The sequence below is a fragment of the Anser anser genome (assembly GCF_964211835.1).
Source record: "Anser anser genome assembly, chromosome: 1".
Taxonomy (NCBI): domain Eukaryota; kingdom Metazoa; phylum Chordata; class Aves; order Anseriformes; family Anatidae; genus Anser; species Anser anser.
The window spans coordinates 194,669,706-194,741,794 of record NC_139720.1 but is presented as its reverse complement, the minus strand read 5'-3'; the positions used below and the strand labels follow the sequence as shown (position 1 = coordinate 194,741,794).

At 42.3% G+C, this 72,089-nt stretch overlaps 1 protein-coding gene and 2 long non-coding RNA genes across 4 annotated transcripts in view; 2 read left to right on the top strand and 1 right to left on the bottom strand.

Moving 5' to 3' along the window:
• Nucleotides 1–5,624, bottom strand: part of LOC310894151 — a 22,890-nt gene extending 17,266 nt beyond the window's left edge. Inside the window, exon 1 of the long non-coding RNA XR_014579618.1 lies at nucleotides 5,555–5,624. This is a non-coding gene — a long non-coding RNA (uncharacterized lncRNA). The remainder of the gene's footprint in view (nucleotides 1–5,554) is intronic.
• An 18,942-nt stretch (nucleotides 5,625–24,566) lies between these two features.
• Nucleotides 24,567–30,160, top strand: LOC310904710 (uncharacterized protein C11orf87 homolog). 2 transcript variants are annotated; one of them, XR_014588561.1, is made up of 3 exons: nucleotides 24,588–24,722; nucleotides 24,832–27,170; nucleotides 28,554–30,160. XR_014588561.1 is itself a non-coding variant. In XM_083849825.1 (2 exons), exon 2 carries the CDS (start codon nucleotides 24,989–24,991, stop codon nucleotides 25,466–25,468), a length of 480 nt encoding a protein of 159 aa, XP_083705951.1. In that variant the 5' UTR covers nucleotides 24,567–24,722; nucleotides 24,832–24,988; the 3' UTR covers nucleotides 25,469–30,160. The 2 variants fall into 2 exon arrangements, 1 of the variants encoding a protein (XP_083705951.1); XM_083849825.1 differs by having other exon boundaries at nucleotides 24,567–24,722; nucleotides 24,832–30,160.
• A 27,412-nt stretch (nucleotides 30,161–57,572) lies between these two features.
• LOC310892804 lies at nucleotides 57,573–58,990 on the top strand. The gene is made up of 3 exons (XR_014578465.1): nucleotides 57,573–57,728; nucleotides 57,827–57,910; nucleotides 58,290–58,990. It is a non-coding gene; the product is annotated as an uncharacterized lncRNA (long non-coding RNA).
• Nucleotides 58,991–72,089: the final 13,099 nt, after the last annotated feature.

The following is a 72,089-nucleotide window of genomic DNA, read 5'->3' as shown; positions in this document are numbered from 1 at the left end:
CAGCATCTCAGCTTCAGGGAAGAAGGGGGAAAGAGAAATGTGTTATCCTTGAAAATACGCATCCCGTGTTTATCTTGAAGGCACGATTATTTGAGACTATGCATGAATAGAAGGCAGTAATTGTATCAGAGTAGTTGGAAGGTTGTTCTGACTTGTCCCTATATCCCTCCACAACAATATAAAGTGCATCTGACTGTACACATACTCCTTTCAGTCACAGCTCGCTCCCTTTTCCACTGTGCTTTGTTGCTTTCTTTTCAGCCGTGTAGGACCAAGTACTATTGTCCTCTTCGCTGCTGCTGCTGAAGCACAGCAAGACTTTGAAACAGTCTCCATGACAATCAGAGAGATGCAGCCCTGGTCTTGATGGGTGAGATACACGACTGCGATCGCATCTCATGGAGCTGGTGTATGTATGCTGGTGCCGGAGGACGTGGGTTCACACCTGCTGGTCCCTCCTTTTACAACCATGTGTGGTGGTGCGGGGAGCTCCCTCTGCTCTGTGCATCCATCATATCCCCTTTTTGGGAGATGTTCTCCAGGGGCTGATTTTATCCGGTGTGAGGTTTAGAAAGCGTTAAGGAATATTGACGGATGAACGATTATAATACCGTAGAAAACTGAACTGAAAGTACAGCGGGTAGAGATTAAAATGAAATATGGTATCTGGCCCTGAGATTTTGAGTGATAGAAAGGAGGGACTTCATTCCTGCTTTTTAACTTACTTTTTGTTACCTACAGGGTTTAATCTTAGAAACATTAGTTCCTGCTTATTATGACAGTATGTTGTGTTTTGTTCAGTGTTTTAATGTAAAATGAAGTTTTAAAACACAAGATCTGCTAGTTTTATGGACATCAATCATTCACACAGAGCAAAGTATTCAAATGCTGTGATTTTCAAAGTACTGCAAATGACAGTAGACCATTTTATTCTTGGCCTTAAGACATTCAAATGAGGACAAATGCTGCAGAATGAAAATGCACGAGTTCTCTCTGATTATCATTATGTGACTTCATTATTTTTTTTTGAGATTGACCATGCCAATCTTTGTCCATTGTATAACTGTGATAAAACAGCGTTAGGCTGATGCTGTTTTAGCTATCAAAAAATTCCCTCTTAAGGTAAACTTCAGTTGCATTATTTTGAGATTCTTTCATTATCAGGTCCTTTGCATTGTGTTTGTGAGCCAACAGACATAATAAAAATTGTCCCAAACTCTGAAAGACTGGACATTTGTATGTCAGTTTTTAATGAACCACGTATAAAAAACCCTCTAAAGTTAGCGAAGGTGAGGATTGAATAGCATGACATATGGTGAATAAAATTGATAATATTGGAACAGTAATGAGAGCTATGTGATGCTCATGTATCTATTAATATCTGTATCCACATACACCCCCATGTATTCTAAATATATGTACAGTAGCTCTAAGTTACAGAAAGTAAAATGAGAATCTATAATGCAGTAGAATGGAGAGAACATGAAAATGAAAACAAAGGAAAAGCCACAATAAAACTGAAGCAATCAGGGGGAACAAAAGAAAAAGAGACACTTATTAAAATTCATCCTATAGAAGAGGATTATAAATGTAGAGAGATATATCCAGAGAGATATTTGAGGAATGCTTCTTGGATTCTATGCAATAGATGAAATATCTGACCCTTCATGTGCAGTGTGACCATGAAGGTGGTCTCTCAATAGAAAGGGGGTAAGATAGGATAATGTTCAAGCATTTTAGCATGAAGAAAAAGCATTTTCTTCTTCTTTCTTAACATGCCCTGCCAATCTTAGTCATAATCCTTCAGAATATTTTTCAATGTCTGCTTTGACCTTGGCTCCATCTAGACGCATTGGTCACCTTTTCTAATGTGCCAGCCCTTATCTCTGCTGACTTGTGCCCAACACTCCACAGGCTTCCTCTTTACATATGATTTATTTTTGTCCTAGCACATTCTCTGACAGATTTTAATATCATTCTGAGTTTTCTTCCATTTCTTTTCACTGGACTCCCATTCACAGAATCACAGAATCACATTCCTTCTATTTCATTCAAGAACACAACTTTACCTGCAAATTCTGCATCTTCTTCCATGCTGGAAATAAATTCAGAGAGAACCTGTATGAGGTTTACATGAGAACTATTCAGAAAAATCTTTTGAGAGCTTGAAATAATTCCAGTGCAGAAGTTACAGTAAGTGCTGTGCCGCTAGGAGGGGAATAGGTCCTGTGGAAGTAGGGCCTTGTGGGAGTGAAATTTGACCTCCACTTTATACGCTAATACCTGAAACAAATAGACACCCTGGCCCAAAGTCAAGAGAGCTGTTTGGGAGCAAGGCCAATGCAGTTGGAGGAAGATGCCCAAGGTACAACTGAAAGAGTGAGGGAAATAGGAAGACTCAGCAATCCAAGACTCTCATGGATCTCCAGCCAAGTCCAAGCTGTGTAGCTGTCATGTCTATTATGCCTATCATGAGATTTGTCCAGAGATAAAACCATTTCTTGATATTTTTTTTTTCTTACTGTTCCTTGCCTCTATTTCCATTCTTTTCCTGCTTGCTGAACACACCTTTTCAATGTTTCTGTCACGTTCTTAGTCACTGCTCACCCGATGCGTTTCTAATTTAATCACTTCCTGGGCACCAGCTCCTCTAGCACTCTCAAGTGTTGTGGTTCTCTGAACTTCCCTGCAGCCTGTGAAAATCTCACTAGAAAAGAGGTTCTCCCAAATGAAGCATGTCCCCCACACAACACCTCAGTGTTGCAGAGAGTGCTTCTTGCTGCTCTGTGTTGCTGCTTCTTTGCACATACACATACAAATTACATTGACCTTTTCTACTGCCGTATTTATTAGGAGCTTGAAAGTAACTTGCTGTTTTGTATCCTCTTAGTCCTTAGCAAGTTTCTGTCATCCAAGAATCTCCCTCTTACAGCAACCTCCTAATTTTCTCCTTCTCTTGTGCTGATGTCCTTCACTGCATTTCTGAAGGTGATTCTTGTTTTGGTATTTTTGGCCCATGATACTGATTGCTCTAATCCCTCTGTCCTAATTCTCTGGCCTCTTTGTTTTTCTTGTCTCTTCCAAATTTAATATCACCTGTGAATTTCATTAGTATACTGTTTACTCCTCTTTCTAGCTCATTACTGTAAGTATTAAATAAGGCAAGACCTAAGACTTAAATATTTACTTGTCTTCCCTATAAGCTGCTATTCTACCATGTGTTTATTAGCCTTGTTTTGGTCCTTCAGTATAAATTTCAGGACAAATGAGATTTATTTTGGGGTGTGGGGGTTGGGGAAGCAGATTCAATTGAGCTTTTTAAGCTCACCTCCTATTCTCTTGCTCTCCAGTTTTATGTCAGTGTAGCTCCTTTGCTTTAGGGGAGAGGACGATCAGACCAACTGTTTAAAAAATATGGCTGAAATCCAAGAGCTTTACATTTATTCCATTCCATTCATCCATTAATTTGGTAATTCCGTAAAAAAAGTGTTAGGTTTGTCAGGCAAGATCTATTCTTTATAAATCCTGTGTCTTATTGCTCATCATTACATTATTCTCTGGAAATGAAGTGACTTTATTTCTTGAGACTTTCTCTATTGTATTTGCCAGGATTAGAAGCTAAATGTAAAGAATCATAATTAGTAAGTTCTTTCTTCTTCCTTTTATGAATGTTGAGACAGTGCCACATTTGCTTTTCTGTTCAGTGAGACGAAGGACAGATAAGGGAGTAGTTACCTCCTCCCTCTCTTGATTTAGTGCCTCCATGTGTGGTGCGTGATTCCAACTACATGATGGTGCAGGTGATATGGTGCAGTGTGACTGCCACTGTTGGTCCTAAATCCCCAAATTTTTCAAAACAATTTCTGATAAATGTTATAGGCGCTTTCAGAAAACACATAAAGAATGTGCTATATCATATGTTTGGTTTTGCAATGTCTTTGGTTTTGGTATATCAGGCAGTATGTCAGGACTGATTGATTTTCGTCAGGTGAAATCTCTAAAAGATGTGCAACCAGAGCATGAATGTCTTATGCCTGTGTGCCTAAACCAGAGTATGTAGATATGAATGATCAGAATATGTTTAGTTTAAACACTGCTAGAATTGATCCATAATTTCTTCCTGATACCAGTGGCCAAGTTTGAATGGTAAATTAAGCCATAGTCCTGAAATTACTTCAAATCTTATTAAAATATGAGCAATACAACTGATTTTTCAGTTCCTCTGCTACACTGTAGAGTTGGCCATTCATTTTGAGTGTAAAATCCTATTCCTGCTATTTAAAAAGTGAAATAAGATTGCCTTGAGTTAGGGAAGTGACTCCCTGGACAGGTTTGAAATAGCATCTGCTTCAATGCATTTAGAAGAACACATTTCTCCTTCCTAAGAGAAATATCAGAAGGCCTGGACAGCAACTTCATCCAGATCCACATCTCCTAGAACCCTAACATGACATGGTACAGAGTTATCTGAGTACCTACTTGAGAAAAACTTAGGAAAACTAGATTTAGCTCCCAAAACGAGTTCCAGTGCAACTTAGCCATTTGTTTTGCTCTTGTTCTTATCTTGTGGTGCTGAGTAGAGCTTCATGCTGGTGTGCATGGCTGGGCAAGCTGCAGCTGGGAAAGGACAAGGCCTTAGGTTTTATGTGTCCTGTATCTGTTAATATATATTTGCCTTGAGGTTGCAGGTTCTAGGCATGACCATCTTGTTTGCATCATGGCTTTTCATCTACCTCACCATGCAACACGGAAAAATCTTCTATTCTTATTAAATTATATTACCTTTGCAGAGTCTCACAAAATAAGAAATATAACAGCAAAAGCTGCAGTTAGTTACTGTAGAGCTCAATGGCAATCCGTGGGTGAAAAGTCACATTTAACAGTGGCTTTAGCTAGGGTGGAGAAGTGCTGGCTTTACTGAGAGTTGTAAAGTTTGATCCTTCAAAAGTGGATCTTCATCTTGCTCTGTTGCATGCTGGTGTGGTAATAACAGTATGTACAGCTAAGGGAAGTACCCACTTCAACAGCATTAGCTAAATATATCAGTGTCTGAATTGAGACAGACTGGAACCTTGACTTTCAAAAATATTAAACAATATCTTTTTTGTTTTTATGCTTTTTCATATTACATGTGTTTATTTCTATTTACACCTATGTGTATATCTCTAGATATTTGTCTGGATTGAAGTGCTTACTAGAGTGAATCAATGCAATGTGCTGTCTATCTCTGGTTCTTCATGTCTACTTTCTCATTCTGCAGTTAAATGCTAAATAAAAGTGAGTTCATTTTTCTCGTTAAGCATATGATCAGGGAAGATCAAAGCAAAGCCCAAGTTCAGGCTCTGTAGTGTTTGGCTAAGCAGGCCCCCTTTCTTTTTTTCCCCCCGTGTTGAAACCAGGGCAAAGGAAGCTAATTGGCTATAACATTTCCTTTGCATTATCAATTGGCTGTTCAAAGATCTTCTCCTGAATCAGAAATCAACTCTTTTTGCTACTGTATGGCACCCTTGCAAAATAATCTGACAGGCAGAAATAAGTCATACACAGCACCTACCTCAATCTGATAGGCTGCTTGGGAATTTTGGGGAGCTCATTTCTGTCACTGGACTTGCAGCTAAGCGGAGAATACAGCAGGGTAGGGGGCAAAGTGCAACAAGAACGAAAGTTGCTTGCACTGCTTCTGTGTTTTTCCACATACAGCTTTCTCTGAAGAAGGAGTTGGATCCTAACAAAAGCTGGGAACAGGAATCGGATCTGTTGTCGATCTCCTGCAGTCAGTGGCATGAGGTGATTCGGATGTAAGCACCATGAACCATGCAGTAGGCAGATGACATGGCCCAAACATTTGGTATTATTCTAATCTTTGAAAGTTAGATTGCTTTAAGACATGACATTTAACATCCCTTCCTACTAATGTTGTTAGCATTAACTGTTATAGCCCTAGATATACTTCCTGTGCAAATAAAAATCTGGTTCCTTCTTAATCTTGCTAAGTTGCTGAGAGCCCAACAGATGTGAGTAATCCTAGCATCATAAAGCAATGGGTATTTTATTGTCAGGAAGAAATGCATTTTGGTCAGCAAATATATTGAAGTTTGAGCTTCCAAAAATGGTGTTATAAACAAGCATGCATAAAACAGTGTATATATTAAGATGAGTGTATAACAACAGCTTATAAAATGAACATTTGGAAGTAACTTCCAAATTACCTTTAGAAGTGGAAACAAGAGTGGTAGACATATTTCAGGCTCCACAAGTATGAACACTGATTCAAGCAATTAAGAAAACACCCAGAGGATTGTGAGTAAATGAAGAGCCTCCAGAAGTCACTCTAAACGCAGATAACTGAGATCACACCTGTACACGTGTAAGGTGGAAACCTCAACAATTCTTTAGGGAAAATTGTCAGGCAGCATGGTCTACAGACAGGATTATGCTTCCCAGTAAATCCCATCAAACCTTTGAAATCTAATAGAGGTCAGTGGCTAGAACAAAGATAAAAAAGATTGCAGCTAAAATGGCTATCAGAAAGTGGACTGTTGCACTACCAAGAGAGTTAATGTTCCGAGAGCAAGGAGGCTGAAAATCTAGCATCCTATACAGTGGGTGATCTACAGCCTAAACTTCCTGGAAATGCTGGTCTGAGCTGAGCCGGCAGTCATTCAACCTTTTGTCCTGCTTGTGCAATTACAGGCAGAGGCCAGGCTCTGCTTTGCCTGGTGGGCTCTCACACCGAGATGCCTGAAACAGAGTTCGTCTCCAGCAAGGTCACACTTGGAGAAGCCGAACAAGTGTCACTCTGCCTTGTACTGCCAATGGGGTAAGGTCTGACCGGTGTTCCCATTGTAAAGAAGAGCCTGTTTGCAGTGTATACTGTGGGCATCCAAAATATGATTGTGTACACCTTCCAAGCTGCACCAAGCAGTCTCCTTCCGGATGCAATAGGGAGGAGCAGGTGCAGAGAGAAGGGTACCTGTATGACATGAAGCACTCCTAGGATCTCTTGGGAGAAAAATAATGCCTCTTCTGTAGTAGGAAAGAACACGTAATTTAAGCACTCATGGTAATTAACACAGTGAACAAGTTTTGTAATCCTGTTGTAGGCAAACCCCTGTTGAATTTTTGACATTTGCAAACTGAGAAGTAAACTAAGGCACCTGACATCCTCCTATCACCTCTGCACCAGTCAAGCTTACACTTAGGAGAGATTGTTCATTTGTATCTTTCTGTGCCCAAAGGTAAAAATTTTACTGAGAAAGATGTACGAGAACAGTATATCAAAAATAGAGCAAAAGAGGGGATCTGTGCTGTCTCCCACATACCCTTCAAGAAGCCTGCAGTGGTTGAGACCTATGAAAATGGAAGAATTAGAAACTCAGCCAGATCCAGCCAGAACTCCAGGAGACCACTATGGCACAGGACTCAAATTTCCCAGCAGGAGTAGAGACACAGTACTTTGCTTATAAATTACAAGTACTAATTTAATGCAATTCGGTCCTGCCACTTAATAAATTACCGTTCATCTGCTGTGCTTCCAGAAGAGTGTATGTGCGTGCTCTTAGTCCTTGCTGCCTGTTGGATAAAAAAATGTGTTAACTTAAACTACCTTCACAGAAACGAAGCTGGTATGTGTTGGTTGTCAGCTCAGCAAGGAGCTCAGCAAGGAGCATGTGTCCCCTCGGTAACAAGTGGTACCTTGTCAAACTGCTATGAGCTGTTCACAGATCTCAGATTATACAGCGATAGGTGTACTAGAAGCCGAAGAGAGAGAAAACTTTCTCTGGGCTAAAAACAGTGCAGATATATTGATCTGGTGCCAGCTGATGATTGAGCCTACTTCGCTTAGAGAACAGAGATACCTACTTTGGCTTCACAAATTAAAAAGAGTTCAAAAGAAGCGATAACTGCAGACCCTTTTAGTGGCTTCTTTTTGAAGTCTCAGGAAAGCTGGTGAGGAACAAATGGAGAACACTTGGGCTGACATAGATTAGTTAGGGATGCTCAGATCAGGCAGATAAAAGTTCAAACTTAGCCATCTTGATCTCTCCCAGGTGGAGAAAGTGAGGATGGAACAGGGCAAATGAGTGGGCATCATTCACGTGGGCTTCAATGCCCACTGAGACAGTCCTCTGTAAGGTTAACAAATGAACACTGATGTTGAAATGCTCAGTTGGGTTTGCTAACAGAAACCAGGGACGGTAAATGGGACAGAGAGGTTGAGAGAGACAGTGGGATAGGAGTGACAAGTGGGAATATGTTGAGCCGGTTCTGTTTCTGCTATATATAGGAGGTAGCAGCTATCTTACAGAAGGAAATGTAGAACAAGATGTGCAGATTTGGAGATGATGTGGAGCTGACAACCTGAGAAATGCCAGCAGTAAAGGAAATAAGTCGAAGATGCTGAGAAATCTGCCTTATGTTTAGGGTATGAGGAATGTAGTATGAGGAAGGCAGTGCAAAGCAAGATGGAGAGACCAGAATACAGTGGTGCGGACTGTGTTTGTCTGCTGATTCGAGGCAATGTTGCGTGGCAGTGGCTGGGAAAACAAAAGGGTCACTCAGTAAGTGAGGGAAGGCATTTGCAAAGAGCCAAAAGGAAGAGAAATGACTTCTACTTTTAAGAGAATAAAGAAAGTTGTTAGAGCTGAAGGACAGGTGAGCCAACATCCTTGGAATCCATAGTTATGAAGAAATAAGCCATATGGGTTTTCTGTAGTGCCAATGGTAACTAAAAAAGCAAAGCAGCATGGCACTGAAGCCAGGCAGCAGGTATTGATACTAGACTAGAGGCTGGGAATGCATTTCAGTTGGCCACCATGTGAATCTGAAATTGTGTAGCTAATGCTTTCAGTGCTTTCTCTTGGACATGAACATTTTAGGACATTCTCACTGACACGCCTACACCAGGTCACATATAAAATATCGTGTAGACATTGTTCAGCTGGAAAAAACAGTTAATATTCCCTTGAGGCCTTACATGCTGTTTGCATGAATTATATGCCCCAGAGTAATTTGGTCTGACTCCACTGTCATGAAACCACAGGCATATCTTGGTCCTCTGCAGCTCAACAAATCTGAAGGGTATCCAAAGCTTCAGAAGTGCAGTTTTCAGAATGGAGAGATTATCACTGGGAAGTGTATGAGCTTCAGTGATGGGCACATGATGCATCCAGCCTACACAGCTCTCCCATTCACACTGTGGGGATTTGGGCTTAGACGCAGGAAACTCCCGTGGAGACTGGGCTGTGGCACTGAGAAAGGCAGGAGTGGTCCTGCCACTTGCCTGCAGAGCGCAACATGAAGAAAAGCAATAATTATTGAGGTGTTGTAAAGTAAAAGGAGAGCGCCAGTATAGATAGAAAGAAGGGACAGTGAACCTTGTGTAAGGCTATTTTCATAAAATATTGACTGTGTTCACTTGGATGCTGCCCAGCCATCCTCACAGCCAAACACGCTCCATCGACACTGATACCTCTCTGCCTCCTACTAAGCTTTTCTCATGCAAGAAGGGTCATGGCAAAGTGAGACAAAAAGGAAATATGCTTTTTCTCTGAGCTGAGAGGAACCGTGCTAAGATCCATACAGCATGCAACAATCATTGGACATGGCCTAGCAGCAGTGACTGTAGCCTTCATTGCAGCCCTTCGTTGTGCTTCTGAATTGTCTCTGGAAGCACAGGAATGGTTTCCTTACTGTTGCAGAAAATACTCATAAAAGTGATACTAATGTAGAAAAACAAACAAACAAACAAAAATCAATGTGGTACTGAGGTGCACATGTCACAAGTGTGAACTCTTATCTCAGGTACAGGTAAGGAAATCGTTGCTCTTAACGCTGTGGACCAGGGGTCCCTCCTTGTTCCCGTGGTCCTTGCTGATCCATGGGCAAATGCTCAGGCAAGCGTTGTGTTTAGGACTGCTATGCAGGCTCTCTCATTCATCCACAAAAGTATTGTGGTTTTTCATTTTGTGTTTTACATCAGTTCTGTTTGGGTTTATCCCGTTTGCTGTCCTCAGAAAGCTCCCCAGGATGCTGCTCCCCAGCAATGTCACCAACAAATCAGAGACATGCAATGCTTTCTGCTCAATTAAGAACAGGAAAACAATCCACGCAATAGCCAGTCTGTCGCTGAGACTGGTGCTGAGTAGTTCATAAGGATGTTCAGGAAAGACTACAACAGGCAGCTACAGAATAATGTCTCCATAAAATGCGTTTCCTCCTAGTCTTTATTATTCAGTGACGCATTAAGCCCAGATTTATTCCATTTGGACTTATTCAATTTCTTTTTAAAGAGGAAAGCTGCAGCAAATGATGGGTGTTCTCTTATATATAAACATGAGCTTTTTTGAACTTTCTTTGTCACAAAATGAAATCTTGTAGCAGGGACTTCCACCACACACTGTGCCTGCTGCTGGTACTGCTCCTCCTTACCTCAAACTCTCTTTCAGAGCCTGTGCTTTTATCTCCTGTCACCTGCTAGCTGTTCTCCGTCTCCAAAATCATAAATAACAGATGGAGATGCACCTTTGTGGGGACTACTCCGCCAAGCAACCCCTTCCTGTGAAATGGCACTGGAGGATGTCACTCCAGCGACTTCACTAACCAGAGAAGGGGCAGTGGCAGCTAGATTGGTTGCAAAATATTCACATTTCTATAGCCTCTTTTAGCTTTGGGCTGTCCTACAGATTTATGCTGCGAGTGTTGCCTTTATACTCCATATTTACATGACAGATGCTGGGATCCAGGTGCTGCTTTTGTTCTGCCACTGACCTCTTCTGTGGCCTTAGCTTTACCTCGCTGGTTCTCTAATTGTGTTCTTGTAGACCATGATCCCTCTTTAATGTTTCAGTATCTTGACATTGACTTGATGGGGACTTTTAACATTATAATGTAATTAATAATAATGTAACATAGCAAGCTTAGAAGAATCAAGCAGTTTTGTTACGGCCTTGACTCAAAAACACTTCCTATTCCAAGGTGGTATAAGAGTTTGCCATCTTTTTGAGAAAAATAGAAAGGGATTTTCAGTGTCATGCACTGGAAAAGCTTTCAGAACACTTACATAAATGCTTTCAATATCACTTCACTCTTCATGCTCCTATAGTCTGACAGTTTTACACAAATTTAGTCCTAATTTTTTTTCTTACAAAACAAGCTATTAATAGAAGAAATTTTTGCTGCTCCTCTGCACTAATCATTTGTTTGCACACAAAAATTACGAGCAGACTGTTCTTTTTTTTTTAGTTGATTTCATTTATTTAAAAAAAAATCTAGTTGATTATATAAAAGAAAGAGACCGTTGTGTCTTTGCAATGTTATTGACCTGTTCTGCAGAGTGATATTTTGCTGTAGCCTCCCAAGTTCTGTAAGCTGTACGTTTGCTTTTTGTTGTTATTTCAATTTTGTCTGCTTATATTACTTTTGCAGAAACATTGCTTAATTTGACTTTCAGTAAGGGAGACTTCACCTTTCCAAAGTATCTTATCTGTGTTTTTGCAAAGTTTCTCTTCTAATGCAGTCCATTATTTTCAAAGGCTTTCAACAAGCAGCAGAAAAATATCATTGTGCTCAGACTAGACATGTGAACTGATCAGGAAAATGACCGTTGGGGTTATATTTGTCTATTTTTGAAGAGTTTGGCAGATGGATTTATAGTATAAGAAAATCTCTAAGTTCATCCATGCCTCAGTAATTCACCTTTCACAAAAACACTGAACTTCTCCTTGTTCAAATGCCTGTGTTCTCCTGCCTTTCATATAAATGCATTGTTACATATATCTACAAAGAAGGGAATAAAACAAGACAAGCTGTAGCCTGCAGTCACAGTGATGAGATTATTTTGAACTGTCTTAAAGTCTCTCATGTTAATGACCGGCAAGTAGTTAGGTCTTTTTATAAGCATGGATTCAATGCTCTGTAATGGCAACTGTGAAACATAATTATTTTCCAAATAAACTCTTAAGACAGAAGAGTTGCAGCCTCTCAGATGTACAGAGTGAGTCTGTCTTTAATTTTAAAAGCCCAGAGAACATACAAATTGCGCAAACTTGTAGTCCCTTGCTAATTATACTTTGTGTTTATATAGCAGCTCTATCTCAAAGCTCTCTCCAAACATTAAGACTGCTAGCACTTCTTTTATGTAGGTATTATTATCCCTGTCATTATCATTATCACATTTTCCATTTTATAGGTGGTAAATGAGCAAAATCACGCTGTGAGTCAGTAGCTGAGTGGGGAATAGAATATTGTAGTCCTGACTTTGTCCCTTGCCTTAATTACTCACTAACATGATTGTTATTTGTGGATTGAAGTGATACAGATTGTGTTCAGTGTAAAATCTCAACAAATAAGGAGGATTCTTTTGATCTGTGAGGTTTTTGCTTGCATGCCTTTCATACTAATATTTTTCAACTGTTGGTCTGGCTTTAAGCAAGAGATGCTCTCATCTTCCAATTAAATAAGAATCAATAAATTTTGTTTAATATGATACAATTTGCATAATAGACTGGAACAGCTCAAATGAAGCTTAGTCTATCAAGTAATGAAGTATTTATCTTTTTAGGTTGTGTCCTACTCCAGTCATTGTAAAAATCATTATGGAAACCTATGGAGAAATGTACTTTTGTAAAGTAGCTGTTTTTTAAGTGACAGCAACTCAGCTGTTATTAATTGGGCTTTTTTAATGTGAAAATACTGTATGTGATGACTAAATTAAGTTAAAATCACTCACCAAATAGAATTTTTTTAAACAGAACAGATTTTAGCTGATAAGAAAGAGGCATCCAAATATGTTCATATGAAACACAGTGTTATAAAAGTACCACCCTTATGAACTAGGTGGTTAACATCATTTTCTTGTTTCCCAGGACTGTTTTAATCTGGAAAGGCAATCTAATCAGATAATTGGCTCAAACATATGTAACTTAGCTTCAAAACATCCCACTACCAGCATTCCTTTCCTTTGTTTGTCTGGTATCAAATGTCACGAGAAATAGTAGAAGAAAAAATAATTGTCATGACTGGTTACCCAGAAGACCAAAAAGTACAGTCCTGTGAGAAACTGAAGATGCCCTGAGAACTGAAAGCATGGTTTGCCCCAAAAGATCCATAAGGCACTCTGTAAGACACCATGATTGCATAAGACTCTAGTCAAGGTCATTACCAGCAAAGGGCATTTGACATTACGAGCAAGATAATGATGACTGACCAGATAGTGCCTTGTATGACCAAGCTCTTTCCTTCCCCTCCTTTCCATTGCACCTTGTGCCTACCATCTGCTGGGAACAGTCCTTGGCCTCAATGCTATGATGGCACATTGTTTGCAAGGGTGCTTGTTGTCACAGGCCAAAACTGTGCCACAAAGCATGCTAACAGTGAAGCCGTATGGACACCCAAGTCCTTATCCTTGTCTTTGTGCACTGCTCCTGTGAGTAGGATCACATCCAGAAAGGATTTCCTGCCTTTTCAAAGAGCACCACGCTTCTCCCACTTCTGGATGCTAGTTATAGTCTTGCAAAGTAAATTCTAATCTCTGACTTTATCTCAGTTGTTACACTCTTAAAGAGGGCATGCATGTAAGAAGTGTCCACCCCCCCCCCCCTTTTTTTTTTGTCCAGCTCTCTTGGACTTTTTCTATATTTTTCATCCAATAGCTGTTTAATCTATAATACATAAATGGCCTTTTGAACATGGACCAGAACTCAGGTTTTGCTTTCAAGGTGCATTTCTAAACAGCCAGGCTTAAGAACCGTATTCCTTGCCAAGTTTTCTATGCAGTGTGCTTGGCTTCTCTACCCCTTCTGTGGTACTTTGTTTTCCTAGTCATCATATTAGGGGTGCAAGTAGTTACTGCTGCCTTCTGCAGTTCTGTTCAGGGGGTTAAGTACTGAAAGTTAGGAAGCTCAGTCCTTTACTGAGCCAAATGTTTTCTATGGTTTTTCAGCCTCTTGCCTGTTCTGAGGGCTGCAGAAATATTTGGTATCTACCCCAAGTGTTACCATGATGACATACTTCCAACTTTTCTGATGAACAGTGACCCTTGTCCTGCCAAATTCTCTGGTTGCTGTTGGATAGTGAGAGTTCCTGCTTTTAAACATAGTCCTCATCCCTTCTGTGTAATCCACTCACTTACTCCTTTTCCACAGTGCCCCATTCCCATCCTCTTGCCAGCTAAAGTCTGTGACACCCAACTAGATATAAAAGATTTAAAAATCCCTTCCTGTTTACTAGATCCTGAACTTGTGGATAGGATGAAGCTTTATTAAGTTTAGAGTTAATATTTTGTTGCAGATGTTCCCTTCTGATAATTTCCTTGTCAATAATTAGTATGTTTCTGTATGAGCACTATACATACACATACAAGACTTGAGAGTAGTCACTCTGAAATACTTACTGCTTGCTGAGAAGTCAAATAATGATACTCTAAGCATGTTTAAAAATAGCAGATTTCCCTTTTCCTTCTCTTCTCCTTTTTCTCTCCTATTCTTCTTTCTTCTTTTAAATAATACATTTCTAGATGGCTTTGTCTTTTCTTTAGCTACAGAGCAAAAATCATATCCCCTGCCAGTGGTCTGCTTGCCTACAGGTACAAAATTCAGTTCTTAGTGAATCATTTTAGAAATCAATACTTCCTTTAAAGTCTGTGGGACTGGCACTGTTTAACATCTTTGTTGGCGACATGAACAGTGGGATCAAGTGCATCCTCAGCAAGTTTGCCAATGACATGCTGGAAGGAAGGGATGCCATCCAGAGGGACCTGGACAGGCCTGAGAGGTGGGCCTGTTTGAACCTCACGAAGTTCAACAAGGCCAAGTGCAAGGCGCTACACCTGGGTCAGAGCAATCCCAAGCACAAATACAGGCTGGGCCAGTCCTTCTGTGGAGAAGGAGAAGCAGGTGAAAAGCTCAACATGAGCTGGCAATGTGCGCTTTCAGCCCAGAAAGCCAGCCGTACCCTGGGCTGCATCAAAAGCAGCAAGGCCAGCAGGGTGAGGGAGGGGATTCTCCCCCTCTGCTCTGCTCTTGTGAGACCCCACCTGGAGCCCTGCGTTCAGCTCTGGGGCCCCCAGCACAAAAAGGATGTGGAAATATTTGAACAAGTCCAGAGGAGGGCCACAAAGATGGTTTAGAGGCTGGAGCACCTCTCCTGTGAAGACAGGCTGAGGGAGTTGGGGTTGTTCAGCCTGGAGAAGAGAAGGCTCCAGGGAGACCTTATAGGGGCCTTCCAGTACTTAGAATGGGCTTATAAAAAAGACAGAGAACAACTTTGTACACGGGCAGAGAATGATAGGACAAGGCGTAATGGCTTTAAACTAAAAGAGAAGAGAGTTAGAGTAGGTGTTAGGAAGAAATTCTCTACTCAGAGGGTGGTGAGGCCCTGGCACAGGCTGCCCAGAGAAGCTGTGGATGCCCCATCCCTGGAAGTGTTCAAGGCCAGGTTGGATGGGGCTTGAGCAACCTGGTCTGGTGGGAGGCGTCCCTGCCCACGGTAGGGGGGCTGAGTGGTGTTGGAACAGGTGGTCTTTAAGGTTCTACTATGATTCTGTCTTTCCAACAAAGTAGGTACAAATAATAATAAATAATAATAATAATAATCATCATCATCATCTTTCCTACCTTCCACTTGCCCCAACTATAAAGTTAAAAGAATGTTTGAGAGTTTCAACCAACAATATCACTTACAAGATAACTTCTCAGGGCTGTGTTTTGTTGAATACTGTCATATGTACAATCTTTATATGTCAGACAACTGTGGAAAAAAAAATCGTAGTCTTGCACAATTTAGTTTTCATTAGTTTTCTGTACTAACAATGTTTGTTTTGTGCTGTCCTGGCACTGTATAGGCTGATCTTCAATTCATCCTTTTTTATGTCCCATCTGTTTGCTCATAAACCAGACCTCCAGGTCTCCTAACCACTATTACACAAGTTTCAGTGTCCATCCGTCCGTCCGTCCGTCCGTCCTTCCTTCCTTCCTTCCTTCCTTCCTTCCTTCCTTCCTTCCTTCCTTCCTTCCTTCCTTCCTTCTATCCCTCCCTTCCTCCCCCCTCTCTTCCCTTTCTTTCTCTTTTTTCTTTTCCTAGAAAAGACCGAACACAACACCAACTCTTATTCTATCTCAGTTATGTTTCTACATTTGCTCTCATTAGGAAGATATTCTGTTCTTGTAGTACTGTCCCTGAGAGTTTATGACGTATAGTATTTCTATCTTTAACACACAGTTTGTAGTGAATGTCCAACTCCTTCTCAAACTTGTGGAGTAAATATGACAGGCTGGAAAGGACCCCATAGCACTGAAAGTGGCAGGTGACATAAAACTGCTATACCATTTCTCTCTCTCTCTTTTTTTTTCATACTATCACAGAATTTACAGAATTTTTAAATGTCTGTTCTCATAGGAATTACATCTCGCTCTAACCAGAGCAGCTAAAACTGCATTAGTATCATGTCCTTATAGGCCTGTGACTGAAATGACAGATGATGGTTTTATGTTGTATAATTTTCTGTTATGTAATTCCAATTTCTTGTAATCTCCCACTGTTATGTTTTGCTCCCCAAATGATAGCTATTTACAATTGTCATGTCTGCGCAGTATATCCTATGCTCCACCTGCTCTTTTTTATTCTATAAATTGTATTCTCATGTTCATTTTTTTGCCTATTCACATAATTTCTGTTCTGTAGACTTTCTCATTGCTTACCAAGCTTTTCTTTTTCACGTTGATGCTCTACCAATGTGACCCACAAAGATGGTGGGAGGTGGGTTAGCTGAACTATACTCCTGGGTCCTTCAAGGCAAGCAAAAATATTTGCACCATGTTCTGATCCTCTGCAGTAAGCAATGATTTAGAGACCTAATTTCTACTTTTGAGCCATGAAGGTCAGAAGAAATAGGAAGCAGTGCTAATCGAAAAGAATATATACATAGGATTCCTCCCGGTTCTATAATCTACAGGCACTTCTTATCTAAGCACACAGAAAAAAGTTATGGTCTCAATACTTTCTTTGAGTATGTGCAAAACAGCTAAAGTGCCTCCTGCTCTAAAGCAAGGACATTGCCACATCGAAATATCTTCTTGCAGAGCTTTTAAAAAGCCGGTCATTCTTGTTGAATGTTTATTACATTGATATTTTCTCCTTATTTCCAGATGCTGCTGTGGTGTTTTTCTTTTGTTCTTTTTTTCTATTTTTTTTTCTTTCTTTTAAATCATTATTATTATTATTATTTTAGAGAGAGCTTAATGCTCTCTCAGAGCATCTCCTGATAAAAATCAGATAATTCAGTTGCTTTCTCAAAGTGTTTTTAGTCTAATTTCAGACATGACATGGCAAAGAGTATTACAAAACTTAGCAGAAGGAGACAGAGAGAGAAGAAAAAAAAGAGTTCAGTAATAAGAGATTACATGGTTCTCCAGTAAAGCCTAATATACTCTCCGGTGAAGCAAGCCAACTTTAAAATGAAAACACAGTAAACAGCTGCTTTTTTTGCTGATATCACTGGGAAAATAAGCGCTTCTAAGGGGAATGATATTATTTTTGTACAAATGGATTATTCACAAGCACATCCTGCATGATATTAGGTAAATGCCAGGAATGACAAAGTGAAAACCTTGAGCTTCTCTGTCCATGTGTCAGAGGCTTTTCTATTTTAACAGCCAATGGTATTGTCAGTCACAAGATGGGGTCCCTTTGCCATGGACAGGACCATCCCTTCTGCAACTGGAGCAGCTAAATTTGCCGTGGAAATGCTATTTGCAAGGGGCTGATGCTGAAAGGTGCTTGACCCAATCTCACAAGCAATTAGTGACTTCTTTAGTTCAATATTTTCTGTGGGCAGTTGCTTGTAACCTGGGTTGGATTTGACTACAGGGTAAGGCACCTTGCAGAATAAGACCTTAAGGTACCTAATCCTACTTTAGAAAATATCAACATACAGAAATTCTGCACTTAAGAATTTTGGGGGTGTTACTGTCATTAAAAATTAATGTTCCTTCTCCCCTTCTCCAGATTCTACTCTCAGAAGAAAAAAAAAAAAGAGTTTTATGATTAAGTAAAATTTCTAAAATGAATTCAAAGTTCTGTAAGTTCTGCTTATTAACATCCTGGCTACAAGCAGTGTGATAGACAAGTTGAAAGCACAGGACTGTTCGTAATGGATTTAAAGTACACAACAACAGGAGGAAAATACATTTCCAGCAGTCAGTACCTGGATTTCTTTTACTATACTGATAGGGAGAATATAGGGATAAAACCAGTGGTCTCTTGGGTACTTAAGGCCCAGGAGATGAGAACAGAGCAGAATACCAACTTCCTCCCTCACACAGTGGTTGAAGGAAAAAAAAAAAAAAAAAAAAAGAGAGAGAGATTATAAAAGGCCCTGGGCAAAATGTGAGCTATATACTTGACTGGAGAACACCACAGTAAGCCTGGAGTTGACTGAGCATGGATTTTTTTCTGGTAGAGCTGGAGGTAAATGGCTTTGTCATCCATTACACTTTTCCATCTTTCTTAGATTTCCTGGCTGGAACGAAGCCAGGGCGCTACGGGGAGCGGGAGGCTTGTTGTGTGCGTGGAATGAGCAAGAAAACCTCAGCCCGAGCCCCGTGCTGCTGAGCCCTGCTCTAGCCTGGAGATGGAAGATGTGAATTCAAGTCCCTTCTGTTCTGCATGCGGGCAATAGCCATCGGACTGGGGCTGTCCCCTGCACAACACCGCTGTGTCTCTGGGTGTCTGGAGGGATCACAAGAGCATCGGTGGGGACCACTCTCTTCCTGGGCCATGGGATGACCTGTGGGAGGTGTGTTTTTAACTTCTCTCTCTCCTCCCTTTAATCCAGCCCGACTACCAGCCTGAGGAGTTTCACCCTTGCACCCACTGGTGTGATGGGGAAGTATCCTAGAGCACACGGTGCAGACACAGCACCAAGGCTGTACAAAACCACCAAACTTTGACTGAACAACAGGCTTATCCCATATTAAAAGCTGGAGTGAATGATGTGTTGGATTCTCTTCGAAACGCTTTCAAACTGTGCTAAGGGAAGAAGGTGAGGGGCTGTTAACATGAACTCAGATTTAAATTGTGCATTGCTTAAACCTCTTTCCAGTTGAACCAAGGAATACATATTTCTTTTTTCTCTCTCAGTGATAGCCACTGGAGTGGTCACCTTTTATTTTGCCAGCCAGTAGCCATGTTCTCCGTTTAAAAAGTATAATTAAATTCTGCACCTCTGAATTCCCTGAAAACTCTGTAAACTATTAAGAAGAGCAAAAAGATTAAACCTGAAAGGTCATTACTCTGAAGGGGCCTTTCTAAAATGTATTGTCTAATGAAAAAATAAATAGCATTTTTAATGTGCTGTTACAGATAAAATCCTGCCTTTCTTTCCTCTTTGTATTAATTTTAGCCAGATCAGCAGCTCATTAGTAGATGTATGTATGCTGCAGCTTTAGAAGCCTGTTGTCATAATTAAACTGAAGATCCGTGTGTTCTGTCAGGCATGTCCAATGTTGTCTATTTATTGTAAAAAACCTTCATAGTCTGAGCCCATATTCTGCTCCTGCTGCCATTTAACACCCTGCTGAATTCAGCAAAAGCTTAGTAACCTTCCCCAGTCTGCATCACATGCATCCTTTCATTTTCTCACTGTCCCATGTGGTAGATTTCTCCTTTACCAGAAAAAGAAAAGAATATCTTTCTAAAGTAAGAACAGAAACTGAATATGTAAAATTGTCTCTAAGTTTCATAAGGAATCATCTCTTGAGAATGAAGGAATTGTAAGCCCGCATCAGAAGACTACCCTCTTCTAGAAGGCATGGGGGAAAGAAAGAAAAAGAATACCTGCTTTTGAGCTGGGTAACCTGGGAAGCAGCGTTATCAGTCACAGTTAAGCTATTTTTGCGAGATAAACATTTGCAACGTGCAGGATATTAGTCGACCTACCATTGCTCATGAAATACAAATCCATTTTATTTTGTTTTTTAAATTCCTTCTGTTTACTGCACCATGCTTTCAGACTATGTCTAAATCACTGGGCTTCACCTGTAGTAGTGAGAGTATGGAAGGCCCTAAAGACTTCTGTACAGATGGCCTTCATCCTGTGGGGAGACTGCAAATTAATATGAGGGTCATTGGCATTCATCAGGTACTTGGTCTGTCTGGCAAATGATGACATCAATCTCGGTGCAAAAGGGATCATGCATTATTCTATATGTAATCAACTGCTAAATTTAAACAGTGAGGGGCCAATAAATTTTTTTCAGGAAGGGTCATTAATAGCCAAGGGCCTGAGCCATCAAACCTTTACTTACATGAGCGGTTTTTGCCCTTACAGGTTATCTCATTAGGCTCCTGCCTTGGCGAAAAAGGGCTGTGTAAAACAGGGTCTGAGGAATTAGCATCTGAAGGAACAACTTCTCTAATTAACAGATTAAAAAATATCCATGTACAAAAGTCTGTTTGGGGGATTTGCAAATATGTATGCCGTCTGCTTCTTACCAATGTGAATCCAGAGAAAACGGGAAGTTACAAAGGTTGTAATGAATACAGACATAATTGTAAAATACAAAACCTAAATACAATATTGTCTGTCATGCAGTGGCCAGTCCTATGTGAACAAGAAACCTGACCTCTATAAATGCCATACTGTGTATATACTATGGGGAAATTCACTATAAGTAACGAGCAATTTGTTCTTGAAAGAGGGCACTCATATTCTTTATTTTTATGATAAATAAAGGAGGGGGTTTTCATGACCACATTATGTATTGGATATGCATGCTCTTCTGCATGTTTATATTAAAATCCAATTATATCAGTTAATCAGAACAATGGAATAATGCACAGGTACTTGTCCATAACAATATAGATTTTTCCCCTGATTTCTGAAACTCACCATATTCTGATCATGGGTATTTAAATCTATAAACTTTGGCTGGCTGGCAGCCAGTGTGAGCCAGAATGCCAAGGTATATATAATGACAGTTCAGTTATTTCCCTACTTCTCTACAATGCTTCTCTTCTAACTGTCTCTCTCATTAAAAATTGTAAAATTAGTTGCCAGACAGAGCAAGAACTAACTCTGCTTTTCAATTCTTTTAGCTGAAGCAGAAATATTCCAAAATGGTACATGAGCACAGACAGCAAAGGGTTTGTGACAGCAGGGAGAGAGCTGAACATTTGCTGAGGTTTCGATGCTTTCTGCCCTTTTCCAGTCCCAGGGCCTAACGTTCACCCCTTGCAGTTTCACAAAACCCTATGGCTTAGAATAATTATCACACCAATATACAAGACACTTGCATTTTCACTATTTGGTAATCCTGAAAGCCAGGAATAATGAGAATAGCATTTTGAAAGTAAATAAAATATTCACCAAACATTCTGGGGATTTAAGCCCAAGTGGTTTGGGTGAAAATGGATTAGTGTGGACTGGGGCAGGAGAGAGGAAGAGGCAGTTTGAGACACAGGAGGCAAATTGTCACTTGGGAAAGACAGCAGATGAAATGAATACACAACTGATTTTAAATGTATTTTAAGCAATTTAACTGTCAGTACTACTGTGTTACCTGTTGACAATTTAAACTGAAAGATAAGGTTAAATATTTTACTGCTATATATAACTAGCCCTATCTATTAATTTTGTAATAACCATATCCTGAATTAGTAAATTCTTTGGCTTTGAAGTTTATTTAATCCACAATTTGGTTATTGTTGCCATAAATAGAGCTAACATCCTTAGATATCTTTATACCTACATTAAAGCTGCCAATGCTGTTTTCTGTAAAAAAAGGCCATTTTTATGTGGTTCCTTTCCTTTCCTTTCCTTTCCTTTCCTTTCCTTTCCTTTCCTTTCCTTTCCTTTCCTTTCCTTTCCTTTCCTTTCCTTTCCTTTCCTTTCCTTTCCTTTCCTTTCCTTTCCTTTCCTTTCCTTTCCTTTCCTTCCTTCCCTTCCTTCCCTTCCCTTCCCTTCCCTTCCCTTCCCTTCCCTTCCCTTCCCTTCCCTTCCCTTCCCTTCCCTTCCCTTCCCTTCCCTTCCCTTCCCTTCCCTTCCCTTCCCTTCCCTTCCCTTCCCTTCCCTTCCCTTCCCTTCCCTTCCCTTCCCTTCCCTTCCCTTCCCTTCCCTTCCCTTCCCTTCCCTTCCCTTCCCTTCCCTTCCCTTCCCTTCCCTTCCCTTCCCTTCCCTTCCCTTCCCTTCCCTTCCCTTCCCTTCCCTTCCCTTCCCTTCCCTTCCCTTCCCTTCCCTTCCCTTCCCTTCCCTTCCCTTCCCTTCCCTTCCCTTCCCTTCCCTTCCCTTCCCTTCCCTTCCCTTCCCTTCCCTTCCCTTCCCTTCCCTTCCCTTCCCTTCCCTTCCCTTCCCTTCCCTTCCCTTCCCTTCCCTTCCCTTCCCTTCCCTTCCCTTCCCTTCCCTTCCCTTCCCTTCCCTTCCCTTCCCTTCCCTTCCCTTCCCTTCCCTTCCCTTCCCTTCCACTTCCCTTCCCTTCCCTTCCCTTCCCTTCCCTTCCCTTCCCTTCCCTTCCCATTTCTCTCCCCCTCAGACATGCCCATTGGGTATAGGTGTGCAGGAAGGCAGGGTCACGGAGGCAGTCATGTCAGTGAGTCACACCGTTGGTGTACCAGAGTGGTCTGCACTCATCTTGGCAGAGGAAATCCCAAGTTGGAGACCCTTTGCTTGGGTCTAGCCCAACTGGGCTGAGTGTAGTTTGTGCCCTGCGGCCTAAATCTTTCTCAGGAACTGTCAAAGAGTTAATGGTGACCAACCAAATTTCACGAATCGCGTGTTTACCAGAGGCAAAAGCACTGCAGAAGAACTCCACCGGGAAACCACGAAGCACGTAAATGCGCAGCTGATCAGCTACATCTTGACTCTGAGACTGCTCCTTGGCTGTTGGGGTCAGTGGGCCTTTTTTCCTGATTGTCATTTTTTTCTGAAGTCACATCAGAGCTGATCTTGTACAGATCTTCCTCCGGGCTTCTCAGGTGCCTCCAGGCCAGCAGAGCAGACTGACGCTTTCAGTCTTCCCTAAAAGTCCCGCTACGCGCAGTGGGGCCGCGCAGCACCTCTGCCCCTGCTCCCAGTGTGGCACTGAGGGAACCTCCTGGGCCGTCAGGTCTGGCCCCATGCCATCACACCCAGCCCATCATTTCACTCCTTCTGGAGCACCACCCTATTTTTTTTGCCCCGTTATCTCTACAGGAAGCATCGTTCAGATCTCTTGTGTTCAGAAATGGTGAGGGATCTGGAGAACAAGTCTTACGAGGAGCGGCTGAGGGAGCTGGGCTTGTTCAGCCTGGAGGAGGCTCAGGGGTAACCTCATCGCTCTCTATAGGTACCTTAAAGGAGGCTGTAGAGAGGTGGGGGTTGGTCTATTCTCCCACGTGCCTGGTGACAGGACGAGGGGGAATGGGCTAAAGTTGCGCCAGGGGAGGTTTAGGTTGCATATTAGGAAGAACTTCTTTACCAAAAGGGTTGTGCGGCATTGGAATGGGCTGCCCAGGGAAGTGGTTGAGTCACCATCCCTGGAGGTCTTTAAAAGACGTTTAGATGTAGCCCTTAGTGATATGGTTTAGTGGAGGACTTGTTAGTGTTAGGTCAGAGGTTGGACTGGGTGATCTTGAAGGTCTCTTCCAACCTAGATGATTCTGTGATTCTGGGATTCTGTGAAATCACCTGGATTTCAGCTGGGATGTGCTCTCGGGCCGTTCACATCCAGATGCTCCTGGAGAAAACACTTACAGCTGTGGGAGGGCAACCTTCACATTGCTACGGCTGGGTGCGGCGGTGCTCGGCTCCTTCCGGGGGGGACCGGGGATGGGATGGGATGGGAAGGGATGGGATGGGGGTGGGATGAATGGACCAGGGACTGGGTGCGGTTGGGATGGGGGGACCGGGGGTGGGATGGGGATAGGATGGAGGGGATGGGGGTGGGATGGAGGGACTGGGACTGGGACTGGGACTGGGACTGGGACTGGGACTGGGACTGAGACTGGGACTGGGACTGGGACTGGGAGTGGGACTGGGAGTGGGACAGGACAGGACAGGACAGGACGGGACGGGATGGGACGGGATGGGACGGGACGAGATGAGATGGGATGGGACGGGATGGGATGGGATGGGATGGCATGGCATGGCATGGCATGGCATGGCATGGCATGGCATGGCATGGCATGGCATGGAGGGACCAGAGGTGGGAAGCGGGTGGGATGGGGGGGCTGTGAGTGTGATGGGGGGACGGGGAGTGGGGTGGGGATGGGTTGGGGATAGGATGGGGGAATAGGGGTGGGGTGGGGATGGGATGGGGAAGGGGTAGGGGGACTGGAGGTGGGGTGGGGGTGGGAAGGGGAGGCTGGGAGTGGGATAGGGATGGGATAGGGGGACCGGGGGTGGGATGGGGGGAACAAGGGTGGTGTGGGGATGAGAAGGGGGGGCTGGGAGTGGACTGGGGTTGGAAGGTGGGGGCCGGTGTTGGGATGAGGGTGGGATGGGGATGGCACAGGGGGGCCGGGGGTGGGATGGGGGGGCCGGGGGTGGGGTGGGGATGGGGGCAGGGGGTGGGCGGCCCCATCCTGACGTCAGCGGCCGGGGCGGTGCCAGGCTGCGGGCGGCGCTCCCCGAAGCGGCGGCGGCTCCGCTCCGCTCCGCTCCGCACCCGCTCCGCACCGCCCGGCGCTGCCGCAGCCCCCCCAGCGCCCGCCGCCGCCGGGCCGCCCCCTCGCCGCCTCCTCCGGCGCAGGTAAGGGGCTGGGGGGCGGGCGGCGGGGCTCGCTGCCCCCTGTCCCCGTGCCAGGGGTGGGGGGATCGGGGCAGGGTGGGCGCTGATGTGTCCGGCTCCCCTTTCGCAGGCTGCTCTGGGGCTCGAGGGCGAGCGAGAGGCAGAGCCGGCAGCACCCCGGGCATCGGCAGCGAGCGCCCGGCCGGCCGCAGCAGCCCGGCAGCGGCTGGAAATTTCGGCGTCTTCAGAGAGGGGAGGGAGATCCTCGTCTTTCCGAAGCCTCCTCAATGAGTGCCAAGCTCTCCAAGGAGTTGAGGCTGTCCCTGCCGCCTTGCCTCCTGAACAGGACGTCCGCCACCTTGAACGCCAGCAGCACCTGCATCGCGCAAGTGGGTCAGCTCTTCCAGTCCTTCTCGTCCACTCTGGTTTTAATCGTCCTGGTCACCCTCATCTTCTGCCTGATCCTCCTCTCCCTCACCACCTTCCATGTCCACAAGAGGAAGATGAAGAAGCGGAAGATGCAAAAGGCTCAGGAGGAGTACGAAAGGGACCACTGCACCCGCAGCAGCAGTAGCGGCAGCCGGCAGCACCCCGGGACAGGGGCGCGGGGAGAGGCACCCCAAGGAAGAGACAGCCGCCTGGGAAGACCCCCCCAGGACTCAGAGATCCAGCGCCCCTCTCCCTCGGCAGCCCCCAGCTCCCAGCAGCCACGGGCTTCTTTGGACACAGCTGGCGCGGGGCTCTTGCAAACGGTGATTTTGTCATGATGGTTTGGGGGAGACCTCGCGACGGCGCTGGTTGGTGTTTGTAAATACCTGAGTGATTATTCTTGTCCCCGAAGAAGAAGAAAAAAACATTGCTAATTCAAATGAACGAACGAGCCCCCGATCCAAGCGCATGACAGATCACATTGCGTTTCTCATTGACTGTGCAAGGAAAGGATGCGTCTTTTTACCGGAGAAGGAGCTGCACTCAGCTACCACACACCATTGTCCACCTGGAGGAGCGGGTCAGGGGTGGGGGTCCCTTTTCCCCGGACGTCGTTACCCTGAGGACCGGGGCGATCCCACTCTCCTGGGCTTCCCCTGCACCCCATGTCACCATTGCATGGCGTGGCTGGGGCGCGGGTGAGGGGTGCGGGGGGAGAGGCAGGTCTGGTGGGCACCTTGGGACCCCCCGTCCCCTCGGAGCAGGGCAACAGCCCACCGCGGTCTCTCCTTCTGTGCCAGGACCTTGGCCCCTGTCCCACCCCTCTCACTCCTTTCCAGGACTGGATATTGTTTTGTGTAGAAATGTCCACCCCAGTCTGGGCTTCAGAAAACTGCAGGCGCCCTGCGGCCCCGTCCCCCCAGCTGCAGCGCTGAGCCCCCCGCCGTCTGCCCAGCAAGATGGGCAGAGCAGAGCAGAGCTTTCCTCTCCCCTCAGCATCCCTCATCTTCAAACACCCCCCGTGACACAGACCCCGAAACCCGGCACCGTTCTGCGTGGCAGTGCGAGGCGATGCGCCCTGAGGGAGGGTGGCCTTGTCCCTCCTGGTGGTCCCCAAAGAAACCCGGTTCTGCACCAGGCACCCCGCACCGACTGCGCTGCATTCACAGCTTCACCTCCCGGCAAGGAATCCTGCAGCAGAACGGGGCTGGGTCCTACTTTTTTTTGGCTGATATGTATTTTTATCCCTCCTAACCTAGCAGGCAGTTAAGGATGCACAACACTTAATTTTCCCCCTTTTGGGGAGCAAACCATGCGGTTGTACAAAATGTCAGCTCTTAAACCCCGGCAAATGTTTATTTCAGAAGTGGCTGGTGTGGTTTCTCCCGAGCAAACACCAGTAGCTTTTTTGTGTCTGGCAGGCAGGTGCAAGGGGCTGCTGGTGCTGTGCGTGTTGAAGGAGCCCAGGGCAGTGCCAGGTTCAGCAAATGCGGCTTTGCTCAGCGATTAAATCAGTGCCCGTTCCTTGGAGGTGCCTTAGCAGAGTGCCGTGTCCAAACTTTGAGACATCTCGTGTGGTATCACAGCAGAGGCAGCCCTCTACTGTGCAGTTTAACATCTAAAAAATACAGCAAAGGAAAAGTAATCCTGAGGGATTTCTTTTCTTTTTTTCCTTTCCTATCCCGGCATTCAAAGTGGCGTGAGGAGATAGTAGTAGTCCACAGTTCTTAACGTTTTGTCCCCGCTCTGCTGTACTCTGCCTCCCAGCGTGGCTGTTGGGCTGGAAAACCCCGGGCACAGGCGGGGAGCGAATGCCGCTCGCCGAGGTAAAAGGAGGAAGGAGGGCGGCAGAAGCGCTCCCTAATCCTTCGACAGCGCCAAAACGCGGAGGTTTCAGGGCAGCGCCTCTGTTACCCTGTTTTACCCCTTCCTGATCTTGCTTGGCCTGACGGGCAATGACCGCTGGGTTTGGATCCGTGCCTCCGGCGCTGTGGGCAGGTGCTGTAGCATCCCGCTCGAGGAGCTGCTCCGCCAGCCGAGGTTAGTGCGGGGACGTGCCTGGAGCCCACGGGGCTTGCATGCTGCGGTGCGGCCGCACCGGTGGCTGATGCTTCCCGGCAGCTGGTGCCACCAGATGCTAATGGCTCCTGCGTTGTTGCTGGGCAAGGAAAACGGGCTTTTGTTTTGTTTCCCCTAATAAAGGATGCATGAACTTTTGTGTTTAACCTCCTTATGCAACTGCAGCACGGTATTGCACCACAGGGAATAGGTTTAGGACAATGAAGAGAGTTCAGTGAGCAGTAATGGAGCTTCCTGGTCGTTGATCTCCACTAAATAGAGAGATATTACTTTCCCCTTTATTTTGTGCCTTTTCTTAAAAACCAGTGTATGATTTCGAGTTTTATAAAAGCAATAAGATGTTCCAGATCACTCCAGTGCATTTCTGGTTGATGGTTCCACTTCTTTAGTGTCTGAAGTCAGATACTCTTCCTTCTGCCTTATGCACTCAAGGCATGCAATAATTCCCCAGAAGTGTACTGCTTGTCACATCTCATTGCTGTTATACAATTGCCCTATTTTTGAAGAAAAAAATAAAAAAAAAGAAGGATGGAGATATATATATATATATCTTTATATATATTACAGATATATAGGTATATATATTATTTATATTATCTCATGACACTAAAAAGTAGTTGCAAAAAATGTAACTAGAGTTAAAATGTTATCATGTAAACCTCTATCCTCTGTTAATTAGCTTTGATTTATTATTTTAATATCTCTGTATTTATGTAAATCTATGTAAATTATGTGGTCTATAAGTAAAATTTCATACTGACTTTAATTTTCTCAGAACTGTGAGCTTCTTGTGGTGTCATTTAAGGTTTTGCATTTCTAAAGTTAAATTACACAAGATGCAAGAAGTTATAAATTCCTTTTATCACACAGGAATACTGCAATAAGGTTCATGCGTTCTCCCAGTACACGACCCTACCTTGAAGTATTGTAAGCTTATGAGGTTTAATTGAACGGTCTCAGGAGATCCAGCTGATACAAGCAGGACACGTAGGCTTTCATTTTCATGAAACAATAAGCAATCTGGGGAATAAATGTGGATTTTTAAAACAGAATTTATGCTTGGAGGTTCTGTCAAATCAATTGCTTCAAAACCCTACAGCTACAGCTAAACTTCTGCACTTAGCATTCAGTATTAATAAGGTTGATGCTTCTTCCCTTTCCCCCTCCTACTTAAACTAGAAAAGTGTAGGAAATTGTTCATATTTCTAAAGCATACATTTTCAGCTAACTGTGAAACTGCCCAAAGGGTTTTGAATCTACATATTTTATGCAAGTGTAATATCTATGTATCTGTATCCATATACTTAAATATTTTTGTGTAACCTTTTCTACGATATTTGATAGAGATGCTGGGTGAATGCTTGTTCCATTCTCATACGTAAGGACGGATTTATACCCTGACAATGCGGACGTTCTTTTTCCTGTGAACTGTTAAAAATTTGCACTGTATTTTTGGCAAGTTACGATGGAGCCCGGACAGCTGCGTTCTGGCTGCTGGAGAACAGACAGTCCTTCCTCTGGTAAGGGGCACATCCTCTGGCTGGATTTTCCTGCTTCAAAATAAGAAATTGGGGCCTGTAGCCCGGCAGCATCTTGCAGGTGTAAGAAGAAGTGCCGTGGTGCTCACCAGCCCTGTCCGGTCGTCGTCCCACGGAAGAAGCACGACGGCAGTCGCTTATTTTGTAGAACCTCGCCAAGGCTGGGTGGCAGCGCTGGGGCTGGACTGGCGAACCGGCAAGTCCTCATCCTGCGGAGCACCCCCAGAGCCTGCTGCTCCCTCGGGGCTCTGTCCAGCTCCCACTGACAGCAATGCGAGTGGCATCTGCTGACTACGAAGGGACCTGGGGCCCGTCCGTCATCCAGGCAACGGGTGGCAGCATCCCCATCGCTTGCCCTGCTCGGCATTTTGGTGGGGAGAGGAGCATTGTGGTGTGTGCTGTCTGCATGGGACGGCTGGGACGCCGAGCCTAGCTGTGGTCAGCCCCGCTTTGCTGGCCCGAGGCATGTACGTGGATCCCGCGTGGGTCACGGACAGGGAGAGGCATTTCGTTCACATGTATCGGTCCAGCATTTTTTTTTCTGGGGGCGTTTGTCTGCTGCAAATGTAATCTCTGAGATGAGATTTGCCAGCTTGCCATCCAGGCATGATTTCACTTTTGATAAACCTCTCCCAGACATATATCTGCACATGTACAGATATATATCTCCAAAGAAATGCTGGACGAAAAACAAAGAACAGAGATTCCACCTTATAGGCAAAACTGTCCCATGACTAAAAACTGTTTTAGTTTTGTTTGTTTGTTTGTTTTCTTTTTTTTCCTGTTAGTTTTTAATTCATTTTAAAGGCTACTATCTTCAATGTAAATAGCAAGTTACTATGTGATTAATGTTTTCCACGGCATTCCTGAGTAGTTGCTATCTTGTTTCTGGAAAACTATGTCCAGTGTTCTGAAGCAACTGTGCTTTTCTTGTTCTATTGTTATGAATATGAGTGCAACTTTTATGTAGGGAGGAAAAAGAACACGATCTGACTCCTTAGACAGGACTGAATTATTATAAATCCAGTTATGGGATTTGGTTGCTTTTCTTTCTAGTAGTCATTTTCTCTGCACGTTTGTATTTTTTCTATGGGTAATTGAAACCCTACATTTTAATAAGTACGCAAGCTATGGAGGGTAACACGAAAAATGAAGTAGGAAACATTCTTTTTCCTCTTTTGTGTAAATAGCAAAATTTATAATGACTTAGATACCGTTTCATTACAGTTCTCATCTACATAGAAGTTGGCATGACTCGTATATGAACCTTTAATTACGTTTTAATTTATGTTAAGTATTAGAACTACTTTTATCCAGGACTGACTTTCTCATCTCTTTCTGGTACCTAACTCTTTTTTTCACTGAAGCCAAGTTTTCCATCTGATCACTAAATAAATTTCTAGTAGAACAGAGCCTCCTTCTGTTTTTAGTCTTTTACATGTAGCTCTCTGCTCTTAATCCAGCCAAACTCAACAGTATAGGAAACGTGTTACCAACTTGTGAAGCCTGGATGGTGTAGGAGCCTTGAGGGGAGAGGTGACTGTCCGACAGGCACACAGGGGAGGTTCCTGACGATGTCAGCCTTAGCTTCCCCATCTGGAGCCATGGAGGTGAAGCCTCCTCATCCTCTGGCTGACCTGGATGAAGGGGGATCCATTCCAGCTGCAGCAGAGACAAGTGTCAGCCTCCTTCCTCACCCTATTGCTCCAAAGCATCATTTTCTACATGACACTAGATCTCATTTCAGTAAACTACATGTAATATAATTCTCGTTCAAGTCAAAGAATTTTTCATTGCTCCACCGATATATGTTCTCAGTGGGTAACTAGAAGAATTCATTTTCCAACCCTTTTAACCTAGTACTTCCACAAGCATCAATTTTGAATGAGTTAGGAAATTAATAATTATTTGGATCAGAACACTGCCAGTACAAATTGCCTTTATTTGTATAATCTAGTGTTCCAGTTGGCTTTTCTCTATTGTTTTCTTCCTTGAAATGGAGCAACATAATCTGTTCATTATTTTACTTTTCTAAAGGGGATGAAGATTTTTAAGCAAGCACTGCAAAATACTCAAACAAACAGAGAAAGATTTCACATTGTAGATCACAACAAAATAATGTGGGTTTTGTTGGTTTCTGTGAAATTCTTTGTTCTCCGTTTTTCAGACCTCCCTAATCAAGCAAAATTCTTATCTAAAATCTTCTGAAGGAATTCCCAAATAACATATAACACGTAGTTTGCCTTTCCTTTATGGTTTTAGCTTTGCAAAAAGCAGTAACACATGGTCATTGACAAAGTACAGGGTAAAACTTTGCAAATATCCAGTAAGCTAAAAATAGTAAAGTATCCTCAGGGATTATGAACACTGTAAATAAGGGTAAGTAGACCACGTTAGAAGAGAAAATACTAGCTCTGTAGTGCAATAACAGCAACATACGCTGGAGGATGAATTCACAATCATAAACAAGCACCTTTAAATTTTATTCCTGGCTCTGTCACTCATTTATTGTTAGTCCTCCAGCTTCCGAGCTATATATGTAGTAACTGATACATAATCTACAGATTAAATAAAGACACAGAACCTGCAAACATGCAGCCCTGAAATGAATAAATTAAGCCTCATATGCATTGAGAAAGTGCTGATACCACAATACAAATTAAGAGTCTTTATGCTGATCACCTGGCTTGGATGACTCAAGTGCTTACATTTGGCAGGGAGGTCCAAGTGGCATACGGCACAGCTGGGAGGTGGATGGCTGGGCAAGATGCTTCAGCAGTCACACCGAGAGACCCAGTGTAATTTTCAAGTTGAAGTGGAATAAGTATTATAAAGGAGAGCCAAGAAAGCTAATGTTTGTTTTACCATTTCATCACTCATAACACTTTTCTCATAACAGCCCTGTGTGGTTTTAAGTGGAGTGCTGACTCAGGTAGTAAGGATATAGATGAAAATTCTTGGGAATAATCCATCACTGATGAAATTAGTTGATGGTAAAACCTCCCTGAATTCAGCGGGGTCTGGACTATGCCCAGGATTACACCAAACCTCACCTGCTGCTGGCTGTTCATCCCTTGCCAGTACAATCAGGCTGTTGACTGCTGCAGTTAGTGTTTCTGGGATTTCTCTTGTCTTTTGGCTCACACTCTGTACCCAGCTCCTGTGGGGGACAGCAGGGGACAACCTGGGGGTTACCTGTATGTGACGAGCTCACACTCACCTTTCTTTAGCTTTCCTTATGGCTTGCTGTTTGCTCTGAATCCGACTCTCCACTAGAGAGCCTGTCTGGTGAATCTTTCCATGGGATGAGAGCTATGTTTTCCAGGCTCGCTTCTTCCTTACCTCAGGCTATCTCTGACATTACAATTTTTCTCTCTTTAAATGATCATTTTCTTTGATTTCTGCAAATGTACTGTAAGACTTTGCCCTTGATCATGCATTTACCCATAGCCCAACCCTATGAGCACAGTATCAAAAATCTCTGCTATCAAGCTGTTGAGAAAGTGCTGGACTTCAAACAGATTGAGAAATCCTACCATGCATCTCGAGATGGCCCACTGGCTCTGGAACAGCGTCATATTTCCTGATTAAGCTGCCAGCCCTAGACTACAGGCTGAAACTGCTCAAAAATCATCATTCTTTCATAACAAGAACATCACAGTCAGGAAAAGTATCTCTTACTATGGAGGGGAGAATGCATAGATGAGCAGATGTGGTGATAATATGGGTATCAATATGCAAATGTATATGTAAATCTGTGAGACAGACAAGGTCAAATGAATGTCTAGTGAAGGCTGACCTCCTGGTCCACATTTTCTTCTTTTAAAACAGATTATCTCAGTCCATCCTTTTACTTGTGGTTCTGAATATTTGTGATGCTATCAGAAATATGATTTTACCTCGCTGCACAGATAGAAAAATCAGTCAGTGAGTCTCTGCTTGTCTATAAACTCCAGCTGAACTGTTTAAAGTCTGTTTTTTTTCATTATAGAAATAGTTTCTAATAAACCATCTGTCTTATAGACCTCAGCAACAGCGAAGGGGAGCCCTCGCTTCCAGAGCACGTGCTAGAGCTCACTCAATCTGGCAACAGCGATGTATAAAGGAGGACAAGTGTCCAGCTGGTCACATGTGGTCACTTTGTGAAGCTCTGTGAACAACTTTTAATTGCATTTGAATGAACAAGAAACACTTAAAACCTTGTCTTTTTATCCGTTTACAGTGATGCAAGTTGAAAACTTCTCTGCTCTACCACTTGAGTTATCCTGGATTTATATATTGCTAAAACAGCTGAATACATGGGCCGTTACCTATGTGACTGAGCTTCTCTAAAATCAGCTTCTCCTGGTGTAAAGGGATGATGATGAACCTAGCAGAGGAGTGGAAAAAGCAGCTGAAGTATAACAGACTGCCCTCAGTGCTGTTGTTTGTACAGGGCTGTGGCTATACTGCAGGGGGACTGTAGCAAAAAAAGGACAGATTCCTTCAGCTGCAAGTGGTAAAACTTAACAGTAACCACAATGCTTTTGGTATCAGATCTGTGTGTCGTGTCTTTTATAAATGAAAACTTCAGATATTGCAGCTTATAGAGAAACCCTTGAGATCACCATGCTCCAATTAGGCTTTTTTCTGTTTCTTAGAATATTTCTTCACACGTTCCAGAAAGAAGAATCTCAGATTATGTCCAAATAAAGTCAGTGACGTGACATCATAACCTGTGTGAGAAAGCTGTGCTCCTGAAAGACACCAGTTTGACAAATCTTTATTTGTTCAAACCCTGGGCATTTCACCACCAGCCGTGCTTTGTCTCCAATGCTGTGTATCCACTGCTGCAGCAAGGGGCCAGGAGGAGGAATTCAGACTCCCTGAGCACACAGTCCCCACTCAGCTCCCCACGACTGACAGAGGTGGTGGACCTGCCATGGCAACAGCAGTCAGTGAGGAACTGGAGAGAAAACATTCACCTCCCATCGTGTAAGGCATGGAAAAAAAAAACAAACAACTTTCATAAACACAAAGATCTTGCTGGGTTAGAGCTGGAAATTTGGGAAGGAAGAGGTACGAGGATTTAGTTCCTAGTACCTTGGCCTAAATTACTTTTCTGCAAGCACTGTTTTTGTGAGGATTAGGGGACAGAAGTTTGTACATTTCTGTTCTCCTCTTTGGTACCACCAGATGCAAAGCGCAAAGCTGGGCGGGCCTCCGCAGTGCTGCTGTTGCACCAAGAGCCCTGGAGAAGTCAACGTAGGTGCTGCTTTTGAACAACGAGAAAATGTTAATTAATGTCAGTGGTTTGAACAACAGCCAGTGATATGTCTTTGCTAACTTATTTTACTTGGACTGACACAAGGTATGGCACACTTGTATGAACGAGTTAGTGAATTACAAGGGATCAATAACAACCAGGAGTGTGCAGTGACGGGACAACATCTGGGAGTGAAGGGAAGGATACAGGGGTGCTAAACCCTTCAGCACAGTTTTGGGCAGAAGGGTTTATGAGTCTTAGCCTACCTGGTGCTTAATATCCACCTTATGGATGCCTGGGACTAAAATATAGACAACCTGTTGGGGCTGCAGAGCTTCAGCTGGCTCTTGGGTAGCACCACATCTGCCACCACATCTCCCACAGCCTGCTCACACCCCATGGTGTCCAGCAGCACTCTCCTGCTTTCCTCCCTCCGTCCTTTGAATGATTTCCTTGTATGTCCAGCCCCATACACTGTCTGCAGCTCCCACTCCTGACCTGGTTTCTTGCACACGGTGTGTACAGAGCTGCATGGGCGATGGTGGAGTCGTCAATGCAGACCTGGTCCCGATTGTCCCTGACTATCCCAGTACAGCCACTGGCCTGGTCCTGACCCCCAGCCCAACCACCCGCAGGTCTGGTAAGGAGTCCGCATTGTCCATCTCTCTGCTCTTCTTCTTTCAAACATAGTTGAAATTAGCCATTGGATGCAGAAACGGCTGGGGGAGGACAACTGACAGGCAGTTGGGCAGTGAATGTGATGGCACAATAATGCAGCCATTACTGCAATAAGCTATTTCTCACATCTCATGAATTGTAAGTAAATTTCAAGACTTTTCTGGTGCCTGACTCATAGTTTTGAAATGTTTGGATTTGGCAATGCTGCTCAACAATATCTCTGAAGCCCATCTGTGCTGTTTATCCGCTCTTTCTTCAACCCCCAGGCATTGTCTGTTTCTTTTGGTTTTCCAGACTGTAATCTTTTGAAGCAAGAAATTAGGGTTTTGTTTGATAATTGTGGTGGCTGCATTAAGCTTGTTCAGAAGGTGAATCATAGATTTCTAAGACTAGAAGGGGATCTGGAGGGATATAACTACAAAATGATCTACTGTCTGTCACAAACAGGATTTTAATCCAGTAATTCATGTCCTGCCTGGCAGGTCTGCTGGCACAGGAGCATTCATTTTTTAGAGCTGATTTTAGAACTGATTTCCAACCTGCAAGTGGTGGAGCATCCAGTTCAGACTTTCATAAGTTATTCCAGTTACTACAAAAGTAACCCAAATAATAAAAGTTTTGTCCCTTCAAGGCAATAATTTTTAGTATGCAGAATAAAGTTAGCATGTGCAGTAGTTATTAGGACACTGTTAAAAACTGACATCTGGCAAAGGAGGTAAGCCATCTGTGAAAATACAGTTCCTATTACATGTAATAACCCAAATAACGTCTCAGTTGTTATAAATTCACAGCACTGGGAGTGTAAACAAAACTGTGTCCTGAGGGAAAAATATGGGAAAGTGTTACATATGCAACTGTGTACCTACTCTGGAGGTGTCAGCTGAAAAAAATGAGATGCTCATGGTAGCCGTGGAATTTCGTCTCACAAAATAAACTGTTTTTACAGATTCTGTCTTCCCCCCCATTCGTTGTCTCCTCCTTATTCCAATGTCTCTTCAGCAAAAAAAAAAATAATCTTGTGCTGAACCTCCAAATATTTCTCTGTGCCTCATTAACACCAGAGCAAGCTGAGTTTTTTTTTCTTTTTTTTCTGTTTTTTTTTTTTTTTTCATGACACTGCATTGAATGGATTAAAGTCTGAATTGAAACCCTACTGAAGTTAATGGGAAGCTTATGCCCATTCCAATTGGATTTGGATCATATCACAAATATTTCTGGAGCATATCTCATAGTTTTTAAGGTCTAATATGCATCAAGCCTATTGTATTTGGAAATTCAAATGTCTTTTTACAGTGAAATATCTGAAAAGTATTTTGCTTATGAAGATTATGCAAAAATATTTTCCAAAGAAGACTTAGGGACATAGAATTGTCTCATCAGACTTCTTTAAATTAGAATTAAGCCTTCCCTTTTACGATACTTTTCAGGCTAAAGTTACAGGATCCTGTACTTGTAGATGGAGAAAAAAATAAAATGTTATAAAGCCTCCTAAAGTTACAGGCAATTCCTTTTTGCCTCAGCAGTAGCCAGTTTTTTTCTCATCCTTCCTCCGATGAACTTTGCATGGTTGCAGTGTTAGCACTTGCAGGTATAATTCATGTATTTAAGGAGTTTTGCAGAACAAAATCGTTAGGCTCTAAGGGCTTTCTTGCAAATGAATGTTCCCTCTCTCAGCACCTCTGAAGACAAAGTCACCTTGGTCTTGGTGACCAGGGAGAGGCCCTACAGCAGCCTGTGTAGAAAGCATGATGCAGAAGCTCGGGGTTTGTCAAGCTGACTGGATGTGGGATGGAAATTTTGGTCTTGCATTGGCCCTCTGAAGAGCTGGGACATGCATGTTTGTCCCACTGCAGCTGGAAAAAAATCAACAGTCTTCTTATTTCAAGGGTTATCACAGTTAAAGGACCCTTAGCAGGATTCATACAAAGACATAGACCACACATCGTCCACGGCCTTTTGTTTATACATATATATACATGTATGTATGATATATACATGCATATCATATATATACATATATACAAACTATTATACAAATATTTGGGTCTGTTTGCTCCTCTTGAAGCCCAGGATTCAAATGTCAAGTTAATGAGGTTTTCGGAAAAGTTTGGTTAATTGTTCTTCCCTAGCTGCTTTCATCTGTGTTCTCTAAAAAGAATCACTGGCTACTGAAAGTTCTGGTTACTTATAAGAGCATGAGCAAATGGCATTAAACCATTTGTTTTCCAGCCTGAGGTCAGAAGCGGTCCTCATTTTGGTTTGTCATAAGAGAAAGAGAATAGCATTCATGCTTACCAATGAGTATTTCATGGGGTATCCAGCTAGATAGAAAACAACATAATGAAGCAAGATGGAATTTTTCTTTTAATTGATGAATAATTCAGAAAGCAGCCATAGGATGGTACAGGAAACATGCCTACTAGTGTGAACCTAAACCACTCAATCTGTTCTGCTTACCAAAGAAAAAGCTGAAAAGTTGTTTGAGAACAGCCCCACATGGGACAGACTTATTTATTTATTTATTTATTATTTTTTTTTGTTGGGAAGCAAACGGTTAGAATAAGATAAAACATCCCAATGTGACTCAAAGTGCAGGAGCTGAGGCTGTATAATATAGAGAATATTTTTGATACTGGAGATAATGAAGTGCTCTATGGTGCATTCTTATCATTTGGACCATTTAAATCCATGTTATTATAAAATATCATTACTTCTAAAGAAGTTACAGGGTTGATGAAAAGATTTTTGGTCAATGATGTTCTTCAGATAGATTTCTACAGGAGATTGGACAAGACTATTATATCATTTTCCTTTAGCCTTCAATCAATAGACCCACAGAACATGTTTTTTCACCATAAAATACCCATTTTGTGTAAGAGAATTAGAGTGTTTCTGTTTGTTTGTTAGTTTGTTTTCCAGAAAACTGCACAGAAATGGACATCTTTTTAAAAAATCCATGTTTTAATGCCAAAAGTAATTGTTTTATATCAGGCTAGCATTTCCCGGAGGTGAGGGGTCCTCTTTGTTTTCCTATAGCACACCCTCACTACTGCATGAGACATTCAACAGACAGAGGACATCCAAGTTGCTTGACAACAGCTATTAAGTGGATAGTGTTAAAGGCTGCCTCAAACAATACTCCAGTCTCCTCTCCCATACGTTTCCTTTCAAGAGATGAACTGGAAGGTTAAAAAAATGTATAACGGAGGCATTTGGGAAAAGATAGTATCACTGGATTAACTTTATATTCTCAACTGTAACTACGGTTGAGCATGAACTGAAAGTATTGTGGAATTCACAAATAACCTTTCTATAGATCAAAGACCAAACTTTACAGTTTACTGCATGGGAACAGGACAGTAGCCCCCTAAGAAGTTAGAATCCTCTAGTGGCACTCTGTGTGTGCTCATGGGTACCCCCAGAGCGGTGGGATTACATGCATGCAGCCAGGTTTTGGAGTTTGTAAGCAAAGTTGTTACCGTGGCTGGTTGGGCCTGAGGAGCCTGCGCTCTTCCTTTGCAGTGTGCATGTTGTACAAAGAGAAAATATTACCCATCAGAGTACTGGAAAAACATGGCCACCTCTCCTACATAAGTAGACATTTTAGTACATATATATTCATGGAAACTAAAATTAGTAGTCTGATGAAAGACATTAAGTACTCACGAGATTTTTGCTGCATCAGCCAGCCTCGTGGACAGACCCAGTAATTGCTCGGTGTCTCCCTAGTGATGCAGCTCAGCTTCAGAGCTGATGCCCTGTACACACTGGAGGAAAGCAAGAAGTTACTAAAGAACTCAAAGTCTTTCTGCGGGGGTGGGGGTGGGGGGGTGGAGGTAACTGGAAAGCAGGATATGGAAGGAAGAATGAAAGCAAAAATTGATGGATTGGGAATAACTTCCAGGTTTTGTTCTCCCTGGTAATCTCTCTGAGCCATTGGTAGTCTCTCATAGCAATTTCCTGAGTCATTTTTTATCTCCTCTATCCCACTTTTTTCCCACAAAATGCCGTCTGCCTTGCATGTGCACCATGAGACCTCACTCTCCCTCATCCTGTTCCTCATATTTCCTTCAAACCCATTAAGCTAGCAGCTAAACCTAATAACAGAAGTCTATGCACATTGCATGTCTTATGCAGGAGTCTGAAACTAGGATTTGGAAAGTGAGGGTTGGGTGGAAAAGCCCCTGTTTCAAAGGGTCCTGATCAGGTTTTGGTGACAACCAAGTGCTCAGAGTGCCATGGCCGTGAGCAGAGGGAGCAACCAGCTCTGGGTACTTGGGAAGCAGCACGTCAGCTTGAGTCTTAATGCACATGGAGGGTCAAACAGCAACTAGGCGTGTGAATTTAGATATGCCTTTGGGACTATCCCAGCTTAAGTCACATAAATACTTTGCTGGATGTAGCCCAATTATTACAACAGGAGGCAAGATCTAAAAGTTGCAGTGCCCAGGATCTGGCTTTAACCATGTCCCCAAGCTGGATCTAGTGAAAACCTTCTTCAGCCCCACCTGATTCTATATCACAGCTGATACACTTATTAAAAGAGCGGCTTATATCCTTGCATAACCTCATATCCTAGCTCAGATTTCCTTGCAAAACAGATGTATTCACTCCCCACGGTTTTGTCTTGCTCAGCCTCCCTTTTAGATCCAAATCTATAACAAGTTTCTAATGAGGGGGTTAGCTATCTGTATAATTTAAACTCTAAGCTCCTTAAGGTAGGGACTTTGTTCACACGTACCAGGCACACAAATAGTGCTATATAAACACAAAGGATATGCCACTAATTAATAAGAGCTCAGTTCAGCTGTGCTTCCAAGGGTGACTTACACAAGCAGGGGCATTTTAATGCTGTTTGCTCGGAGGACTGTCTTCTATGTAATGCGAAGCGAGAAGATCATTCTAAGTGTATGGAATTGCTAGTGACATTAATTCAGTCCCAGATGTGTTGAATTGTTCCAATATGCGAGGCTGAGAAGCTGAAGCCATTGAACATAAATGCGGTGGGTTGTTAATGTGTTTGATTATAAGGAAATTAGAACACTTGTTGAAATGTTGTCAGCAGAGTTTCATTTCCAGTAGATTTATCTGAGCATGAAACTCAGGGATGAGGTTGTACTGCCCTGGATTTTGCTTTTCCAACAGCATAGTATTTCCGCTACAATATTCCCACTATAGGCAATATTTCTGCTGACTGAAAACAGCAGATCATTTGTAAATGTCATTGTCCATGGGACAATGATGTGCTCTTCTGAAGGTTCCTTTCTATAACGACAGTGACCTCCATTTCTGTCACTGCTCATAAATGAGACAGCTCACAAGCTGTCTGCTCTGCAGCTGCCTGCAGTGGCAAAACTCTGTACTCAGGTGTAGAAACACACGGAGTTGCCCTCCAAGGCACAGAGTAACAGTGACATTGCTCTGTAAATCACTTAATTCATGTAAAAAACACTGCACATTTTAGTGTGAGTTGGAAGCAGATGATAATGTTCTCAGCTCAGGAGATGGAGGTCTTCAGTCTGTTCTTTTGGCTGCTGTAGCTGTGCTTTGAAAACCAGCTGCCAGCACATCTGGTATCATCGGGTATCATCATTTGTGTGGATGAAGAAGTTGTTCAGATCTTCTCATGGACAGTACGGGCTTTCAGATTTCTCATCTATCTCTGAGACTCTCTGCTGACAGTAACCTGCACCAACATTGACCTGATCTTGAATTAGCTGCAGAAGACTAGAGCCATTGAAGGCTCTGGTACTGTTGTACTCAGCCTTGTGTTTTTGCATTGATCATCTGTCAGAATGGTGAGATACATAAAAATGGGTGCTGTACAAGTTAGTGGGCTGAATAACATTTCCCAAGCTATCCAGCTGTAAATACTGGGAAGAAGAGTAAAGCTCCCTAAAAGTGAGTACTTAGCCCACCCAACTAAGAATCCTCATGGGATTTAAAGGCTGAGGACTGTCTGTGTCTGGGACCCACAGGCATCTGGTCAGATGTTGAAGGGATATTGGAGAGGATCCATCATCTTTGGATGTTGGAAGTCCTGAGTTCAAATCCTTCCTCAGCGTATTGGAATTTTAACTCTCCAGCCAGAAAAAAAAAAAAAAAAAAAGGAAAAAGAAAAGGAAAAAATAAGACTATCATGCTGAAGAGTGTGCTGGAATGGATCTGCCTCAGACTTTTTGACTGATTCTTCCCTATTTTTCATGGCTTGACTGAAGATTTTCTGACCTGGAATGGAGGTTCAAGCAGAGCGTTTTATTGGATACGTGTCCTGCCCTCTTCCTAGTACTACTTCCTCTTCCGAGAAATAATGCATTATGCTGGATAGGTAGAATAGAGGGACTTTATCTACCTGTATGTAAATAAATCATTTGGTAGACTGTCCCTTAGGAAATGTCTGTTGAAAACATTAGGCAGAGATGACAGGTATTAGTAAAGCTCATGTAAGGCAGGTATGAAGCCATAAAATGAGGGAAGCTATCAGGTTTGGAAGAGGTTCCTGAACGCATTCTTCTGATACAGTGGTTCTTGAGTCATCCAGGGGATCCGACACAGGCCTGATGGGCTCTTTGCTTGTGGCACAGTACTGCTGAATTAATCCATGCTAGGGCTTCTAATGCTTATCTGCACTCTATTAATGACCATTGAGTTTCATCTTTGATGAATGTTTGGCTGCTTTTTTGTTTGTTTGTTTGTTTGTTTTTATCTCTTCCTAATATATATGACATTTATCATAACTATAAACAGGATTTAAGGTCAGGGAAATTGACCTCCTGTGGCATTCCTTAGGTTTGCAGATGATGTGCCCTGCACTCGTGAATAAACTGATTACCAGGCTTGGGGCTGGGAATAACTTTCCTCGAGGTGAGACCATTAAATTTTCAGAGTTGTCCTTGCACTATTCTGCATAGTTGGTAAAGCCTGACTGAAAGTTTTATTTAATCACATTTAAGTCTTCCATTCACTGTTATTCTAGGTTATTGGTGATGTGCTTGCTCTCCTTCTGTGTTACTGTAGCTTAAGACTGATACAAGGTGATAGGGAGTATCCTGTGGCCTTTGGTATGGGGAGGAAATTGGCACGCCCTTTTGACCTAGATAATTACTGTGTGGTTATCAGGGGCTGCAGGGGATAAGAATCAATGAACAAGACCCATATTCTTCCCTTTTTTAACACAGTCCAGAAATGTGAATTCAGGTTCTTTAATTTACAAAAGGATATGGACCAGATTTCCCCTTTGCTAGCGGCATGCCTGTGAGGTGAAATCTATTTGTAAGAAATGCAACTGGGCAGTTGCAGAATGATGCCTCAACCTACTGGGCTTGTGAAATAAATGCCATATCAGATAACACTGTCCCTGCCCAGGTGGTTCAGGGCATGACCTATGGGAGATGCTTAGACATGGGAAATTCACCAGAGGAAGCTTATACTGCCTAATCCTGCACTGCTGCCCTTAGAGGGAAATGTTTGGCTGAATTCAATCAAAAAGGCGTGAGTGTGGTACTCCTCCATCTCTTTCATCTGCTCAGTCTTACAAAGACAGACCAGGCAGCCTCAATGAGAGGGAAGAGTAGTGCCCATCTGAAAACACTGAGAAGCAGCCCGAGTGCTTTGAAAGGAGATGGATGAGGATCATGTCTGTCTTTTCCTGTTTCCCTCCCAAACCAAGGTCATGGATTGTTGAAGTTGGACTCAGCTTTGTCCTTGGCAAATCTAATACCCATGTAGTACTTCAACATTGACTTCAGATGCATCGCTGGCCTAAGACTGGTTCTGTTCCTCCAGAGCAGTAGGCAGGGCACTGTGCTGATGCTAGGTGGACAGAAATGCTCCTTGAGGGAGGAATGAAGTCCATACTGTTGTTTTAGTCTGTGTCAGTGCAATAAGAAACCTAGGTTGCCTCTGGAGGACAGAAAACTGGTGCTTCTCTCTCTTCTATTGTTTCCATTATTCCTTGCTATTTCACTTAGTCATTTGCAGCCACTTCTGGTTGGGGTGAAGGTAAAATAAACAAACAAACAATAACAACAACAGAAAAAAAACAACAAACAATGTAATTCCAGTTTCAGAGAACACCCTGCTGTTCTCGCAGGTGAAACTTGAACTTCATTCTCTGGATTGCACCAACACTGCATGCTGGAGTCCTGAGACAAACGTCAGCCATGTGGCACCTCTCCCACCATTAAATCATGTCCTTGAAGGCAGAGGAAGAGAGGTGAAAGCTGCTACAGTGGAGACAGAGATAGAGGTAGGATAAGTAAATGGCCAACAAGCTTGTTTTCACGTTGTAATTAAGACCAGAAGCTGATTTTTTCTGTAGTGCTAAATACCAGTATTTTACTCTAATTTTGATGACAATTTTTGTTTCACAAAACACTGTACAGAAAGCTTTGTACAAACCAGCTGTTAAGTGCATCATGTAACATTTGAGCGTGCCAGAATAATCTGCTCATTTCAAAAGTTCTTATGTACTGAGGCTTTTTCTTCCTAACTGCCCATGCAGTGCTTCAGATTGCTTATTAGAGCAGTTAGGCATATAGAATATTAATAGAAAATATCCTGCTTTTCTATTAAACTGACAGTTTAAGATTCAAATACTTTGTATTATATTCTTTTCTGAATTGTAGCCTGCTAATAGAGGAAACATATTCAAGGCGATTTTTAGATAATTTTAAAGAATAACTAATGCTAAAGGGCAAGAATGTGAATCACTGCATTTCAGTACAATGTTAATGCAGATACTCTCCTGAATGGTCATAATATGAACATATTTATGATGACAATCTGTAAGATTATGGCACTGTGGCTGCCAAATTTTAAATCTGAACAGTAAACAAAGGAACTTACTTCAGGCATTTTTGAAAACTGTTTTAAAAGGACAACTGTAATGAGGGTACGTGCTTGTAGATCTGCTCTGTATGCATGGATTTTCCATATGTTATAGAGGAGTATAACTGTGAAATTACTGAAAATAGACCTGGAAGAAATATTATCAGGTCATCAAGCCTGTGTCTCCATCCCCAGCTGTACCAGAATGAGAGACCTGTCTTTCCTTGGTGAACAGTTATTTCATCACGTATCATAACACTTATTCATTCTAATATCATATATAAATCCTTTAATAATTTTCATGAGTAAACTTCAGGGCTTTATAAAAGTTTGAAGTGTATTTTTATGTGCTTTTTTCAAGGACAACACAACAGTCCCCCATTTGCAAGTTGCACTCAGCTTTGACAGAAAAGTCCCTGGGGAACTGAAACCAATTTGTGAGGCAAAGCATTCCAAATTCTTGTCAGAGCTGGTCAACACAGCTTTCCTACTGTAGTTCTGAAGTAAGTGCAGTGTCTTGCCACCCGGTGGGGGTGGGGTGTTTAAAATTATTTCTCATTTCAGTTCCTGAATATCTGAAGCCTGGACCACCTGGAAACAGGTGTAGATTTTGCATAGCTTTGGAGGTGAATGAAAAGTGGTACATCATCTCGCCCTTGTAGATAATAACTCACATGTGGGAGGAAGATCTGAGCTCCGCGTAGACATTTGCACTGACTTGCAAGGGACTGCAAGTTAGATTTTTGTTCCTTTAAAGGGTAATGACAGAGGTATAAATATAAATAGAATATATAAATATCAATATGAATGGAATTTCTCTGATCGGGTCTGATGTCTCAGTCTGCACATGATACACACAGAGTCTGAAGTGGCAGCTGTTCTTCTGCACTCTTCATGGTTTACTCATTTCACTCATTGTCTTGGAACGGAGACAGCTTAGGTAAATGGCATAATTTACGTGAGATGAGTTTGGGCTCTAACATAGGAAGGGGAGTTAGGAACTCTTCAAGGTGAAGAGAGAGAGGTAACCACTTAAAAAAGGTGCTTATCACAAGACAATCAGTGTAAATGATTGATAGATATGAAACATACTCATTGATATTATTTACATATAAAAGAAAAAAAATGAGGATTGATAACATTTGTTTTTTTCCTAGAGAATTTGTTGCTCCTTAGCAGTATAAGACGAAAGGATACAGCCAACCAGTTCAGAACCTCTTGGCCACAACAAAGTTTGGGAACTGCTTGGGGCACTTATCTACTGAAAGAATCCTACATAGTTTCCACTTTGTTTTCCTAAAATGTTCAGCATTGTCTATTGATTTAAATTATGATAAAACTGTTCCTGAAGCCTTGCAGCGTACTGGCTACAAACCAGACCCAGTGCTGTCATTTTGTTTCATAAAATGGCTGTGTTTCAATGATAAACATAGCCCAAGGGGAACATTTTGGCTTTTTTATAATTAGGTGTATTGTTTCCAATTAGATGAAATCTGCTTTAATAAGACAAAGCGATTTTTTAACCAAGGGTTTCTTCTAGTTGTCAGCTAGCTCTGGGATTTATGAAGGTGGGCTGAAGGCACCCCTTAATTCTGGGTTGCCCATTTAGAAATAGAACTGAAGTACTGGCAAGTGCTTTGAGCATGTTCAAGTCAAGAGAAGTAGAAGGCTTTGGGGTGTACTATTGATTTGCCCTGACTGAGCATGGCTGTTGGCCAATATGGCCTGAAGCTGGAGAATGTTGAAAATCACGAGGCAAGGGAGCTTGTGGGGTCAGGGAAAGAAGCAGTGATGAAGTGGAAGCTTTGGGGATATTTGAGTGAGGTGTTGAACTCAAGGGTGCAGTTTCATGATCCATTTGATGTAACTGAGCCATTTGCTTGGCTGTTTTTTGTTGTTGTTTGTTTGTTTGTTTGTTTTTGTGGATTTTCAGTTAAACCAGTTTCCTGATCTGACACATTATGCATCTACACACCTTGTTCAGGCACAGGGGAGGGAACACGGCTAGGTCAGAGAGCAGATGGTAGAAATATTCCTTTACAAAACAACCATACTTAGGTCAGCTCAAAGTAGTTATGAAGCTGGAGCTGGATCTTCAATGGTCACAATATGAGTGTTGACTTCCAAGCATGAAAATACTGTCTTCAGTCACTGTGTATTTCAATTTTGTCTCACACAAATTGTGGAGTTACTAATACTTCCCCATGTAACAGAAATGTGAGGCATAGTAAATGTAAATGATCAATGTAAAGTGCCGGGTGCTACAGAGATCTGAAGCATGATGTAGCATCTTTCCTAGACACCCAGCAAAGCATCAAATTCCTGCATATTGTATCACTTAAGCTTTTCAATCAACCTATTCATTGTGTCCCAGGTTGTACTTTAATATGACATTAATGCCAGAAATATTCAAAAGAACCTCTGTGAGGTATGTGCAGGCTCTTAGACTCGACCCCTCAGGTCTACAATCTGTTGTTTTGTGTTTCTGGAGGGCTGAGCACAATGGGTCTGTAATAGAATGGCATAACTTTTGTGTAGAAGCTAGTGCATTAACAGTTACTAATAACAGTAAAAATAAACCTAGGTACATAATGGCCCACAGACAATGATATGTTAATGTGTGTTAATACATAGTATGTGAAGTGGATAAATTAGATCCCTTCCTTGTCCTTATCTTCCATTTTCTTCACAGGGGGAAAAATTATATGGATTTCCACACAAATTGCATCTGAAACACAGAAGATTTTTTAATATAATTATTATTATTATTGCAATGATTTAATTCCTTTTAAGAGGTGAGATCACATTGGTGGATATAGAAATCTGACAAGGTGAGGCACTGCATTTATTGACTATGTTGTGAAAGAGAAATTGTGATGATGATTATATACTTAAGGTATGAGAATCATTAGATTGCATGAAATACCATTTCTTTTTATACGAAATGCTAAACAGAAAGGAGACCTTCAGTCAGCTGTATTTAATTTTCTCTTCCTGCATGCTGAGCTCAGACTTTGGGAGACTTGGTGTGTGAAGGCAGAGTGATTACTGGCGTGTAAAAGACAGTATGATAAACTGACGTTATCATAGAACAATAACAGTGGAATGTACATCTTGATCTTGAAGTCCAGATCCTTCCTAATTCAGGCAAACATGCCATTTTATCTCTTTTGTAAGCGTATCAGTCAGTTTGCTAGTGAATGCAAAGCAAAGAAGTAGAAAAAAAGCTGTAGCATAGCTGAATGTTTCATTGTTCATTAAACCATCATTCATAATTTAATGGTAATAATGAGAATGGTTGGTAACGAGCTGGAAAATGTGTCGAAACATAAATGACAGATAAAATCTAAACAAAAAGCAAAGCAATAGACTTTGCAACGCCACAGAGTGGCTATGAAATTTTTGTTCAACTTCTTTCTTAAAGCTAGGATTTCCTAGATCTAAGCAGATGAAAAATTGAAAAAGCAATTCTATATTATATTTGCAAAGGAATTGATTTATTGAATACTTAGACCTGCTAAAGAAAATCACTTATCTAATTTAACCAATATACTGTATGATCCCTTTTCCATGACTAAGACCTTCAGGGGAAAAGAAGTTGAAATATAGACCCAGCAGCTCAGATCCAGGAAAGAAAATTAAGGAGTTGTTCATGGCCTTCTGTTAGACCCAACTGTTGCCTGGTAACTGTCTAAAAATTAACTGTGCATCACCTGGCTTCTAAGGACCGTGGCATAACTAGGAAACCTGGCATCTGCTATGTTTTACATCAAAAAGCAGAACTTCATGACTTGGTTATTATGATTTTTTGTCATAATCAGGGAAGAAATTCAGCTACACAGCTGAGATGCTTGTGAATGCTTAAGGTAAAATATTGCACAAACTACAAAGCAAACTTATGTTAATGTATGGAAGTTTCATGCAATCAATTTCTGCTGGGACTTCTGCAGTTTCTTTTTTTCCTTGGTGGTGTAGATATTGTTTTTAATTTCTTTGCTAATATCTGCATATTCTGAGTTTCACCCAAACTTTGAGAGAGGCTAGAACCTGAAAACAAAATGCATTGACAGAAACTGTGGTATGGGTATTCCTCTAAGGGAAAGCTGGCAAGCATCCCTAGACTACCAGATGAACCTTGACCAGACTCATAAAAGAAACTGTATTCAAATACTTCCCAGGCTGCTTGATGCCTATTTTGAACAACTTTTATGGACAGTTTGTACCTGTTATTCAAATGGCAGTGGTGAGTAGACTATGAAGATTTAGGTGGATATGGATAAGAATACATGGCATAGGTATTTAACTGTGTTAAACCTGTGTTCTTCAAATTGAGCAATTAACCTGGGATTGCAAGCTGCTCACTTTTTTTTTATAATTCTGGCTGCTGAATGCTGAATCTGAAGGCTCTGCTGCAAAACTTATTGCAGGGCATCAGAAAATCTGGTCTGAAGTTTGTTTGTTCTCTCTCTCTCTCTTTTTTTTTTTTTCTTCCCCAAATTGTTCACCTACATCTGCTGTGTCAGGTTATTGTGTAATATTCATCCTAACATTACTTTTCTGTGCTTACAGTGCTTTCCTTTGGAGAACCTCAGAGAGTCCTGCACACACCAGTTAATTAAGCTTCAAAATGCCCATGTGAATGCACTGTTTTATTGTTTTAATTGCACAAAAGGAGGAAGACAACCACACACAGCTTAAGCAAACTACTCAAGGTCACTTCATTCATTAACGTTAGAAGTTTTAAAAAAGAAGGTAAGCACATGTGAGGTATACTGGATATCAGAGAACTAGTTGGACACTTAAAAATAAGGATTTGGTTTATGTAAGCTCCTGAAGTGGGAGCAGAATCAGAGAGCTGACTTCCATCACTACAAATTTTTCTCAGGTCTCATGATACTACAATGATCTTGACTCCTCTTCCTGTGCTGGGTGAAGTCTGACTGAAGGCAGCAGCCTATATGAAGGCCAGATAAACACTGCAGATATGTACTGTGTGTTATTCAAACTCTCTTGGAGCTGGCACACAGGGTATATACCATGTCAGCTACAAAAGGGCAACAAAGATGATAAAGGGTTTGGAGGGGAAGACGTATGGGGAGTGTCTGAGGTCCCTCTGTTTGCTCAGCCCAGAGCAGAGCAGGCTGAGGGGAGGCCTCATGGCGGCCTGCAGCTCCCTCACGAGGGGAGCGGAGGGGCAGGCGCTGAGCTCTGCTCTCTGGGGACAGCGACAGGACCCGAGGGAACGGCATGGAGCTGGGACAGGGGAGGGTCAGGCTGGGGGTTAGGGAAAGGTTCTGCACCCAGAGGGTGGTCGGGCACTGGAACAGGCTCCCCAGGGCAGTGGTCACTGCACCAAGCCTGCTGGAGTTCAAGAAGTGTTTGGAAAACACTCTCAGACATCTGGTCTGAATTTTGTGTGGTCCTGTGTGGAGCTGGGAGTTGGAATTGATGGTCCTTGTGGGTCCCTTCCAACTGGGGTTATTCTGTGACTCCGTGATTCTGTCTCCCTGGCACTGCCATCTCTGCCGCACCATAAAGCTGAGCTGAAGGAGCTCCATGGCAAGGGGCTGGTTACCAGAGCACTTCTCATACTGAGGGGCTCACTGGCTGTGGGTGTGTATGAGACACTGTGAGATGCTGGGATAGAACATTTTGGAATGGCACAAAACTTGCTATGCGATGTTCAGGTGAGGAACCAAAGGGTGGGAATGAAAAGGACTGGGGTAGTCTGGGGAGGACCAAATTTGAGAAAACAGAAACAAGAGAGGATAATAGGGGCTGGTCGCCGTGTTTGTTTGGCTATGCCATGTACCTGGCCAGTGTAACCTGACCCGACTGCTCATTCAACTGCATTTGTAGCTATTTTATTGATTGAGGGACTATCCATTCTGTGTGCATGTGTGTGTACGGGGGTCTCAGTGCCTATGGACAGTCTGTGAGTGTGTCGTATGTGTTGGTGGGAGGAGAGGGGTCTGTACCAGCAGATTGAGTGTCTGAGCCCAGCTGCTGGAGGGATCCACATCATTCGTACTGAAAAGTATTTTCCTGACAATAAATATGTTTGTGTATACACACACGTGTGTATATGTATGCGTGTGTCCCTGTCATTTGGTTGTAATTTTAAGATGGGAAGAGGGGAGAAAACTGCAAGTTATGGGGATATGGGAAAGCCAATCAGCCATCTGTTGTCACCCAAAGACCTCTGTACACAGCTGAGGTATTTTTTATCCGAAAAGGTGGCATCAAAGGGCAAAGACAGTAATTTGTTTTGGGAAGGTCAAACACAGGCATGTGTGGTCCTTCAGAAAGCTAAAAAAAGTCTCATTCTGCAGCAACAAGAGCCAATCTTTTATATGGCTTATAAAGCTTTCCAAGCACTATTTTCTAGCAACACAAGCAACACAATCAACGAAAATGCTTGGAGAGGAAAAACTTGTGTCAGCAAGTTTTCTCTAAGATCAAACCTTTAAGAAGCAAGCAAACTCAACATTTTTACATTTTCAGGCTTGCTCTTCATGTGCAGGGCAGGGAGTATGTTGAAAACGAAACAAACATACCTTTATTTTTCTCCAAAGGAAAATGGAAATCCAAATTGTGAACATTCTTGCTTCTTTCATATATCTAGATATCAGGTTGAAACCCAAGACTAACTATTTTCTTGAAGCTGGGAAACCCGTATATATCAGTATATTCTGCAAACTTTTTTTTTTTTTTTTTTTTTTTACATATTCTTTGCACAAAACCACTGATGACAGTCTCTGTGATAGATAAATTGAATCCCACTCATTTTGATTACAGCTTTCCATTTCTCTTTTGGAATGGCTGCCCCAGTGCATTCACATGAGTGCACTAAAGGGCTGGACAAGATAAACAGATAAGGAAAAAAATGACAAAGCACCTGAAATGGTGCCTGTAAAATGGAGAAGTGAGTGAAGAAGGGTCGTTCCCCATCACTCTCTCTGCTGCTGTGGAGGCTGACTTGAAGCAGTTCTGGAAGAAAAGGACCAGGTCATTTCCTGCCAGCTGTGTGCTACATGGAAAGCTCGTATTTACTAAATAAAGCCCTAAATTTACATCTTCTTCAGGACTTCTGTGTGTCATTACAGTCTATACAGTACATGCAGCATAGCTTTTATAACACAAGGTCTTTTGAAAATGAGAATGAGACTTGTTATGAAACTGATTCAGATGAACTGGTTTCTGTTAAAAAACAATAAAAATCTCCCTAGAATAGGTTGTCCTGAGGTCACACACTCAATCCGAGGACTGAACTGTCAGGAGATAATTGATTGATAATAAACTGAGGAGAGCAGATGGACAGCACAGGTCTGTGGGGCCTGTGCTGTTCTGGAGCACCTCATGCTGCTACTCATTGCAAAAGCTGCACAGAAGCTCTCAGCATTGCTGTGCTGGGAAAATGCCCCCATTTTTGAGTTATGATAAGGCTGGGTTTCTCTTCTGGCCTAGTTCAGGTCCTCAGGAATATCCCCATGGCATAGTACAGACACCAGTAGAAATACCCAGTGTAGTTGCAACCAGCCGTACCGAATTATCTCCTGGTAATAAACTGGTGGAACTGTAACAAGCCAGGTGGACCTGGAAAATCAGGTCTTGTATTAGCGTTAAGGTAATGGGACATCTTTGAACTTCAGGGTTATTATTAAAGTTTTAACGGTTTCCTCCTGCTTCATCATCACTCAAATGAATTACTGATTAATTTTACAAATCCTGCTTTTTACTTTGCAATATTAATATTACCCATCACATACCCTTGGCAGATTCTTGCAGAGCTCTGTTGAAATTCATCTTGTATTACACGAGTAGCAAAGCAGTGAATCAAGGTCTAACAAAGTTCCTGCACTGTCTTTCTTGCTTCTTCCTAGCATTTATGGCCACCCAGCATGGAAAAGCAGCCTCCACTCAAGTGGAATAGAGTTTTAGACGGTGTGAATGACAAGCTTAAATATCTAATAAAAGTCTTTTTTTTTTTTTTTTTAAACAGGCAAGATACTTAGTCTTTCTCACATAGACTTTTTGAAATACAATTAAAAAGTTGGGTGATACCATTCTCAGACAGGCTTGTTTTCTTAGACTATCATTTACCTACAAGCATATTTCACAGCCCGGAGATGTGAGGCATGTATATGTACCCATCGTTCCACCTACCAAGTTTATTTTAAATGTGCATAGCACAAGCAAGCTTGCAGTCCAGCTGGAGTGCCACACTCAGTGTCGCAAAGCAGACAGATCTTTAATTTCTTAAAAAAGCGATGGATGGAAAATGACCCCAACAGACTAAGAGAAATCTATCAGATCTTGGGCAAGAAAAGTTTATAATTTGTATTTAATGTACTAAACTCTTGGCAAAAAAAAAAATAATCATGTGTCTTTGGGGCAAAGCCCAACTTGGGAAATGGTCAGGGACATTTCTGCTCAGCATAGGCTAAAGCCACCCTCTGAGCCTAAAGAACATTCTAGCTTCTTTGGACTTGTCCTCCAGCTCCCCTGTCAGCGTATTACCCCTATTGCTGTATGGTTGCTTCCCAAACCCCATGTCTAGTATTCCAGTCATACAGAGCCAAAACTATGGACAGAAGACACCTACACACCTAGGTGACACCTGCATTTACAGCAGCAGCTGTTGTTCATGGCAGTGTCTGAGAAGAGGGTAAATGGTAGTGTGAGGTGATTTTGATAACAATGTGAGTAGAAAAACACCTCTTTATTCTCATTTGACACTTCTCAATGCATCCTGTCTGCTTTCTGTCATTTAGGTTATACGCTTTCTGTCGCAGAGGTTGTCATTTTTTTCTGGATGTAATACTGAGTCAAACACATTGCTGATGTTATAATTACAACCATATACATTTAAATGTTCTGTGAGTGTCGCTCTAGTGTGAGGGAAAGTCAGGCTAATTGCTGATTTGATATCTACAACCGATCTAATTGCTATTTGGGAAAATGAGCATATCAGCAATGATCTATTCTTTGTCATAGCTCTGTCCTGCAGACCTGCTGTTCGTTTATGGAATAGAAAGCCTTGTGCTCAAGACAGTCTATTAATCTGGGAGTCAGTATGGCTAAGAACAACAAGGAAATGGTCAGAGTAGTGCAATAAACACTGTGAAAATACAACTCTTCAGTGGGCTCTGGTGTTTTAGATCATGTGTAGTGTTAGCCTCTTAAAAGAGGATAGTACTGCCACGGAGACTCACAAAAATTAGAAGTTTATTTCATGAATCTTTCCTCAGGGGCTTTGTCCTCACGTTAAATCAATCAGAACAGCTACAGCTGTGGCTGAGCTATAGCAAATTGCACTCGAGTTTACCTGCCAATGGTTTACTGTCAAGCTGGAAGTGCTGTCTTTTGAGACTCTGAGAGTGCTGGGCCTGGGTCCCAGGTCTACGTAAAACAGTGATAAGAAGATGAAGTGGAGAATGTGCTTTTTAGATTCTCAGAACACAAAATTATGTGAGAATGTAAAAGTGCACAGGAGATCAGGATATGAATTTGGGATTATATTGATAAATTAGAGACAAATTCTTAAATAGATGGAGGTTCTATATGCAGATAAACTGCATATAAAGCAATAAACTGCTGTATAAAAAAAATGAATGGTGGAAGCATAGGCTAAGTAACATTTTCACAGAAAGGGACCTGGGATTTATTCAGATTTACAAGCTACAGGAGTCAATATATTTAGGCTATGACCAATACAAACAAACAGCCAACAACAAAAATAACTAAAATACACCCAAAACTGCAGATTGGGGATGTAGAAGGGATGCCAGGAAACAATCATTCAATTCAGAATGGATACAGCATTTAGTTTTGGGCTCTGTATTTTGAGAAAGATGTGGAGAAAATGCAAAAGACTTCTGAAAAATGTGGCCTAGGAGAGAAAAATTATGGAGCTGTGATTCTTTATTGTAGAGAAGAAAAGGCAAGGGTATTATATGATAGCAGTCTTCAAGTAGGGAACAGACAGTTGTAGAAGAGAAGAGAAAGTGTTGTCTTTTATGTTCTCTCTGTAGACAGAATAAGGAACAGCGGGCTTTAATTTCAATGAGGGGAATTCAAATGAAAGAAAGAGTCTCTGAGGCCTTTTCTGTACTGAGAATTAATCCCACTTTCAGCAGCGGGTGGCCTGCTGATAACGTCTGCTACAGTCCCAGAGCAGAGACCTGGAAAAGCCTAATTTCCACTAGTGGCACTTACTCCTATTAATAACTGCTGATGTCAGGGCTGCATCCTAATACAGACAACTCGTTTTGGCAACCTTGGACATTTTTCTTTTCAATTTTAAGCCATTTCACATTGGGAAAATGATCTATGGAACACTCAGCTGGGCTGACAATGACCAGTGTAGCCTGATATAATTTTAAATTACCATGAACACTAAAGCAAGGATTTCTAAGAGGACAGCCAACTCAACCTCCATTGTAGTGAAGGTAATAGTGTTGTCTTCATGCCAGCAGAACATGCCCAACGTTCTCCACTGAAGTGATGGATCCAAGGCAGTGAATAGCTGGTGATGCCTGGTGCTTATGGTGGCCTCAGGCTACACTTGCTGTGCAGGCATGATGCAATCCAATATGCTATGCTGTATGTGCAGCTGACACACCACTAAGCTGTAACATACACCACCACAAATGCTTGCTTGTCATGGAGAATAAACTTTATTTATTTATTTATTTAGTGAAACCATGCTGATCTGTTTTTTGTATGCTAAACTGGAGCAAATGTTATTATGTCATTAGTTAACCATAGTTTATCTGTTCCCTTGTTAGCGTACAAGTCAACTCAGCAGGGTGTTCTGAAACTACACAAGGGACTGTGGCTAACTAGGCAGTTTGCAGCCAGCAGGATGGTTGGATATCAGCAGCCTGGGCAAGTCAACTCCTGCTCTAGGTCAGGTCTCAAACATTTTGCAATTTTAGCAGTTTTTTGCTTTTCCTACTAACAACTGTCGTATGATACTGATGGAAAAATATGTTACGGTAATCCTTCCTTGAGGCAAGTGCATTTCGGGGACAACTTGAATAGGGAGAAACAGAAAAAAGATCTCAAACATTATTTTTTATTATGATAAAGAGAATAATATCAATATGTATATATATATATATTTAAATCCACCTTACCTCATCCCTTCATTACTTTAAGGTCTATTTTAAATCCTGAACTTAATTTTAAGTTCAGCCTTACTTGGTTTAATCAATACAGATGAATAAGGCACATGATTAATGCTAAGTATTTGCTCAGGTATTACTCTGAAAGTTGCCCTGATAGCCCAAGGCCTTGACCCATCAAAAATTGCAGCTTGTGCATTGCCATTAGTAAATCACTTGCCCACTTTGATCAGTGTATCGCAGCAACCAGTATACAGTGATTCCCAGAGACTTCACTGGGATTATTCACATACTTGAATCGGAACTGAAGAGTGTCACTGGATTCAAAGCTCTCTGGATGTTTTTTCCTCTCTTCCCCCAAATCCACCTCAGTATCATAGAAACACAGAATCACAGAATGGTTTGGGTTGGAAGGGCCCTTAAAGATCATCTAATTCCAACCCTCCCTGCCATGGGCAGGGACACCTTCCACAGGTTGCACAAAGCCCCATGCAACCTGGTTTTGAACACTTCCAGGGATGGGACATTCGTATCCTGATTGATATGTATCCTTACATATCAAAAATAATGCACCAGGGTGCCTGAGCTGAGACATGGTAGGGGTCAATACTGAGTCCAGTCCTGTTTAGTGCCTTAGCATTAATGATCTGGATGACAGGACAGAATGTACCCTCTCCAAGATGGCAGATGACACAAAACCGGGAGGGAACGGTTGATACAGCAGAGGGGTGTGCTGCCATCCAGAGGAACCTTGACAGGCTGGAGAAATGGGCTGACAGGAACCTCATGGAATACACCCAGCTGGAAAACAGCTCTGCAGGAAAGGACCTGAGGGTCCTGCTGGACACCAAGTTGAACATGAGTCAGCAGTGTGCTGCAAGGAAAGCTAACGCTATCCTGGGCTGCATTAGGCAAAGTGTTGCCAGCAGGTGAAAGGAGGCGATCCTTCCCCTCTAGGCAGCATTGGTGAGGCTGCACCTGGAGGGCTGTTCTGGGCTCCTCGGTACCAGAGAGAGTACATGGACAGAGTGAAGAAAGACTAATTGAGGGCTGCCAAGATGATGAAGGCACTGGAGCATCTCTGCTGTGAGCAGAGGCTGGGAGAGCTGGGGCTGCTCAGCCTGGAGAAGAGGAGGCTCAGGGGGATCTCATCCGTGTCCCTAAATCCCTGAAGGGAGGGCGCAGAGAGGCCGGAGCCAGGCTCTGCTCAGTGGTGCCCAGTGCCAGGACAGGAGGCCATGGGCACAGCCGGGCACCCAGGAGGCTCCCTCTGAGCACCAGGCAGCACTTCTGTGCTGGGCGGGTGACGGAGCCCTGGCACAGGCTGCCCAGAGAGGCTGTGGGCCTCCTCCTTGGGGATCTCCAAAAGCCGCCTGGACGTGGTCCTGGGCAGCCTGCTCTGGGTGTCCCTGCTTGAGCAGGGGTGGCACCAGGTGTCCTTCAGACATGTCTTCCTACCTCAGCCGTTCTGTGATGCTGTGATTGGTGCAGAGTTTTCCTGAGAGGAACAGAGACAGGGAAGATGCCTCCCAAATTGTGTTTTCCACCCACACTCCCAACTTGACTAGACAGGTTTTTTTCAAAGGTGCATTTTCATCTGCCTCAAAGCACTGTCTGCAAAGGGACCCAAGGAAATTACAATAATACAATAGAAATTAAAATCTCGTTGCTATCACTGAGGTCATTTTATATAGCTGGCAGTATAGCAAAGCTTATCGAGTGGTAAGGCTAATTCAGTGAGAATTAGACCTGTGTATCACAAAAATAATTGCTCTGTGTGTTCATTCTCCCCTTGCTCTCAAAGTCTATTTTTTTTTTCCTTATTAATATAAATGATCAGGACAATAGCTGAAGTATGTCTGTACTGCTGTCCAGAAGTGTGGCTGTAGATCAAGCATGTGTATCAGAGAGAAATTTAATCTGTTAAGTTGGATAACTCCAATCACCTAGCTGCAACAGAGCAGCCCTCAGCCTCGAAATATGTATCAAAGGTCCTGGCTGCCCCTGCACTCTTTTTTCATGTATATGGCAAACTGCTGGCATAAAAAGATGAAATAATTGGTGATAAACTTGGAAATCACAGGGAACAAATATGGTAATACACTAGTTGTCATTAAATTGTTCCAGGCATGAAAAGTCCCATGAAATACCACTGACCCTACAAAGCTATGAATTTCTATTTTAAAACAGCAGCTGTTCTCTGTTATTCCTCCAGCAACTTCATTACCAAATGAGACTGTGAAATGCTCAGCATTGTGTTAGGAGCATTTCGCTTCTTTTACAGATCTGAAAAGGGTGACTGGGAGAAACAATTAACATAAACATTAAATGGATGCTGTATCTTCGTAAAGAAGCTTTCTGGCACTCTATATCTCCATCTTGATGTGCCTTGTGTATCTTAAAGAAAAGATACAGAGTAGGAGGAGAATAAGTGTGATAGAAATCAGAAACAAGTTTCACAAAGGAGAGATGCATGAGACCTCTTGGGCCAGAAAGCCTTTTCCCCCTGCAGGCAGCATTTAATGACCCTTTCAAACACTGGGCTCCCCACCAGACTGATCTAGCAGCACCAGTGACTTCAGGGATGACTAAATGCAAATTGCTCAATTGATATTCAGACATTCAAGTTCCTTATTTAACCTCTTCAGGAGATAAAAGAGGTTCTGGCATTAATGTCTTTGAACAGTTGCTGTCTTCAGAATATCTTCTTAAAGTGAATAAAAGTCTCATTTGCTCCTTCCTTAGCTGTACGTCTAGAGTTCATTAGTTAATTCTAGATTATAATTCCATTTTTTTTTCTGAGGTTTTATCAGTTCCTCGCACTTAACTGAGCCCTGGATAACTGCAGCTAGTTGAATTTAAATAGTTCAGGTCATTCTGCAGAACAGCTGAGTGCAATTGAAGGTCATCCCTCGAGTGTTGTTCTTAGCCTGCAATAGGCCAGGTGTGTTATCAGGAAAATGGTGAAGAGGAGAAAATCCTTTCTATTTTCTGGGCAGTGCTGTTCATTGGCTTTTCACTTTGATAGGCAAAACTGCTGGGATGCAGGGGAGTAGTGTCTGGTCCAGAAGGAGCACAGCTTATTTCAGTCTCTGGCAGAGTACAAATGATGTTCAGTCATTCTGTGCACACAAAATGCTCACATTGCGTGTAGTACTTTGCATAAAAATTACCTATGCATTTTTTTCTGGTTTCCAGAAGACTCCAATGGTGGAACCACCCAAGCAAACAAAAAGTCCCTCAAATGGAAACCTAAATGCTGGTGATTGCATGTACTTTAAGGTAAATGGCTATAACGTTATTTCCCTTTAGTGGACCTGCCTTTCTATGTCCTCACAGCTATTTCTTAGAGACAAAATGGTTGGGGGTTTGGCTGCAGACAGCACGGCCTCAGCAGCAGCTGCTTTGAGAAGGACATCCAGCTGCTAATCAGGGACAGCAACACATCTCCTGGGGGAAGACTGCTTGTGTGGTGTGCTGTGAAGTTTCCAGTGGCTGGGAAAACTGTGAATCAGGTGGTTAAGTGGGATGCCAGCCTTTACAAGAAGGCGTGTTTTCTCCTGGACAATCCAGAAGTGTTTGAATCATGCCAGGATGCTAAAAAAACTTGGCTTTGAGTGGACTATTCTCTTTCATCTGCTACTTTTGCTCCTCTTTTTAGAGTCAAATTAATCTTGAAAACACATGTGTGCTGTATTCCATAGTCGGCATTTGTTTGCTTGGGACCAGAGGATGACCTGTATTAAATCCTGAAGTCACTTCCAACCCAGCCATCTGTGACCTGTGCCATAAGACTGCCAAGACTACCTGCTTAAAACACCAGAATTTTTGCCTGTAATAAAATTCAAAGGCCAGTTCTGCTTCCATCCTCTAATCAGCTGAAAATGAGCATTTGCTTTGCCACAGCTAGTCTGCACTTTGATTGTTTAATTGTTTAATAAGAACTTTAAGCAGGTACTTTTAAACTACGTTAATCTACATCTGAAATGTATATTTTTGTTGGCTGCTTCAAAACTTCCAGCTGCATTGGAATAAATCTATTGTCTTGCACTTCAATGATTTCTATTATGTAGACATTTTATAGGATGAAATAACTTTTTGTTTTCTCATTTTTTTTTACACGGATAAGCAAATGCTTCCTTTAATAAACAACAAGGTTCACATTATATAGCTATTCTGTATGCACTGTTTATTTTGTGTGTGTAGACATAACTGTGTATTCATTATTTTTGGGACGTGTTAAGTCAGTCAAATGAGATGAAAAAACCTGTTTGGGTTTTCTTAATGGCAATATACATATATAAAGCTTATGTTAAAATCAAATCAGTATTTCTACAAAGAATAAATCAACATTTAAGAAAATTTATTCAGTAAATATTCCTCCTTCTGCTCACAGCTTGGGAATAACAAATATTTTGCCTTCAAGGTTGTTGTAGAGATTTTAACTAAAGGCTAAATAGTACTGTGGATTGTTGTGGTTTAACCGCTTATATAACACTGCAGACACAACTCTGATGCCACTGTCCATGGAACAAAACCACTGACTTTGGTAGCAAACTATTTTAATCTTATGCCAGTACAATAAAAAAAAGGGGTCATCTAAACTGCTGGCTACCTTTAAATCCTATTGAAAAGAGTTCCACACAAATTCATTTGAATTAATACTTCATAGAGTTTGGCTCCGATTTAGTATATAGAGATAGCAATCTTGAAATTGCTAGTATTTGTCACAATTGTTTTTAAATTCGAAACTACGGTAACACTCAGCGTTTTAAGCAGCCATGTAAACACCATCTGTGCAAAATATTTATAATTATTTACAAACAAACAAAATATCAGGGAAGCTTGTTTCTGGCACCAAGCTGGCACACGGATCTAGCAGAATGTGTCCACCGGTCCCATCCATATGCTGGTTGCTCTTTAGGTCAGTGACGTCCACTGCAACTCCTGCCCGTTTTGTTTGTGTATGTAATTATTTCGGTTTCATGAGCAAATAAAGAAGGCTGAAGGACTGTGCCAACCTGTATGAAGGGAAATATCTGGTCATCCCCAAACCAATGCTCTTCATTGGTCCATGGAGACCACGGGCTGCCAAGGCAGCACACAGCTGAAGATATGTTTACCCTTGGAGTGGCAAAGGGTCTCCCTCCATCTGAAGTGCTGATCGCCTTTGGGTAATGGGGAGCAGAATTAAGCCAAGTGCAGCGCTTGCAAAGCCTCTAGAAGGCCACGGGGCTGGATGTTACCTCGGAAATAAGTATTTATGTGTACCACGTACCCTGCCTGGAATTTGTTCTCAAAGTCAGCCGCAGGACAGCATTCCCCACATAGACACTTTCAAATACATATCAATGTATGGCCATGAGACCATGCTTGTGAAATCTTATCTGTGACAGTCCAGGCACCCCATCTAAAAGGCTGACTTGTGATTTGCCATATTTAATAGCTGCTTAAAGGAAGAGACCTTCTCCTAGGGCTGATAATAAGAACAGTGAGAAACATCCACATGCCAAGGCACAAATCACAACTCGTGGTACAGGTAAATCATAAAGCTACATCTGTCCAGAAATACGTCACGTTGAGCATTTCCAGATGCTGAAGGGCCAGAGACCCAGCTGGGTCTAGCAGGCTGGCCCTGGATGCAGCAGGATGTACCAGGTGCCAGCAGAACCCCAGACACCAGGAGGGCTGAAGGAGGACTGCAGCTGTCCCAGCGTGTGGCCCTTCACATCGTGAGGTTTTGCCTCCAGTCTTGGTACTGCCAGATGTAAGGAGACGTGTGGAGTCCTACCAGCCTGTGCCAGGTCCTCACTCCAAACTGCCACTCAAGGAAGGGCAGCTGGAGCCTTTGGCTGCAAAATCATTACTGAATCATACAAATGCTTGCAGTAATTTCCCAGTGCTGTGGGCCCAATCCAAAGCTAGCAGCAGTCAGCGATCAGAGCCCCAGAGTGAATCATGCACCATCTGTGCTTGTGGGTTGGCTGTTTGTGTATGTAAAGTGTTGGGTAAATATGTAGCCACAGCACAGAAAGGCAAATCCCCCTCACTTGTGAGTAGGGGTGAAAGTGCTTATACCCTGCTCGTGGCTCTGAACGGGTAGCGCACATTGTGATGGGGTACATGTTGCCACCCAGAAAATTCATAGGTGCTGCTGTTCATGCCAGGTATGAAGGGATATATTTATGGTGCTGGCACTGGGCACTGGTGTTCCTTGCTGAAATCTTGTAACAAGCAGGAGGGAGACTAGACACAGCCAATGCCACAGCTGGGTCTACTCTCAGAGTAGCTTGGATGAAGCAGCAATGTAAGGAGGAAACTCGTTTCTTTCAATGCAGAACATGGAGTAGGAGTAGGGGAAGGCATGTCAGGTCCCCATTTCCCACCTCTGATTGTCTTAGCCTACTTTTGTAGCATGGACTTTGAGGTGGTCCCCTGGTGTTGGATCTTTGTTTTGACATAGGAGGCAGTATGATGAGGAAGAGTCAAGGTGAAAAAATTAGGGGGTAGCTTTCATCTGTGGCCTTTACAGCGAGTAGGCTATGGTAGTCATGGTAAGAGCCAGAGAAGACCTAGGAGGTGGTGTGTTCTGGCTAGACTTGTACTGGATAGTTGCAAAGGTACAGGGATAGTTTTCATGGCTCCACAGTGCTTTTGTTCCAGAGGAAGCCAAAGCCTCACCAGTGTGGAGTTGAGCAGGTACACTTGAAAGTCTGGGTGACTCTGCCAGACAGCACTGAGAAAGCTTCCCTAAGCTTTTAGCACTACTTAATGGACTCATTTCCAGCGAACAGTAATAAATTTCCTTTTATTCCCACTAAATCACAGGTATGTCACTGAAGGTAAATGCATATATCTGAACAATTTTGTCTGCTACTTCACAATAAGCATATAAGCAGACAAAGAGGGATAGTAAAATAAGTGAGTCAGAGCTTTTTGAACGCACAAAGAAGTTCAATGTATTGTTTTTACTTCCTTCTAGAGTCTTTTCTTATTTATTGTATGCAGCATCATGAGGGAATGGAAAGCTTCCATGATACAGTTATAGGATATAGTCTTCTATACATAAGCTGCAGGGCTAGCTACTGGCCCTTAATGCCTAGGTAAACAGATATTACAAATGACTAACAAATATCAATGAGTTTATGATCTGGTCAAAGTGAACTGATTGGGTGGGTTGTCTCCATTTCCTAAAATCTGTATATATCTCTATCCCCTAAACTTAAGCTTGGAGTCAGAGATGACACTTAGAAATGACACATTTGAGATACCTATCATAGACTGATCAAACTGACTGGATAGAAAAGGAGCTGTCCTGATATTCTGAAAATAATACAAACTCCATAGCATTGGGTATGGGATGAGAATATGGACATGGGTTTATGTGCAATCAGTTAAGAGCTTGGTCAAATTCTAGATAGAAAAGCCTATTGAAGGTTGTTATATGCAGAAGTGGGTAAAGGGAACTAATGACTGCAGATGAGAGGACGAAGAAGCTGGTTGTTTGTTTTTTTAAGCTGAGGACAAATCATGCAAATGATGCTTCCCCACAGCCAGCTTGCCTGTCTGAGTGGGGAGTGGACTGAGTTATCATCCCCTTCAAGTACCACCACGGGATGCTGGACAAAAAGTAGTAATTACTTCTGCTCTGCTGTCCCTGTCTGGATGCAGGGGTAGACCAAGTCCCTGTGACACCAGGGACAATGTCATCACTGGGGCTGCCAAACTGTACCTGATACCTGCTGTGTGAGACATGCATGCTCCTACCTTCTCAGGTAGTTCAAGACTGCTCCTCTGCCCTGTCCCCAACACCATCGGGTCTGGGTCCCAGATAACAACCACCTCCTGGACCCCATGGCTGTCCACGTGTATATGGATATATGCTGCAGCAAGTTTTGGGTGCTTAGAGCAGCACTGCGCCTCCACATTCACCCCCAGTGTCCTAGCAGGACCATTGTGCCAGGGACAGAGAAGCAGGAGATACTGTGGCCAAGGCGGTGTGTGTATGTCTGGTGGTTGCGGTGGCTGATCTGATGGGCTACAAACGCTGCAGGATTTCTCTGAGCAAGAAGCTGTCTCAGATCCTCCTCTACTTTAAGCCTGTGTTTTTTCACAACAGGACCTGTGGTTACACTCTGTGTGGGACCTCCAGTGATCAGTCATCCACATGCAATGAGGAGTTAGGGGTTAAGGGGGCAGGGACGGGAGCTGTGGTCTGCTGCATCCCCCCACAAGCAGAAAGACACACTGCCTGCAAACAGCTGGTTTAAAATGAGGTGAAGTGCGTTCCTGCCATTGTCTTGGGAGTTTCTCAGTTTCTAACTGAATGCACAATTGCTAACTTGTGCAAGATGGAGAACTCTAGCCGTTGGGCTTCTGTCACTAAACTATTAAAAATAAATATACTGTAGAGGAGACAAAACATTAAGGAAAGATCTAATTGCTTATTCTCACATCTGGATTCTTTCTCTTCTGCTAGGCTGATTTCTCTCTGCCTATAGGTAGTGGAACATAGGATAATAAACATAGGATAAACATAGGATAAACAATCATAAAGAATAACAGAAATACAGTGTAAAAGACTAATTATGTCTTTATATAAATCTGCCTGTACTTCATTCAAGTTCATTTTCAAATGATTGGAACAATAGACATTACGGAAGTTCCATTGTGGAGTTACCCTTCAGTAAGGAAATTTTCGTCATTAGGAATCTTTTCCCAATTTTCTTTCTAAATCTTGTTCGCTTAATATTGTACCATTTCTTTAGATGCCTTCCTTAATCAATTTCTCATGCTTCTCTTTGTTCATATTCTTCAGATACTCATAAACACTGATAATGGTGGGGGTAGATTTGACAACTCACAGCCCTTAAGCACCACTGCTCAACTTATTCACTTACATTTAATTCTGTTTGCGTATTCTTTTTCACATTTATCTTAAAACTGTGATGAACCTTTAAGCTCAATAGCAAAAAGTAAACCTCTTGCTTTGTCTTTAAATAACAAATCACACATCTGAAATGGAAATCTCTTGTGTCAGATGTTATGGGAGAAAACAGTATCTATGCTTTGGAATACATGGATTGCTCAGCCGTTCCTGACAGAAGGTTTTGCATAAGAAACTTTAATCGCTAGATTTAATCATGCCATAAACTCTCAGAGACTTGTTCATAAATACAGTGCTATTTTCAGAACTACATCATCTATATCTTTTCATAATTCCATGAGTCAGCATATACCTGCCACCCAGAATGGTTGTGTAAAGGTTACTCCTTTCTCACAGATTCATCTCTCACCTGTCTTCTTTTCCTGGATGAAGTGGAAGCAGTTACGGGAATTAGAGCTGTAGAAATATTGCTTAATATGGAAATTGTAAAAAGAGCAAAAAAAGGTTAGATAGCCAATTCCCAGTACCATTACAAGGACTGGCTGTGTAAATCAGCATTTACACTTCTGATAAAAAGTTTTATTTTTAATTTTAGTCCATAAATTGAAACTAACCTTCCACCACTGCAGCTTTCTATAACCTTTCAATTACCTAATGAGGGTGGAAAGGTCGTTGCTAGATAGGAAGAAACCGCTGGCAACAGAAAGAGGGCTTTATTCTTCACTCTTCATGCAACTGTTATCTTAGTGGAATCCCACAGAAGTCTTATCATGTAACAGAAGATCTAGCAAGCAGACAGTGATATTGCTCAGGAAAAAGTAATACTAATAATAAATAATTAAGATAATAATAAGACCAACCCAGTAACGGAGGAGTAATTAAATTTTTACACGGTACTTAATTCAAATGTGGAACTCATGGTTGCAATGAGTTACAAAAGGGATTGAGCAAACTCAGGGGAGAAGTCTATAAGAGCTATAAAGCACAACCTACGTGTAGTATTCCTCTGGCAAAAGCAGAGCACTGAGAGACATGGAGAAAAAGGGAGATGTCCATTTTTTATTCATATTCGTTTCTGAATCCTGATGCTTGGATAGTTCAAACTGATTGCACGCAGGTGAAACAAAATGCAGTATGGAGTAAACTAAGCACAAAATGAAGTAGTGGGCAGTAATACTTCGCCTCTGGAATAACACCTCTGAGGTAGCAAGATGACTGACGTTGGATGAGGTAGATTTGTACAGCTGGTTCAGCTAAGACCAGAGGCCTAAGATCAAAGATTCAAAATCAAAGATATGAAGTCAAAGATCCCTTCCTCTTTCCACATTCCTCTCTCAAAGTTTATTTATCTCATAAGTAGATGTTCTTTGAATTAGATCCTTGAAAAGAACAATACCATTTTTGTTTCCCTCAAATCACATCAGTACTGGTTGCAACTACTCACAATCAGCTGAGAGCACTGCATAATTTATTGTGTGAAAGCAGATTTTCTTGTTGTGTCTGTGGTACTGAGATTATCTTGCATTAGAGGCAGGAACCTCTCCCGCTCCATTGCTTTTTCTTCTTGGACTATATAAGCCATGTTTCAAATTTACTGGAATTAAGTCCCAGCTGCTGAATATCAACCTTTGATCACAGAGGCTGGCACAAGTAAGTTTCTTGTTACGCTGCTTTCTTTCTTCATTAAAGCATCTGCTTGGGAGATTGTTAGTAAAACCTCCTTTTGCTGCATTGTTATTTCCCAATTCACCTGCTCACTCCAGCTAAAGAAAAGCATCAGTGTGCTCTGTAACTTTTCTTCATCTTCCTGCCCTTCAGAATTACATGCTCTGGGACATTAGAGAGCCATGCGGAGAACAGCACGTTGCAGGAGCTCCTCCTCACTGCCTGTTCCTCTCCAATTGTACTTGGCATTTACATGCTTTGGGAGCAGGCATCTTGCTGATGCCAGGAACAGGCAGATGAGATCAGTGAGGATAGATGCTGTTCAGTGCTTCCTACAACAACCAAGAGGCACCTACTGGCAATTGCAGAAGACTGGCCCATCAGAATCCAAATTCTGGCAGAGCCACTTTGCTGGTGAGTCAGTCCTCTAGAGCAGCTTGAAGGAGTCTTCATTCTCTGTATCCTTCTCCCTGTAAGCAAACCATGGTAAAAATCTTGCTGCAGGACAGAGAAGCCAGGTCACTCACAAGCAGCAGTAGCATAATTTATTATTTATCGAGTGCTAGCATCACAACGACATGCAGCAGTAGAGATGAGACTAGAAAAATTCAGGCATTATTAAACTTCATATTCTTTATGTGATTGGGTAAAGCTGAAGTCTGGCTTTGTCTCCTTTTTTCTTTCTCTAAAATGTTTCTTTGGTCTAAAGTATTTCAAGTGATCAGAAGAGATTTCATCTTTTTTTTTTTTTTCCAGTAAAATGTGAAATTAGATGAATAATTTTTGAGTACTTTTTCCTGTTCAGTAACTATCATTGCAAAAATGCTGTGATCTGTGAATCTCAGTACAGCAAAGCCAGAAGGAAAATGAATCCCTAGTGTGTTAATTGTCTCTGATCCCATTGAGCCACTGGTCTTATTGCTGGGACTGCCTATTGGCTTGCCAGTTAGCGCCTATTGGACAGCAGGATCTTTCACATAAACATCTGTTTAGGGGAATTTGATGGAGGCTATCAACTCTTTCCATGGCTACTGAATAACGACGCAGGAAGGACAAATTCTCCAAAGTGCAGGCACCCAGAGCTGCAGACAGGCACTCAGTGCATTGTCAAGAGCATGCGGGGTATTTTCAGGTATCACTGTGAACCTGTAGGACATGAAATCAATATATTGGAATCAAAAGAATTATACTAAGAACTTTCTGAGTTTTAGGTGTTAAACACCTTGAAAAATTTGGCCCCAGGTTATTTTTGGGGAGAGGGGGATTTCAAATAAGTAGATATAGAAAATTGGCTGCTTTCAAAATAAATATCCTACAGACCTCTGAACTCTTCTTCGCTGTGCTGTCTTGCTCACATCCAGCAAGTAATCAGTACAGAGCTAATGACATTGCATTTCTTCCTATGGCAACAGCTGCTTCTGAGGAAAATATAAGAAGCACAGAATAAATTCAGTAACCTTCCATGGATGACCACTCGTGTCGTGTCATGTAATTGAGCCTGGAAACAGGGTAGGATGAGGTTTGCTGTCTTTATGGAAGAATACGAAGGCATGAAGAGCTTTGTTGCCAATTACAAATAAATATGGGAATACTGAAAGGAACATAAGATGAAATCTGATCTAGGCAATTACTTCCACATACCTTTATTGGTGTGATAATAACAATTCATGACCACCTATACAAAAAGATGTGTTACAACTGTTTCCAAATACAATCTAAGCTTTTACAGTGCTTTTATTTAGTGTCTCCTTTTTCAGCAGCAACCACTGAAAAAGCTCTCAAGCAATATGAAGATTCTTAAAACAAATCTGTGCTGGGATAACTGCTGAGACTGTTTCCTCACTGAAGCAAGAATTGTGTTTTCAAATGAGCTAGAAGGGAAAAATACAGCCTTAGGATCAGCTTCCTGGAGGCCGGAGTCACAGTTGAAATTGGGGTACTTCAGGCCAGAATTAGGGATTCTGTTTTAAAGATGCTCCTTTCCCAGCACATTTCTATCAGAGACTCCCAGCGAGATGGTGTTTCCTGCAGCAGTGGAGCTTTCTCTCCACTTGCCCGGCTTAATAACAAAACAGAGATTTCCACAATCCCTAAAGGTGTTTTTACTTCTATCCTTATCAACCACAAAGTCAGCAAAGCCCGAAGTGGGTAGGTTAGCTCTACAGCAAAAGGCTAAGATCATCTTTTTAACCTATATAGCTTTATAGTTTGTTTTGATGTTAGAATTTGGAACTTGTTTGCGTGAGATGTGTGTAGCTGGGAGTGGAAACAGCTTCATTTCCTGATATGGTTTAGAATGAGCTCTGAAGCCACCCTATATAGAAAAAATCAGATGAGCTTCATCCACTTGTAAAGAGCCAGCGCAAGAACATACAGCTATAGGAAAATGTGATTGCATAAAAGCTTTATGGAAATCCCATTATGTCACAAAAACGTGTCTTCTGAATATAATGCAAATGGATTTAAAGATTGCCCTTTGCACCTTTGAGATCATCCTATACTATTTTCAGTCTCCAAGAAAATTTTCCCACACCAAGGGAGAAGTGGGTTTCCTGGTAAAGTGCCATACCACTCATAAAGCACGTAGCATGTCTCTGACTCCAGAAATGTGAAGTCACAAGAAAATTCCTTCCCTTTGTATTGCAAAGGAAAACAAAATCAGATTCACTATGGGTACTGTTGCTGTAAACTTAAAAAGAGAGATGTCATTTATCTATAGTAAATGGAAAACATAAATCTCTGGGCTATTGAATATTGTTAAATTCTCTTGTTCTATCTAGCAAGTTGTATGATGCCATTTATTTAGTATTTTAAAGAGTTCTTTATTCCCATTTCTTCTACAAATGACTAATTGGCCCCTCTGGCAATTAGAAACAGCCTGCTATAACTTTAAAAAAGTGCAAGGAAACTGATAGCAATGATTGTATTTGAAATGTTCTGTTCTGCTTTTAGAAGGATGAATCAGTCAACAAGAAGTTTGCAGATGTTTTGTTTAAAAGGCTCTTACAAGTTTAATAATCATTGCCTGGGATTTTTAAATTGTTCCTGAGTATTGCAATAAGCTGGAACTATGTTTGCCTCCAAACTTTAATTCTGTCTAATCCTTGTTTCTTTGTTTGATTTTTAAGAGAGAGGATAATGAAGAGTTTAAAGAAAAACAGCACACCGAGAAAACATGTCTTAAGCACTGATGGATGATTTAACAAGATTTTTTATAGCTCATAGACTCAAAGCCAAAGCCTGTCTCTGTTTTATAATCTCAGTATGCTGCAAATTTTGCTTGTAACAGGTAGAAGTGATGACTTTGAAAATCATTACACATTAGAAAAACAAGCAAAATCTTCATAGTATTCGGTCACAGAAATGTAGCAAGTTAAGAGAAAATAACTCTCCTTCCCTTCTTCCCCATTCCTCGCTGTCTGTTTTCTGAAGGTCTGCACACTGTTCATACCTTATAGAAATATTGAGTCATCACATGTGAGTGCTGTAATTCAATTCAGCAATTTCAAGTATTCTCTGAAAATTGCATTGCACCGTTAAATTTATTGCGCAGCTTTAAAATCTCAGGTAATTTGCATTTTTGATAAAGAGTTGAAGGCTTGCTCTTATAAATCCTGGACATTAATACTCAGACCTATCCGAGCCCTCTGTGAAAGTGAAAGAGATAAATTGTGAGGGCAAGAGAGGGAGAGTATGATAGATGAAATGGCAGGAAGAAAGAAGTAGAAGAACCACAGGAGGGAGAAATGAGGGAAAACAAACAAAAAAAATAATAAAAAGACACAACCTACTGATAATCTAAGAGCTGATTAGGTCCACAGTGCATTAGGGCTGAGAGCAGACATCTGTTCTCTGGCATGGCAGAGCCTGAGTGACAGGGCTGGTGGCAGGGCCTCGCAGTGCAGTTGTCTTCTCCCATGGGAGAGGGTCTGGCTTCATCAGAGTCGTGCTGGCTGGTGAGTGGGAGGAAGCTCCTCTCCACGAGTCTGGAACAGGCACCTTGATCTTGTCTGCGTGACAGTGGTGATTCCTCTATGCTCCAGTGTGTGTGACTGCTTCTCCATCATCAAGGAGGGGAGGAGGGCCTCATGCCAGTTTTCTTCCTTCTTAACATTCCCTATCAATCATCTGTAGAGTAAGAGATTAATTTCAACCTGTTCGATTTGTGGACAGCTTAATAATTTCCCAGAAAAAAAGAGGATACCCCTTTCAGGGATTCTGTGTGAGCTAATGGTAGACTGACGTTTCTCAGCTCCTCTCCAAGACCCATAGAAGTAGTTTCTGGACCTCCAAAGGGTTTGTGGAACAGAAGTGGTAAAGCCCAGAAGTTTTGGAGGTGAAGATACGTTATACCCCCATACCCAACATAAAGGGGCCCAAACATCTGATTGCAAGGAGTAGTCATTGTTCAGTGTGTACGTAATCATTATTAAAGCAAGTAGGAGAAAGGCACTGAAAACAGAAAAGAAGGAGAGAGAAATAAACCCTTCTGACAAAAAGCAAGGGGTGAAATGTTGCTTTTTAAATAGCGAGTCTGTGAATTTCTTTATGTTCCCAGCCCAATTAACAGTGATAGCTGCCAGCTGAATTGGCAGCAGAAGAAATAAACTCTGCTCAGTAACATGGTAAAAGAGGAATTCCTCTGTCTCTTTGTGATGTTTTAGTTGCTATGGGAGAAGATGCACAATGTGAGATTCAAGGTGCCTCTCTCAGGAAGGTGATGCTGGTTCACTGTGCTTTTCCCAGGCTTCCTGGTAGGCTGCTTTTCCAACATTTGACCCTAAGGCTTGGCCACAGAGGTTTCCAGTGGGCTGCCTGGCTAATCACCCAGCTTGTCTGCTCCCCTTAGACATCCACGGGGAAGTATACAGGGACCAGATTATTTTCTGGTGCTGATCTGAATTCTGATCAGATCCCTCAAAACAACAACAACAAAAGTACATCACTAATCTGAATTCAAGACCAACTGTGTGAGCAGCTAAATCTCTGAGCACTCTCAGGAATCTAATGTTGAAAAGTCCCACGTCCAAACCTGGTAGTTAATAATGTCACACAACAATAATGAAAAGGGGTGGGGGTGGGGAGGAGGTGTCAACGTTTACAGAACTTAATTAGATGACAACAAAAAAGTATAGCTGGCCTATTTTCCCCTACCCCTTCAGATTTTTTACCAAGTGGAAAAAAAAATCAGTCATCTGCAAAGGTACAGGTTTAAGACTTGAATTCAACTTTTATTCTGAATAATAGAGGTAAAACTTTGAAATAACTGAAATTCCATTCAAACCTATTATCAAGTCTTGGCTCGTGAGGGTCAGAGCAAAGTCACACTTTATCTGCACTGTTTGTTATATCCTTCCTTTGCCACTGGTTACTGTCACAGGAAGGATTCCGGACTGTGTGGACCTTCAAGTCCAACACTGAGGGGCTTTTATGTTATGTTCATGAGATTCATTGTCTCCCCTTTTTGTGCCCTGGAAAATACTTCTGCTTACTTTAAACTAACTTAGCCATTGATCCCAGGAAATAGAAGTACATATTGTTCTGGATTCTGGAAACTCCTGCACTCTTATTAAGCACATATGAAGCACAAGCATAGAAAGGCAAAGCCTGCCAGACTACACCATGTGCCCGCTCATGATAACCTGACCAACAGGATACTAAGTAGGATTAATGTTTTTTCCTCTCCAGCAGAATTCTTCCAAACTGAAGAGATAGCACTCAGTAATTACAGGTTAGAGCACATTAGCTGCTGTGGTGAGGACTGCAGTCATGCAGTACTTCATAGCAGATTATTTACTCAGAATCTCAACTGTTTGCTGAAAGCATTATACTACAGCACTTTACACCAGCCTGAATTTGTCCTTTAACCTCTTAACTCAGTGCAAAAACATCATCCATAAATGCCACATACATTTGTTAAATATACTGTTTGACTGGTCATTGAGCATGTACCTGGGTCTGTAGCAGCTCTGCAAACAGATCATCATGCGTGTTTGCACTCTGGGCTCCAGTTCCAGTAGCTCTGACTGGAAAAATTGGTCTCCTGGTTTTTGAGTGTCCTTCCATAGGAGTGTTCAATCACTGAAATCACAGTAACAAGGATAAGAAACTGATATAAATTAAAGGAGGATCCCATGAGTGGGAAGTTCCTTTCTTCTCCCTGGTTTGACTTGCTGGATTACTCACAGAAAATCTTTTTTTTTTTTTTCCTAAATGGAAATAGCCTCATTGCAAAAAATGAAAAAAAAGTCAAAAGACAAAACCACAAGCTCTCGAACATAGAAAGCCTATAAATATATAAGCTTAACTCCACACTAGGGCATCTTGTACAAAAGCAAATAAATAAATCTAAACACCATGTTGGCATTTTTGTTTAATGCCATCACAGCTGCTGGTAAGTGGTGTGGAGACAATATCTGGACATGTACTTATGTGGACATCAGTTTGGTGTGGACAGTCCCATTGCTATCCTGCCAAATGAAGCCATCAAAGAGATGAAGAAAACAACCCACTTCAGTGCTCACCCATTTGCAGCCCTGTTCAAGCACACTCCACAGGTTAAGCTCCAGTGCTCAACTCTGCAGCCATTACCTGGCAAATATTATGTCAAGCAAAGGCTATGTGAATAACCTTTATCCACTTGCTTGAATAAGTTCTGCTAACTGGGCGAGAAATAACTGACAAAGTTGGGTAATTCTGGTGGTTTTACCCTGCTGGGCAGCTAAACTCCACCACAGCCTTCTCATCACTCCTCTTCATCAAAGGAAAAGGGTGGAGTACATACGATGGAAAGGACTCAAGGGTCGAGATGGAGACAGGGAGGCTGCGGTCAGTCCCTGGCGCTTCGTCTCCGCCGCTCCTTCACGGTCCCTCCCTGCCCCTGCTCCCCGTGGGGTCCCTCCCACGGGA

Excerpts from the sequence above, each read along its gene's own strand:
- LOC310904710 (XM_083849825.1), top strand. The coding sequence starts at position 24,989 with ATGAGTGCCAAGCTCTCCAAGGAGTTGAGGCTGTCCCTGCCGCCTTGC.